At 36.8% G+C, this 72,089-nt stretch overlaps 6 protein-coding genes and 2 long non-coding RNA genes across 9 annotated transcripts; 4 read left to right on the top strand and 4 right to left on the bottom strand.

The window, feature by feature from the left end:
- Positions 1-11,940: 11,940 nt before the first annotated feature.
- On the top strand, positions 11,941-18,809 carry LOC126372895 (uncharacterized). The gene is made up of 3 exons (XR_007567235.1): positions 11,941-12,276; positions 17,395-17,565; positions 18,649-18,809. It is a non-coding gene; the product is annotated as an uncharacterized LOC126372895 (long non-coding RNA).
- Positions 18,810-21,037: 2,228 nt separating this feature from the next.
- On the bottom strand, positions 21,038-28,271 carry LOC126372858 (WW domain-binding protein 11). The gene is made up of 10 exons (XM_050018776.1): positions 28,060-28,271; positions 27,683-27,808; positions 27,404-27,501; positions 26,919-27,065; positions 26,411-26,524; positions 25,079-25,234; positions 24,186-24,439; positions 23,251-23,504; positions 22,346-22,609; positions 21,038-21,311 (listed from the first exon to the last, which is right to left on the bottom strand). Exons 1-10 carry the CDS (start codon positions 28,121-28,123, stop codon positions 21,103-21,105), a joined length of 1,686 nt encoding a protein of 561 aa, XP_049874733.1. The 5' UTR covers positions 28,124-28,271; the 3' UTR covers positions 21,038-21,102.
- A 4,244-nt stretch (positions 28,272-32,515) lies between these two features.
- On the top strand, positions 32,516-45,416 carry LOC126372870 (arf-GAP with dual PH domain-containing protein 1-like). Of its 2 annotated transcripts, XM_050018791.1 has the most exons (8): positions 32,516-32,705; positions 34,795-35,020; positions 36,689-36,862; positions 38,286-38,378; positions 38,866-39,042; positions 39,217-39,452; positions 40,326-40,520; positions 40,654-45,416. In XM_050018791.1, the coding sequence occupies exons 1-8, from the start codon at positions 32,624-32,626 to the stop codon at positions 40,716-40,718; spliced, it is 1,248 nt and encodes a 415-aa protein (XP_049874748.1). In that variant the 5' UTR covers positions 32,516-32,623; the 3' UTR covers positions 40,719-45,416. The 2 variants fall into 2 exon arrangements, with proteins under 2 accessions (XP_049874748.1, XP_049874749.1); XM_050018792.1 differs by lacking the exon at positions 38,286-38,378 and having other exon boundaries at positions 32,519-32,705.
- Positions 45,417-47,404: 1,988 nt separating this feature from the next.
- On the bottom strand, positions 47,405-58,641 carry LOC126372887 (basic helix-loop-helix transcription factor scleraxis). Its single transcript, XM_050018819.1, has 4 exons — positions 58,387-58,641; positions 57,356-57,443; positions 56,274-56,421; positions 47,405-47,776 (listed from the first exon to the last, which is right to left on the bottom strand). The coding sequence occupies exons 1-4, from the start codon at positions 58,481-58,483 to the stop codon at positions 47,498-47,500; spliced, it is 612 nt and encodes a 203-aa protein (XP_049874776.1). The 5' UTR covers positions 58,484-58,641; the 3' UTR covers positions 47,405-47,497.
- A 1,927-nt stretch (positions 58,642-60,568) lies between these two features.
- Positions 60,569-61,484, top strand: LOC126372885 (uncharacterized). Its single transcript, XM_050018816.1, has one exon. It carries the CDS (start codon positions 60,584-60,586, stop codon positions 61,274-61,276), a length of 693 nt encoding a protein of 230 aa, XP_049874773.1. The 5' UTR covers positions 60,569-60,583; the 3' UTR covers positions 61,277-61,484.
- Positions 61,485-64,909: 3,425 nt separating this feature from the next.
- Positions 64,910-66,261, bottom strand: LOC126372898 (uncharacterized). Its single transcript, XR_007567238.1, has 3 exons — positions 66,166-66,261; positions 65,494-65,533; positions 64,910-65,325 (listed from the first exon to the last, which is right to left on the bottom strand). It is a non-coding gene; the product is annotated as an uncharacterized LOC126372898 (long non-coding RNA).
- A 1,572-nt stretch (positions 66,262-67,833) lies between these two features.
- Positions 67,834-70,417, top strand: LOC126372872 (glucose-fructose oxidoreductase domain-containing protein 1). Its single transcript, XM_050018793.1, has one exon. The coding sequence runs from the start codon at positions 67,947-67,949 to the stop codon at positions 69,150-69,152; it is 1,206 nt and encodes a 401-aa protein (XP_049874750.1). The 5' UTR covers positions 67,834-67,946; the 3' UTR covers positions 69,153-70,417.
- Positions 70,418-70,864: 447 nt separating this feature from the next.
- Positions 70,865-71,472, bottom strand: LOC126372894 (10 kDa heat shock protein, mitochondrial-like). Its single transcript, XM_050018827.1, has one exon. The coding sequence runs from the start codon at positions 71,320-71,322 to the stop codon at positions 71,011-71,013; it is 312 nt and encodes a 103-aa protein (XP_049874784.1). The 5' UTR covers positions 71,323-71,472; the 3' UTR covers positions 70,865-71,010.
- Positions 71,473-72,089: the final 617 nt, after the last annotated feature.

The raw sequence follows: 72,089 nt of genomic DNA, 5'->3' as shown, positions 1-72,089 counted from the left end.
CAGTACAGCAAATAAACAAGTACTTAAGTACATATCAATTGTGTCACGTCATACAAAAAATCAAGCACAGTGTATTAATTTTGTAATGTTTATTTCAGTCATAGTATGAATTCTCATCGGTAGGAATTCGTCAGCTGATAACACTGAGTAGGTAGTTACTCTAACATTATTATTATTCTTCTTCTTCTATCGTGTTGTGAGGTGGAATACCAACCTCATCAACCCTGGTGTCAGGGTTATTATTGAGCCGCCAAAGGCCTCTGGCATGGCTCATGTAACGACTACTTACTTACATCAGTAAGTAGTAACCGGGACTAACGGCTTAACGTGCCTTCCGAAGCACGGATCATCTTACTTTTTGTACAATCAGATGATCAGCATGTATGTCCTAAGCAAACTAGGGATCACAAAGTAATATTTGTGATGTCCCCACCGGGATTCGAACCCGGGATCTCCGGATCATGAGCCCAACGCTCAACCACTGGACCACGGAGGCCGTTATTAGTATTCTTAATCTACATAAAGTCGCCTTATGGAGAAAACCACGCAAGCACCTTTTTATTAAAAAACACATTCTAATATGTTTTTCTTTAATAAAACCGGGATTTCTTTCAATTGATTTCAATCTGTGTAAAGATTAAGACCACATTGATTACCTGTATTGTAAGTAGCTTGTCCATTGCGACCAAATCACATCCAAATGTAATTTATCAAAAAGGCCCTAAGTTGTTTCCCTGTAAGCCGACAATAATCATATCAGACGCTGATTTTTAATATATATAAATATGTATTGTAACTAATTTATTTGTAAATATACTTAAAGACCAATTTACGGAACAACATGCAATTAAGTAATGCTGGTGGCTGTACAGAATTATTCCTCACAAATCTAAAACGAAAAATGATAATTAGCACTGTTACTAATCACGACATGTTCACGATATGTACATCCAGTAATATTTAATAACATAAGTATACGAATATTACGCAATTCCCACAATATTACATACGTATCTACGGGTCAAATTGATAACCCCCTTCTTTTTTGAAGTCGGTTAAAAACCAATTAAGCCCACTCAAAGCTAAATCCGCTATCTGCCGTTACGCGCACACAAAAAATCCAAAATCCTATTTTCAACGTAATTATCAAATATATTTGCTGAAGGTCAATTGATCCTTATTGGAAACCACTAGTGAACATATCGTGATTAGGAAGATAATTCAAAGTCATCTTATAGAAAGGTCAAGTTAAGCAAAAGTAAGTACTGTAAACCGGAAAGCACGTAAAATAACATTTAGTGACGAGATCTGATGAGGCGGAAGCGATGTCAACGTAGACCCTCCATGTACCAAGTGGAAATCCGTGATTTAGGGAAATACTCATAAGCATCATCAGCTCCCATTATCCCGTTTTTCACGGGGTCCAGTTACCTAACCTGAAGATTTGCCAGGTCCGGTTTTTTACAGAAGCGACTGCCTGTCTGACCTTCCAACCCGCGAAGGGAAAACCAGCCCAATACAGGTTAGGTCACATACCTCCGAAAATGCATTTCTCGGGAATGTGGGTTTACTCACGATGTTTTCCTTCACCGCTGAGCACGCGATAATCATTTACGATCCAAACATGAATTCGAAAACAAATTCGACAATCATTGGTTTAGGCCTGTGCTGGATTCGAACCTGCGACATCAAAATGAGAGGCAAGCGTTCTACCAACTGGGCTACTACGGCTCTTTTACCGAAATATCTCTTATAAGTATCATCTTGTATGATATTTACCTACACCTAAAAGGGCGCAATCAACAATATAATCATTTCAATTCAAAAATGCTCAATAAGTATGTAATCAATTAATAATCAATGCGTAGAGATATAGGATAGAAGATATACCTATTTTTACGGTGTATTTTCCGTTTAGGTACTTACACGGTTTGATTTTCGAAAAGGATAATCACAATGAAGCGAAAGAAGGAAAAGTGATAGCACTAATATTGCTTTTTCTTAATGAAGTCGTCACAGAGTAAAATGACACAACAACAATTGAACAGAAATGAAGAGACTATAATATCGCTTTCATAGTTTGAAAACAATTTTAAGGCGAGTACCTATATCACAGCATAGGCACGTGTTTACGTCAAAGATAAGCAAATTACGATTATAATATATTCTTGGCAGATATAGGGAATTAATAGTAAATAGGTACATTGTGCTAGGGTAATCTTGAGCGACTTACTTCCAGGTGTATTATCCTTATACGAGAAGACCACCTGAGCCACAGGGGCGTGGATTTTCGTAACGTTTAAGTTTCTATGTTCATTCGCACAAGTATCTGGGTGCGGTTTTATACACGGAAGAAGATAAAGGATGGAAAGGCCCTGACGCGCAATTTGTATGAGAACCGCTGTCGCCGATTGACTTTTACTACTACTCCTTCAAACGAATTGTAGCGTTGACAGCGACTTTCCGAACGGCGACCCGCGCTACGGCGAGTCTCTTTACGGCGAGTGGCCTTATTTTCCCTTTACGTCGAGCGAGTTTTGACTACGATAGTTCTACTGCTTCTTAAATTCCATAGCCACTTTACCGGCAATGTATATTTTATGTGATAGGCTGCAATTTTATCACTTTCGTAAGTAACTTTTAAAGCAAGTAACTTTTTTTTTTGTTAAATAAATGATTATACTAAGGTTTTTAGCTTTCCTGTGATAGGCGGGGGGAAGTAAAGTTTGCGGATGAGGAGAGTGAAAAATTGAAGTGTAAACTATTTGCTCATACTTGTATGGCGCGCGTTTCGCGCACACTTGGCCATGTTAACCTCTTTCTTCTATTCCGTGATTTTATACATCATCATCGCCCTAACATTATTTATCCCATTTTTCACAGAATCCGCTTACCGAAGCGCTTCATACAAACTCCCTCTCGCCTTGGAATGCTTCGGGCTTAACCTTTACAGATGCATATCATATGCGTAGTATATGCGTATTATTCGTCGAAATCCACATATTGGTCATGCTAGGAACAGTAGTAAGTAGTAGTTACCGTGGAAACGACGATGCACAATTGATATGGGTGATTTCTGGTCGACGGGAACACCCAAGGTGTCAAGGTATCCAGATTGCTCATCGGCACATGCATCGCAAAAACATGACATGTGTAGTAGAGAGATTGGTATTCAGTTCGAAGTACTCTGTAACACGTTATACTCGACTTGGCCAAATAATTAATGTCGTTTGCGGCAAATCTACAATAAGACACTTCAAGAAACAACAAGCTGGTATGGCGGATACGACAGGTACCGCGTTGCATTAACTCGTTGTCGAAAATCTCATGGAAATGTGCTCATACGTATTAATGTCAAAGTTTAACTAACCCTGACACGAGGTAATGAATCATTTAATGTACTTATTTACTATAACTTACGAAGTATCGTAACAGATAAGACGAGGAAAATTTACTTAATCAATAATAGTATATATAAGGTCACCAAATTTTGCACCGAATTTGTTTACAATAATAATTATATTACGCATAAAACAATGATACGTCTTTTGTGAAATAATACAGTTAAGATGTTTACAGTTTAACCTCACGCACTATTCCAGTGACTTCAGGCCAACGTCCAGTTGTAAGGAAAAATAACATGACTCCTTGCTTATCGGAAGGCACATTAAGCCGTTAATAACATTACATGTATATCCCAATTGGGGTAGTCAGAGGTACATCCATCGCAAGATGAATTAAGTACCCACGCCTCACCGCGCTTTCTGGTACAGCGCCGGTTCGAACTCCGGTACTCCGTACCCCTGTTAAACCGTTAATCCCGGGTATATTTTTACTTTAGTAAGTACGTGAGTACGCAGTCGTCACAAGAGTCATGTTGTCACCGTACCCGAATCAGTAACCTAAAACTGTAAAGCGAGCGTTCCGCTGCTGAGACACCACTGTTTTACAGATGAAACATTTCTTTATAACCAAAATATCGTCTCACACACAATTCGGCGGAACGTGCTGCTCGGAAAAATCCAGCCCGCACGCGGCGGTTCATGTCGCCGACATTGTGTGTTGCGCCTTTACTAAATAATTTCATTTTTCGTAATAAATACATCATTATTTAATCTATATAAAATATTACTATTATTTAAAAGAAATAAACGAATTTCATTATTCGACACAACCCTTATAAATAGGAGGTGTAAGTTTGGAAAATATATCATTTTTAAAGCTATCGACTCCAAACTCACATAAGTAATACAGTACCCGTTCGAAGCCGGGCGGGTAGGTTGCTATTAAAATATAAAAACTTGAACGTATTTTATGGAGATTAATACACGGAATCAACGATATATTAAAATAATAATTGGTTATTGATTTATTACAAGAAAGTGTCATGGACTCATGGGGCGTAACAGCAATATATCAAAAAGTTGGGTTGTGTTCATGAATAGAATACGGATGAACCTCCAAGTCTCAGAAAAAATATTTTTCCGGTATTCTTGACATGCAATGCTTCAAAAATGTTTTTGTTTTTAACTTTTAACTTTTTACTCGACTTATTCTAGTTTTCACTACTTTGTCAGAGGGCAGGTACCCGGTGGGCGCGAAGGACTACTCAGGACGACTTCGTCAGAAAGGATTTTATTTATGAGATGCAGCCCATACACAGTAGGTATGGGCAGTAGAAAGTAGAAAGCAATATTTCTTTCTTCTGCCTTGTAAGATATTAATCAGCAAAAAACTAAAAGGCTCCAATCCTCCAGAGGCCCATGTAGCTCCATACTGCTTATATAATCACAACATAACATAAGCTTACGACTATATCCCAATTGTGGTACTCAGAGGTACTTATATCCATCGTAAAATGAACTTAGTACCCACACCTCACCGAGCTTTCTATTAGAATAACAACAAGAAGTTGTATCGCCGTCTATAATGATCGAGCCAACTGTGTTAGTGAAAACTGTAATTTTAATAAATTAATACAGGGTGTTAGTGACATCGTAATGAATACTAAGGGGGATAATCCAGACCATGATTCTGAGTTAATATCAAGTGGAATTTCCTGTCGCATAAGTAGAGAAATGAAAATAATTAAAAGTCATGAATTATGTGACGGAAAATTCCACCTGATATTAACTCAGAATCATGGTCTGATTCATCTCCCTCGATATTCGTTACGGTGTCACCAACACCTATTCGTACTTGTATGGTAACCTGTACGTACTTGTACGGAAGTAAGTGACATCCTAACGAATACTGAGGGGGATGACTCAGCTTATTATTCCGTCGCAAAATTCATGATATTTTTGTTTTATTTAAATTATTTGCAATTCTATACTTTCGCGTTGGAAAATTCCAATGATATTTTCGTGTATTGGGAATCGCAGTCCTGATGTTCTGGATAGTGTTCTTGATGGTATTGAGTATTGATGGTGGCTCAGATTTAAACAGCAAACGGCTTGGTGTAAAGTAATTATATTTTCTTTTTTGTTAAATAAAAACAAAAGTTGTAGTCAAGCGGACAAGTTTCGACATGTTGCGTGCGCGTTCAAAAGTCCTCTATCTATTGTCAAACAAGGAACGTTCAGAAAAATGACATTTTAAAAGGAACGTTCGGAAATGAACAAAATAATATTATTACGACATGAATATTAAAAAGAACTTAATAATAATTAATACTAATATTACGATAGATAAATATCTAAATAAATCGTGAGCGTAAATCGCCACAATATCAACTCAGAATAATTATGGTCTGAATCATCCCTCAAATTTTTTGTGGCGATGTCATTAACCCCCTGTCATTTGAACCGGTGCTCCCCGTCTAAAAAACAAACCGGTGAGCCACGGGGCAGTGACTATTACTTACTTATTACATTTAAACACGTTTCTTTAATGAGAATGTCAGGTGATCCCATCTCACAATAAATGTTTTCAAACATTATAATATTAAGTGCTTCAGGATGCAGTCATCACAACAAAAGAAAATGATTAAATTTTCTTAACATTTTATTTAAAAACGTATAAAATTGCAATTGCTATCTTCAATTTGTAAATAAATGCGTATTGTAAAAACATTTATCATTTTACGCACTTCAATAATACAAATAAGACAATCAAGCGAGTTATGTAATATTCAGATGTGTGTCGTGATATTTCCTTTTGGTAAACGATAGGTTCCGTTCGAGTGCCTATATGCTGTACAAAAAGTTTAATGTTCGATATTGGTCTATGCACTTTTATTATACTATACAGTACGTAATTAATGCAGACAGGCATACGCTTATGTAATAAACCGGACCTGTCAAATCTTCAGGTTAGGTAAGCGGATGGGTCAGGATGGTGCAGTCTTGGTTGATTTTAGCGACACCCCCGAACTTATGTTGTTGTTAATCAGTAAAATAAGAAGCATTCTTATTTTAATTTAGTTAAAACTACATCCCTTGTTTAGAATAGTAACAAGCAAACTCAGAAACACGCAACAACATTATTATTGCTATTTAAATATTAGTAGGCGTTATTAGTTTTATTTTACCGTAGATACTGTTGTTTCGCGTGTCAACTAAAAACTTTTTGGATAGAGATGATAGATATATTACGATCTTAAAGTCCGGGTTCGATTCCCAATGGAGACATTACCGAAATCACTTTGTGACTCTCACTGTCTTTTGTTGGCTAGGATATTGCAGACTGAATCACCCGATTGCACAAAAAAAGAAGATGATTCTTCGCTTCGTAAGGCACGATCACACAAGTCTACCATCCAGCACTGGGGCAGCGTGGTGGAGTATGCTCCATACCCCCTTCCGCTGATTGAGGGAAGGACTGTGCCCAGCAGTGGGACGTAATAGGCTAATTATAATTACCGATATGAAGCTGCAACCCCAAGAAGTAGATATCCCCTGATTTTGTTATCATTGGCTGATACATTGGTTTCATACTACGGGTAATCCAGCCAGCAGGGGGGTTAAAAAGGGCACGTCGAAGCAATTCATCTTAGAAAGCAATATTGCTGTTTTTTATTTGTTTGCATTGCGCATTTACTTTAATATGCGCAAATGTCAAATTGCAATATTGTTTTTTTAGATGAATTGCTTCGATGTAGCCATTCTAAGCCTCAGGTATTCACGTATAAAGTACCAATGGCCCCGATTCCTGCAGACATCTCTTAATTTTACTTTAAGTTATACCTGTCATTTTCTTATCCGCCGAAAAGGAAAGGGACGGATGATTGACAGCTCTTAATTTTAGGAAGAATGAGTAAATAAATGAATAACCCGGGCGAATTTTTAGACGGTTGTTTTAGATTTGTGCTTAAAATTGACGTGTGTTCCATAAATTTTATGCTTGTCGATTACCCGTCCCTTTCCTTTTCGGCGGATAAGAAAATGACAGATATAACCTAAAATAAAATTAGATGGTATTTACAGGAATTAGCACCAATGTTTTGTGTAAAAAAATATCATCGTACCAAAACGGCACTCTTCGTCGCTAAACATTTTTGGAAAATTACACTCGAGCGTTTTTACGTATTGTATACCAATTGTTTATTTTTTTACTACACAAGAAAAAGAAGATTATCATTTAAGTAAGTACTTACTCAAGTTTTTTCCGGGACCATTTCAAGATTTTTGTGCGAAAATAATGAGGATAAAATACAATAATGCGTATTAAATTGAGCACGGTGAACTTAATTCTCGTGTTCATGATTACTTCCGGAAAAACAAACATTAAAAACGTATGCGACGCGCTAATAAAGTAACTAAACTTGTGCTAAAAATATATACTTATGTAATTAGTAAATATAACTGGTTATTTTTTCGAATGGTTTTGCGTCTGATGTATATGTATACACGTGTATTCGATCGAATCGAAATAGAATTCATACCAGAAATAGAAACTTAGGTACATCTTACAGCACTCACGACTAGTGGTTGGGGGCTCACTATCTGGATGTTCCGGTTTCGAATCCCGTGGGGACATAACACATAAATCACTTTGTGATTCCTAGTTTAGTTAGGACAATACAGACGGTGCAAGATAGCACATCTTTTTATAGAATTTTACCTCTTTTATATGTTTTTATTCCTTTATTGTCTTTGTTGTTGATAATGACCTTTGGTCTTTTGTGTTTCTTGAAAATATATGATATTTCTGTTTGCACGAGAACCGTTTTTATTATTGGTAGGTCGCTAATACAGACTGTTCACTCGATTGTCCGAAAGTAAGTTGGTCCGTGCTTCGGGAGCACGTTAAGCAGTCGGTCTCGGAGTCATTACATGAGCCGTGTCAGGGGCTTTGGCAGGTCAATAACACCGCGGCGAAAATCCACCACACAACCCACACGATACAAGAAGAAGAGGTAAGTACATTTAATTTATTGACATATATACAGGGTGTTAGTGAGCTGAGTCATCCATCTCAGTATTCGTTACGATGTCATTTACACCCCGTACAAGACCGTACAGGTAGCAATAAATTTATTTTATTCTTATTCTTATCGCATGATGAAGCTCTCATGTGTCACTAAGCTTTCGATATTAGACCAACATGACAGGCGGTGAGCAGAATCGCTGTCTACAGTGGTCGCTTCTACTTATACTTTTTTAATGCCAGTTCAACACATAGAAAGTATCCTGTGTACCCTAGGGGCCTTTCAAGCCTAAATGCGGCGCTGGATAAAGAGATCGCGTCCTGGCGAGTTAAAAAGGCCGCATCAAAGCAATGCATCTAATAAAGCAATATTGCTATTTGACATTTGTTTGCATTGCGCACTTACTTTTATAATGCGCGAATTGCAACATTGCTTTTTTAAATGAATTGCTTTGATGTGGCCTTTTTACCTCCCCTGTCTTGTGTACTAGACTATAAATAGAAATAAGTAAACGGCCACTGTGGTCCAATGATTGAGCGTTGTGCTCACGATCCGAAGGCCCCGAGTTCGAATCCCGGTGGAGACAAATCACAAAAATCACTCTGTGATCCCTAGTTTAATTAGAACATTGTACTTAGACTCATCACCTGATTGTCCAGAAGTAAGATGATCCGTACTTTGGAAGACACGTTAAGCCGTTGGTCCCGATTACTACTTACTGATGTAAGTAGTAAGTAGGTAGTGGTTACTTTGAGTCATGTCAGGAGCCGTTGGCGGCTCAATAATAACCCTGAGACCAGGGTTGGTGAAGTCATCCACCTCACAACCCACATGATAGAAGAAGAAGAAGAATAGAAGTAAGTGAAGGGTTCGTTAGACTTACCTTTAAGTATTATCCTTTTTAAAAAGTCGCGGCACAGCCCATCGTCCAAATTGAAAAATGAAAAAAGGGTTTCAATTGCGAAGACTGACTAAGCTCGAAGAATAATTTGGCTTTACCCTGAAGTAATCCTTTCAAATTAGATAGGTACATGAACTTGATATTGAATAGAATTTCATTAGTTCGACCTCGGCCTACCCTGCAACCCGTGACGCGTGACGTATTCAATCCCAAACAAACAAAATAGAATACTTGTTATATATTTATTTATAAATACTACTACATCATAATGATATGTATATAAAATATTAACAACTAAGACAGTCACTAAAATTAAGATTTATACAGGGTGTTAATTACATCGTAACGAAATCTTTTAGGGATGACTCAGACCATGGTTCTGAGTGGACATCAAGAGGCATTATTTTCCGTCGCAAAAGTATTAGAACATAAATAATTAAAAAAAAACACAAAACATAAATTTTTAATGAATTAAAATACAATAATAAGTAGTTTAGTTTTGCTTCACTTGATATCAAATCAGAATTATGATCTGTATCATCCCCCACAGTATTTGTTACGATGTCTCTAACATACTTGTATGGCTACCTGTATGGTCTTGTACGGGGTATAAGTGACATCGTAACGAATACTGAGATGGATGATTCAGCTCACTAACACCTGTATATATAACTAAAATTACAGTGTACATAGCATCTACAAAATTAGTAATTTAGTTAACAAAGCAGTATCAATTTACCCTTAACTGACAAAATGTTTAAAATATTAAATTAAAATTTAATAAAATAAAAAATATGAAAAGTAAAGTTTTATGCATAATTTTGAAGAATTATTGCTTTAGCTAGAATACCTACGGCTCAGGTTCATTCTACTGTTTGAGGTATTAAGGTTTCTGGAGACATGACAGTCTTATTAGGTAAGTACCTAGCTACTTATTTATTCTATGCCCATGAACTGGTGTGGCCACCCAGGACAGTGCCTTTATAGGGAAAGAGAGTCCCTAACGTAACGACCCATCCATCCAAAAACCGATTTCGTGCAGTACCTAAAGTAGTAATGTAATTATTTAAAGTCATCATCATCATCACCATCCCATTAACGTCCCCACTGCTGGGGCACGGGCCTTCCCTATGGATGGATAGGGAGATCGGGCCTTAAACCACCACGCGGGCCCACTGCGGATTGGTGGTTATTAACGACTGCTAATGCAGCCGGGACCAACGGCTTAACGTGCCTTCCGAAGCACGGAGGAGCTCGAGATGAAAACTTCATAGTTATTTTTAGATTAAGTTTGTTTAATGTTAAGTACTTATTATTATTATTTTTTTTGTATTTCTGGCCTAATGTAATTTCTTAATATTTTTGTTTGTTTTTGCTATACCCTCCCGGGTCCATATGTGATACTATAATATTTCTAACAACTGTTTACCATATGGTGTGCAATAAATACTTTGACTTTGACTTTTTTTTTTTGTGGTCACCCATCCTATGACCGGCCTTTGCGAAAGTTGCTTAACTTCAACAATCGGAGACCGAGCGCGTTTACCGCTGCGCCACCGAGCTCCTCATTATTTAAAGTAAGTAGATAATTTTAATTTGTAAGGTCACCTCCCCGTGACCGTTTTAGTGTGTACTATGTGTCTACGATAGGGCTGTCATATGTTTTCATACGTTCAGCTACATCGAGGTAAGAAATGTGTCATGTGTCCCTGTATTCAAGGATGCTATTCCGTAAGTCATCGTCCACTGATCACGTGAGGCTTTTTAGACGTTTTTTAATATCTGTAACTAAGTATACAGACTGTTAGTCACACCGTAACGAATACTGAGAAGGATGATTCGCACTAAGATTCTGAGTTAATATCAAGTGGAATTTTCCGTCGCAAAATTCATGACTTATTTGTTTTTTCCGAAAACTAATAAGTCATGAATTACTTTTGTGACCGAAAATTCCACTTGATATTATTATTATTATTTTTATGTCGTTTCCATGTCTCGGGCCTACGGAGTACCGGAATTTTGGAAGGCGTGCGTGGGGCCGAAGCCAACACGTAGAGGCCCCTTAAGACAGTTTAATCTAAATGTAGTGTATGATCCCACTGCTGAGCAAAGTTAATATCTTGATAAGAAGAAAGAAGAAGAACTGAGAATAATAAGCTGAGTCATTTCCCTCTGTATTCGTTACTATGTCACTTACATCCCGTTCAAGTACGTACAGGTAACTATATAAGTCCGTATGTATGGGTGTTGCTGACATCGTAACGAATACTGAGGGGGATGATTCAGACCATGATTCTGAGTTAATATCAGGTGGAATTTTCCGTCACATTCATGACTTTTTTGTGTTTGTGTTTAATTATTTTCATTTCTCTACTTTTGCGACAGGAAATTCCACTTGATATCAACTCAGAGTCATGGTCTGAATCATCCATATCAGTCCCTCAAAGTTTTCGTTACGACGTTACTAACACCCTGTATGTATAAATGTGTAGGTACTCGTGGACATCGCAGCCCTACCAGTATGAACATCGTCTACATCTCCCCAGCCGCGTGAAACAAGATTACACAGTGTTTACTGTTTCTGTTCCCACAGATAGGTCAATCCGTTAGATAAATGCTACGATAAACATGATCTCGTTAATTTATAAATAACATGTTTACGTTATTTTAAGAGAGCACTGTCTGAGACCAGTGACATTCTTTATCGAGCTGAGTCGACGCGCGTTTCCTATTATAATATTTACCACTGCATCCAATACAAGTAATACATTCATGGGAATACCGCTAGGGCAACGAGCAGAATATGAAATACGGGTCCTTGTAAAAACGACTTGATACAACTTTTCGAGTTAAAACTTACTATACTTTCCTTAGAAATAATTAAATTAATAGTTAAGCGCGTGCAGGAAGGTATATAAGCCGGGATCTTTGTGGATTTATATCTATTGGAAGTAATCTTCAGGAGAAAGTGTTCATGTTTGGCTCCTGGTGATTTAAAGGCAAGGTAAGTTGAATTTAAGTTTAAAGTCGTAACAGCGAAAACCATTTTAAAATCCAAAATTCCAAACCCCCATTGTTTAGCTATTGTGTCTGAAAATCTCGCACGCAAGAGTGCACCTCTCGACATAAGTACATTAATCTTCTCAATATAAAAATTATTTATTATTAGTTATTTATTATTAGTTATTTAGTTTTTTATTATTAGTTAGGGGCGGGCTTTTTGACGAGTGCAGTAAATAGCATTATTTTTGTTAATTATCTAAATTATATTTAAGTAAATAGATGAAATGACAGGAAATAAAAATATTTACTTGTGGATATAAAAATTACATACTTAATCGTAATGATATAACAAAAAATAATTTCCACGTGGAAGTCAAATTTAAAATTAAATTATGTAGGTACTTACTTGCAAAAAAGAACTGGTTTCTCCACGTGCGGAATTAGGTACTCCTTCGCGTGATTTTATTTTTTTTACCCGGTTTTTGAGAACGTGTAGAACTGCTTTACATTGCATATTGGTAAAATACATACATGGTATACATAAACTCACGCCGGGTAGGCAGAGCTACGAGTAATCAAAACAACTCGCAGCCACTGTTGATACGAAGTCCTAAGACGGCCATAGGGATCAGCATGGTCGATAGCGCCCGTAACAATATTGTCCATCATGTTTAAAATGGTGGACGGAAATTCCGTTTACCGGTTAGAAATGACACAATCCGTTTGTCGGATTTTACGACATGCCCGGAAAAACAAGCAGATCGTGTTCTGTTTAGTAGTTCATTGAGCGCAAAAGATTAAGGATCATCTTGTACTGTTGCTAAATGTTTTATAAATGTTTGTATGTTGTGTTTGTGTATAATAAAGTATATTTGATTATGATTTGATGTGATTGTTGTTGTTTTGGTTGTTTTTATTTTTCGGCCAAGTAGTTAATGCCATTTGCGGCAAAGGGTATAGCGAGGTAAGGAAGACGAAATGGCCCCCATGGCCCATGACGGAATTATCATTTGTACTGGTATTGGCACTCTAAAAGAATACGAAATGTAAGGTCGTTGACCCCTGACCTTGACCTGTCTTTGAGATATTCGAGAAAGTTCGTACGCCCGCCGAGTTTTTTCAAAAATTTTTTTCCGATAAACTATAAAAGCTAGAAGGATGGGACCAATTGCGTATAATTAGGGATACTTTGAAAAATATTCTGTATTTTTTTCAGAGTTCTGGTGAAATGACAACTGTGCAAAATAATAAAACAAAATATAAATATATTTTTTTAGTACTGTTCTATTATGTCTACCGCGCCAAAAAAAATATATAATACTCTTTGATTTATATACTTACACCACACAAAAACTGATCAAAATCAAAGAGGCGCTTCTTGAGTAATTATGAATTTACTTGGTGTGCGTACGGCTGGTAGGAACTAATTAAAGAGGTCGTTTTTAGATTAATTATTATAATTACTTGGTAAACATAATTTTAATCATCATCATCACTATTTTCATTTATTACAACATTGATTGCATCATTTGAAAATATTTTCGACAGAATTTCAGCAGGACGTAAAATGCGAGATAGATATCTCGCATGAGCTAAATAATATAATTATTACACTTGCGATATATGAAAATAGACTTGCGAAAATCGTATTCTAGGCAAAAGAAAACCCATTTATGCAAACACGTTTACAATCTGTACTACGAACGGTTTTATAGTTGATTTTGCTGGGCTAATTTATGGTACGGAAAATGATGCCACTATTATGAAGAAAGTGCTACAGGATGCTTAACTTAAAACTCTAGTTCGTAGTACAGATGGTAAACGGTTTGCATAAATGGGTTTTCTTTTGCCCAAAATACGATTTTCGCAAGTCGATTTTCATATGTCGCAAGTGTAATAATTATATTACTTAGCTCATGCGAGATATCTATCTCGCATTTTACGTCCTGCTGAAATTCTGTCGAAAATATTTTCAAATGATGCAGTCAATGTTGTAATAAATGAAAATAGTGATGATGATGATTAAAATTATGTTTACCATGTAATTATAATAATTAATCTAAAAACGACCTCTTTAATTAGTTCCTACCAGCCGTACGCACACCAAGTAAATTCATAATTACTCAAGAAGCGCCTCTTTGATTTTGATCAGTTTTTGTGTGGTGTAAGTATATAAATCAAAGAGTATCATATATTTTTTTTGCCGTGGTAGACATAATAGAACAGTACTAAAAAAATATATTTATATTTTGTTTTATTATTTTGCACAGTTGTCATTTCACCAGAACTCTGAAAAAAATACAGAATATTTTTCAAAGTATCCCTAATAATACGCAATTGGTCCCATTCTTCTAGCTTTTATAGTTTTTCGGAAAAAAATTTTTGAAAAAACTCGGCGCGCGTACGAACTTTCTCGAATATCTCAAAGACAGGTCAAGGTCAGGGGTCAACGACCTTACATTTCGTATTCTTTTAGAGTGCCAATACCAGTACAAATGATAATTCCGTCATGGGCCATGGGGGCCATTTCGTCTTCCTTACCTCGCTATACCCTTTACAGTCACGTCAAAAAAAATTGTTTTTATAGCACTAACCGTGTTAGAGCTGGGGTTCAAGTCCCGTACGAGTAAGATTTTTTTGAATCAATCAATCAATAATACGATTCGGTTTTTTTTTTCGATTTAAATTTTCTCTTTATGACATAAAACAGCATTATCTTCTGCAATGTTCCGATTATCGAAACATCTCATCTATAATTATTACGTAAATACTACCGTAGATACCTAAATACTTATTTAGTAGGTAGTACAGAGGTTAGGTAAAAAACTAACTTTAATATTTTACTTTGTTTGTACGTACGGTCGTTTATCAATCAAAACGTAATCTTATGAACCCAACTCAGCGACAAGTAGGTGACACCAAAACTTTCAAAGTAAATATTCCAAAAAATACTCAACTCATTGATAATAATAGGTATGATACCTACTCGTAAGTGTCTCTCAGTGTTTACTACTGGAAAGCTAGATGCAGGGCCGGAACAACCACGTGGGGCCTGTAGGCCATCTAAGTCTTTGGGCCCATATACAGGGGTGGATCCAGATTTTATATCAGGGGGGGGGGTTACCAGGTCGCAGACAACCTACCTCCGTAGAGAATTAGACAGGGGTTTATATAGGGATTACATAGGTCATGAACTACATGACACAACCCCCCCCCCCTCCTCCTCCTCCCCCCTCCCCCCGGATGCGCCAATGCCACTTTTACACACTTTATATAGGTACCTAACAAAATACAATACATAAGCGTCAAGCACCTTCTCCTTTTTTAAACATAACATACGCTTACGACTATACATATATCCCAATTGGGGAAGTGCTGGTACCTTACCAATTTTGTTCTTTTTATTTTCTTTTATAATATATTATAATGTACATTTCTATTTCGGTTTCTCTCTGACCCAAAGGTTACTTGGAAGAGATTGCTACACAGCAATAAGGTCGCCTTTTGTACGACTAATACTTGCGTAGATTTAAGTACTTAATATTTATGTTTTTTGTGCAATAAAAAATATAATGTATAAGAATAATATAATCATTATAGAAACAGTTTCTTGGCAAGGCTATTAGTTGAGTACTAAGATAGGCCCACAAGTAGTTTCAGCCCAGGGTCCCACAAATTCACGATCCGGCCATGCTGGTACCCACACCTCACCGAGCTTATTTTTTGAAGTCTGTTAAAAATATAAAAAACAACGCATACCATTTTGTTAATTATCATTTTGGCAAAACCAATCTTAGGTCGCATTGCCTAGCCGATGCGGGGTCCCAGACAGTTACCCACTCTGCCTAACTGATAATCCTGCACTGGTGAAATGTTTTATCACATTTTTCAATGAAATACCACAACTATTATGCTCTCTTCGTGATAAACATTTATGAATGGTTTATATTTATAAATAAATGAGTCTATGCACATTTAACATAATGGATGCCCTTCTTGGGTATACAATGATGCATTATGTAGGTACCTATAGGGTAGCTGTCACTGATACAGACCACCATTCTCTCCAAATGTTGATCAATCCAGTCTTCTTCTTCTTATCGTGTGGGTTGTGAGGTGGAATACCAACCTCATCAACCCTGGTGTCAGGGTTATTACAGAGCCGCCAGAGGCCCCTGACATGACTCAATGCAGTGTACTCGCTTTTATTGTTAGGTCCTATTAGTCCTAAAACACAGGTACTAGGTTTTAGGCTCCAGCCTCTACAAAGATTGCCTTGTAAAAAATCTGACAAAGTAAAACTAATAGGAAAAGCGAAGTCTTACTATTCAGTAAGTCTATTGGGAAGGAAACAGTTCTCAGTAGTTGAACTGGTAAGACTACCGGGAATAGGTATACTTACTTACTATATAGGGTCGCTGTCACTAGTACAGTCCACCATACCTATTTTAGGGAGTGTGGCCACGGTCGTAATAGTTTACTAATACACAAGTGTGGTTGCAAGTGTCTTACGGGGGTGGGGGTTACGAGAAGGGGGAGGGGGGAAGATTGCGGGCAATTATGTTTCTCTAATTATTTAATTTCTGCCTTTATACCTTATACTTTATGTGGATTCGCCTCAACATTAAAAGTTGAATGCCTCAATAAAAAGAATAAAATTGCAGGCGGGTCCAGACACAGACCGCATATTTATTTTCCTTTTTCCTTCCCAGCTCATCCCTATCATTCATTATAAGTAACCAATTGTAACGATAAACACTAACACAGTTGGTTCGCCCATTTTAGACGGCGATACGGCTCACCACCTATCACGTTGGTCTAACAGAAAGCGACGTAGGTACTTAGTTCATATTATTGCGACGGTTGTACTTCAGACTATCCCAATTGGGATATAGTCGTTAGCTTATGTTAAGTTACCTATAACTAATATTACGCTACTCAGTTACTTAAAAACACTTCTTGGTTTTCTTTTTGTTTTGTTTTCTTTTTTTCTGTGTATTGATTTCCGTGTGGTTTCTGTCCTGTGTTGAATGTAATGTAGGTACCTGTCTGTCTGTGGTGTCCGGAAGTAATAAATGTTTCTTTCTTTCTTTCTTTAAAAAGTACTTATTCTTTACAGGGTCCCACAAGATGAAGACCAAGTACTTCATACTGTTCGTGATGATGATATACAACCATCAAGTGCTCTCGCATATTGTGACTACGTTCCATAGTGACCTGTCACTTTACCAGTGCATCACTTCACTCCAGAACCTGATTGGCGCAATATGCCCTAATTACTACTCGAAGGGTAAGCATTAACAAACAAATGCCATGTAATTAAAACACAAAATAACGGGTACTTACCGCGTTCAAAGCAGGGATATGAGACTCCCGATATTTCGATACTGTTGCATTGATTGATTTGAGATTTTTTTTTCATGGCACTTACAATAGTGCCGAAATATCGGGAGTCTCATATCCCTGCTTTGAGCGCGGTAAGAACCCGTTATTATGTGTTTTAATTATGATAACCGCGTAAACTTAAAACAAAATGCCATGTAGATACATAAATTCACTCTCATGCCTATTTCCTACCGGACTTTTGCCTAAAGGCTATGAAACTCCATAAATCAATCAATAATTCTTTATTGCACAAAAAACGTTTAAACTCAGGACACGTACAGACGAGCAAAATAAGCACAATAGGCAGCCAAATTGCTAAACAGCAATTTCTGCCACGCAACCTTAACCATCCCACTTGCGTCAGACAGAGTAGTGCGGGGCGGAAGGCAAGAGGGAAACCACTGCTCTATTTTTCCCTAAAAAAGTAGCGTGTAAAATGCTGCACCGACAAGAGCGTGGCTCTTAAATTGATGATGATGAAGCTTAACCATAGAATAAGGAATAATACTATGTATCAGTACTTATCGAAGCAAATAGATTAAAGTTAAGACATACCCCGGACACTTCATACAAACAACCTCGACTTACACAGACACGTACTACACATTGACATTATCGTACACGCGCATCTATGTGTCTGACGTCGGACACCATACGATTCAAGTCTAAACTATGTTCGAGGGATGGAGGGTTTGGAGGGGGGTTAATCCTAGCTCAGACGCCGATGGGGAGGGGAGAGTTTCCGTTCTATACGTAGTATTATTCCTTATTCTATGGCATCGCATGACGTCATTATTTTCGTATTATTATGTTGGCAGTATGATATGCTCGACTCCAGTGAGTAAAGATCTCAAGTTGGAAACGTAAATGTCAACTTAAAATAAGTACCAAAAGGCTGAATCGAGTGGACGAAGAGTAGGTACTTATCGAGACCTCGCCTATAAACCTTTGTCCATTATAAGTGTTAACCCATTTCCTTTTTTTGCAGAACAGTACAACAGCAGAGAGAGGCTTTCCAAAGCCTGGTCATTAGAAGACATGAAAACGTGCTGCATTCAATCCTGCTCCATCGCCGAACTTCTGTCCATATGTTAATTAGCCAATGCTCTCGCCTCATGAATACATACTTAGTAATTATTATTTAGTATACAATATTAATCTCAAGCTACGTGTGTTTTCTTTCAAAAACAACAGCGCTTTTTTCTCTACATAACATAACAAATACTTTACTGCGCAAATAGGAAACACAAAACTACGTCAGCGATCGAGGGATGGTAAAGTCGGCCATCAACAACTGACACGAGAGTATTGTCTATCAAAGTTTAATAAAAATGCTGGACAAGCGGTCCCTCACTGATTCAGAAAATAAGTGTCATTTAAGAAAAATTGTGTCATGACGAAGGCCACATTGAAGCAATTCACCTAAAAAAGCAAGGTTGCTTATTTATTGACATTGCGCAATCACTTTTAAAAGTAAGCGCAAATGTCAAATTGAAAATTGCTTTGATACGGCTTTAAGACCAACAGTTCGAGTTCGTCTTTTTGTAAGTTCCTTTTACTTACTTTATGACTATTTATCAATCAATCAATAATACTTTATTGCACAACAACATTATTATACAAAGGACATAAATATACGAATAAAACATAAGCACAATAGGCGGCCTTATTGCTAAACAGCAATTTCTGCCAGGTAACCTTAGGATGAAAGATTATACATTGGAGCACGGGCTATTTATCATATCAATGCTATAATTTACTTAAGATTCTTTGGAATTACTTTTAGGGAAAATGACCAAGGTAGCTAGCGGATGGAAATGCACGCCCGTACCACTAACACACACCACACCACGCAAGAATAAGTGTACACAAAGCTATACGCATCGATAATCAATTTATTTCGAGACTAGTTCAAATACGACTATACGTAGTTACATGCACGCAATGAGATAACATAACACATCAATGGATCGAAGTAACGCATGTTAAATAGCAACACTATTGTCATGCTGTCGTGACCTTAGAAAATATACAGTCGACGGGAAATTCCACTTAATATCGTCTCAGAATCATAGTCTGAATCATCCCCCCTCAGTATTCGGTATGATGTCACTAACATCCTGTATGATCAAATAAAACTTTTTGTATCTAGTAAACATGTTACCTCGAATAAAAAATCAAGATCCTTTGCCCTGCAGTGGGATAGACTAGCTAAAATAAGAAGAGGTAACGAAGTTCTTTACAAGTCGTCTGACTAGTGCTTTTGCGTAGTCTCTGATAACTAGCCAACGTAAAAGAACATTATCTTAAGAGCAGTTTTCACTAACACAGTTAGCTCGACCATCTTCTTCTATCGTGTGGGTTGTGAGGTGAATTACCAACCTCAACTCCTGTGTTAGCGTTACTATTGAGCCACCAAAGGCCCCTTCATGGTCATCTGATCCCACATAAAAATCGTCCCGCGGGCTGAATGACCCCTTTCGATTTTTTGCGTGGGTGAGTCGTTCCACCTGTCTGGACAACTGAGCCCGCGGGTTCAGTTGACCACTCTCTACCGCTAAAGGGTCTACTTAGCCCGCGGGTTCAGTCGACCACTCTCTACCGACAACAGAACAGATTTTTATATTATGAGCTGCATAACTTTAAAATTCTATAAATAATTTATAATGCATTTATATCACAAATCCTTCAAATTAGTATCTCAAATTAGTCTATTTTACAAAATAAAAATGTTAAAAAAAACATTATTTTTTTCTTATCAATGCCCGTTGCCCACTTACCATCAGATCATCCATAAGCTTGTTTGTTTCCTTTATTGTCCAAAAACAATAACCATCATTAGATGGGGTAAGCAATGTAATGTAAAGGCCATGCCAGGATAAGCTAAGTGAATCTGCCCCCAGTGAGTTTTGGCTTGTAATTTTTTTTATTGATTTGCCTTTCTATTAGTATCGAGTATAATGAACTTTAGCTCAGTGTCAAAAGTTAACATTTAGATATCACCAATTATAAATCTGTGGGCCGAGTAGACCCTTTGGTTGAATGTAGTAGTCGTCTGAGCCCGCGGGCCGAGTAGACCCTTTAGTTGAAAGTAGTAGTCGTCTGAGCCCGCGGGTTGAGTCAAGTCCACTCACCCACGCAAAAAATCGAAAGGGGTCATTCAGCCCGCGGGACGATTTTTATGTGGGATCAGATGACCATGAAGCCCCAAAGGCCCCTGACATGGCTCATTTGATAGAAGAAGACGTTGGTCTAACAGATAGCATGAGGTGTGGGTACTTAGTTCATCTTGCGATGTATGACTCCCATTGGGATATAGTTGTAGGCTTATGTACATGAACCGCGGGATGTGAATGAACAGTAAACAAAAAACAGTGTAGAATAGTCTTAAACTCTTTATTCCTATTGACTTCATCCGCATTATGTACATTATAATAATATCCTATAAGAGTCCTTCCATTTCCTTCATGAACTGCATGTACGCGTCGTCTTTGCTGGGCGCCTGTTTGGGAGCCTCGGCCTGTCGGTGTAACGTCGACTTCACGGGCTTGCCTTTCTTGTCCTCGCGCTTCACTCGCAACGCACTTGGCACGAATCTAGTGACGTCAGCAGACAGATTCCTGATTTGAGGTTTCGCTGATATCGTTGCGCCTGGGGAGAAATAATAATGCTTAGGTATTTAATCCTTTGGTATTAGTCTCTTACCGTAAATATAACATAAGCTCACGTCTATATCCCAATTGGGGTAGTCAGAGGTACACGCATCGCAAGTTAGTGTTTACCGTAAATATCATCGCTCTAGCATTATCCCGTTATTCACAGGGTCCACTTACCTAACCTGAAGATTTGACAGGTCCAGTTTTTTACAGAAGCGACTGCCTGCCTGACCTTTGGCGAAGGGAAAACCAGCCAATACAGATTAGGTCACATACCTCCGAAAATGCATTTTCGGGAATGTGGGTTTCCTCACGATGTTTTCAGTCACCTCTGAGCACGTGATAACCATTTATAATCCAAACATGAATTCGAAGACAATTCGACAATCATTGGTTTAGGCCTGTGCTGGATTCGAACCTGCGACCACTAAGTGAGAGACAAGCGCTCTACCAACTGGGCTACTAGAGCTCGAGGTGTGTTATGTTAAAGTTAAAAATGTATAGTGACAGATTACCAGCCGTTGCCTGTAGCAAATCCATTACTACATTACATCTAATTAAGTTATTGTCAAATAATGTGATGATTATTATAAGTTATAAATATTTTACGTAACTTGGCCTTTATCAAGTCAAGAGGGTAAAAAATATTAGATAAAGAATCGTTTTGTTTACAAAATAACTTGAGATGGAACGGCTTCGGAATTTTTAGAGAAAACTATTGTGTTACATTATCACTACTAGTATACAGGAAATAATATTGTACTACCCTTCGCCAGAGCTGGATTAAATTGACAACTGTCCGAACAGTGCATTTTCCTGATGTCTCTTTCGCACGAATCTGTATTTTTTGTAGACTAACTATTTATTCTACTGGCGCCGATACGGGCAATCACCAAAAAATTTTAACACAATTTGACAGGACTAAAACTATCTCTTTCTTTCGCTTATTGTAAATGAAGGAAGATACTAGTTTAAGAGTTGATAAATTAATAAGGTTGCACTTGAATTAGCGTCCCATTGTTTACTGACCTTGCGGCCCATCCTTCTTCGGTAAGAGCTGCGGCGCAGCAGTGAGCACAGACACGGGGGGCATGGCTTTAGGCGGCGGCGGGGGGACCAGCGGCCGCAGCAAGCGCGGAGGGGCCCCCGGCGGCGGGCCCGGGGGCCGCAACATGGCGCGCGGCGGCAAGCCTGGCGGGGGACCTGGAGGGGCACCCGGCCGACCTGCCGGCGGGCCTGGAGGCATGCGCAGCGGAGGAGGGCCCATAGGTCGCAGAGGGGGCGGCCGGAGACCTGCAATATTGAGACATTCTTAATGCCTCATTCTTGATTAGCCAGCTGGCTGCTTTTCAAGTCACTATCTACAAGGTCCACTACCGGGTTAAATAAAACATTATTGTTTGCCGAGTAGACGGTTAATTTTGTATAAATACAACATAAACCGCCTTTATTGCGGCCTACTGCTGGGCACAGGCCTGTCCTCAATCAACTGGAGTATGAACTAAGTATGGAGCACCAACCCGCAGTGGAGCAGCATGGTGGAGTACGCCTTTAGTATAAGTCATTGGCATAATAATCCTTGGTAACACAAGGAGTTGAGTGAATAAAAACTAACCTTACATACTAGTTAACTCAGGAAACTAGACAACCGAACCGTCTTGCCGTGAGGTAGAATAGAATAAAGGTTTATGTCAACACAAAAGTTACAAATATAGTTAAAATTAAAACCCCTTCTTCTATAGTGTGGGTTGTGAGGTGGATTACCAACCCATCAACCCTGGTGTCAGGGTTATTAAAACCCCAAATATGGAATTATAAGATTACTCATATAAGGACATACAGAGTACAGGAGAGGTGCGAAATCGACCAATCACCGGAAGGTAGAGAGCGTCTTCTATCCGTTTTGGTGGCGGCCCTTGTAAAAAAAACATCACCTGGTGGCATAAGCGGGGGCGGCATCTGCCGCATCTCGGCACCGGGTGGTTCCAACCCAAAATCGGGCGGCAATTGTTGCGGTTGCATCGGCATCGCCATCGGTTGCATGGGTGGCATGGGTTGCATGGGTTGCAGTTGCGGTTGCAGTTGTGGTTGCGCTTGTGGAGGTAGCATGGCGGGTGGTGGTCCGTTCTCGTTCTCGCTGTCCGAATCGCTGTCTCGACCGGGCGCTGATCTCTTCAGTGCGTTTAATCTGAAGTAAGAAGTAAAGTGTGTTCTTACTTCTTAAGACATGCTATTGCAGACAGTGAGTTAAAGTTACAAGGATATTGACCCCGATTCCTGCAGACATCTCCTAATTTTATTTTAAGTTATACGCGTCATTTTCTTATCCGCCGAAAAGGAAAGGGACGGATGATTGTCAATTTTGAAACGTATTAATAACCCGGGCGAATAAAATAGGCATCTCGCTGGTATGAAATCTGTTTGACGTGCTGTCTACTTAACTCTGCCGGGTTATTGGCCGATGTAAAATTTTTAGACGGTTGTTTTAGATTTCTGCTTAAAATTGACGTGTGTTCTATAAATTTTATGCCTGTCGACTTAACATTTAACATTTTTATTTCCTAACCTAGTTTAAGAATTTTGTGTCGTGCAATAGGGTATTTGACTACGACAAAGATAAATTATAAAATGCTAATCTATAAATATAAACTAGTCTAAGATAATCAAAAATCAATCTTATTTTACTTTTCGAGTTGAGTTTCGATGAGTACGACGTTTGACAGCTTTTATTGATGACGTCACAGGACAGTATTTCCACACAAACTCCAAACAAAACTTTCGTATTGGCGTTTCATAAAAAGTGTCTCGTTTATATTAACTAGGTTATCAAGTAGCCTATAATTTGAAGACCTAGATAAAGTAACCATACCTGGCAGTCAAATCGGCGCGTCGATCTCTCTCCCTCTTCCGATGTACCTCCTCCATTTCCTTCATAAAGTCGTCTATATTCTGCCCAGAGAGCGCTAACATCCTCTGTTGAAGCGAGGTGGGTTTAGGCGCGGCTGTTGCCGGCTTGGGTGAAGGAGGTCGTTCTGGTAAGTGTTCCTCGGGTATCGCTTCGCCGTCATAGTTCTCTGTTGGCTTGGTTGGGGCTACCGGTAGCGGTACTTGGGGGGTTGGGGCCTGGAATTGGGTAGACCACTGCGTCAAAGATAAGTTATAAAACGGTGCCTATTCGGGCGCACACAAACTTAACCTAATTTTGTTTTTCGAGCTCAACTAGTGCCGTCCTGCACTTACAAATCTTACTATACGTACAAGAAAGAGAAAGAGGTAGTTTTAGTCCTGTCCAATTAAAATGAATTTGGTGGTTGCCCAAATTGACAATGGTGCCATTGTTTATCTTTAAATAGAAGCCAGTCGCAAATAATTAAAAAAGATTCCTATTTATCTTGACTTAAATAACCATCTCCGTGATGTAGTGTTCTGCGGAGCTTTTGGTTTGCAATCAGGTTCTAGGTCAACACCGAGAGGTGGGGATACTTTCAAAATCATTTTGTGAGGTGATAATGAATGGTTATACCTAATGGTTATAATGGTTACAACACAATACCCCAGATGACTTTTTGGATATTCTTCCTTTACTATAATCTAGAGCGCCTAAATATAGTCAAATGATTCGCTTACGTCAATCAATATATTTTTATTCTACTCTAAACAACAGCAAAGTTAAGCAAAGCAAAATAATACAGTATTTTCTTGGTATGTCACTTTTGTCTGTACAAAAATAAATAAATAATACACAAAATTCAATCCACATACAGTTTCTCCAGGCGGGCCCTCATCTGGCATGTCGGAGAAGCGCAGGGACTTCCGGTCGCAAGGTTTGTCTACTTTAGAGGCTTCTAGCAGCAGTATCATGAAGTCTGGCGGCGGGCCCGGAGGCACGCCTGGGGGCTCCACGCCTTGTGGGCGCTCCTGTGAATGGTATACTAGAGTCAACAAAAGGGGAGTCACTCTGTTAAAAAACACCAACATCAATATTTGTATGTATAGCCTATGTCACTTTGCAGTTTTTCTTACCAAAGGTGAACGGCTGCGCACATAAATGCGCCACAGGAGCCGCACGCGCCGAAGTCATCGCATTTTATAAATCTTTGTATGAAATCGTAATCAACGTCGCGCACCCATCCGCGCCGCACGACACGCATTTTGGAGCAAAAAAGCGATGACTTTGTCGCGTGCTGCACCTGCGGCGCATCTATTTGCATGGTCACCTTTATAAGGTATTTGACTGGCTCCACGATAAAATTATAAAATGCTAATCTAGAAATAGAAGTCAGTCTAATATGACAAAAATAAATCTCATTTCTCTTAAGGACTTATTTTCGAATTTAAATTTAGATTCAAGAAATAGAAGCCAGTCTAATATGACAAGAAGTCGATAAAAATAAATGTCATTTTTCTTAAGGACTTATTTTCGAATTAAAATTTAGATTGTAGAAATAGAAGCCAGTCTAATATGACAAGAAGTCGGTAAAAATAAATCTCATTTTTCTTAAGGACTTATTTTCGAATTTAAATTTAGATTCTAGAAATAGAAGCCAGTCTAATATGACAAGAAGTCGGTAAAAATAAATCTCATTTTTCTTAAGCACTTATAATTAAGAATTAACAATGAATATGCCATTTGACTGCTTTTATTGAAGATGTCACACGCCAGGAATTCAAATAAAAATTCTACAGAAAATTTTCGTTTTGATGTTTCGTAAAAAGTATCTCATTAAACTAGTGGTCAGTATTCATTAAACTATTCAACCCGTCTAAACCACACTTGGAAGGTTGGGGTTTACTGGGTGTTCGCCCATATGGATACTACGGAAGCGCGCACCCTGCGTGCGAGTTGGTCGTCGAATATTCGCACGTTAACGTAAAAAGCAAATTCGTATCCAAAACGCGACCGGCCTATTTTCCAAGCTGCTTAAGCCCGAAAAGCAACTAAGTTCTATAACAATCATTAGAAAGCTCACTTGACTCAATTCAATTATGATTATGGTGGCTCCTTTAAAAAACTGTACTGTGAAAATAGGAAGTCAGTATCCAAACAAATTGAATGATCTACGTAATAAAATAAAATAGACTAATTGTTCTTACTTTATATGCAGAATCCTTTTTCAATATAGGTTTGACTGGCATGTTGGGGTGTGTGCTGTCCACAGGTAGAGGTATTTGTGAAGGCATATTGCCGTAAATTAGATTTTCAGGAACCTGAAAAAAATGTACACTTTAAAACATTTTTCACTCACCACATTGGTCTAACAGAACTCTGAATTGAAGCATGGGTGCTCATCTTGCGATGGATGTACCTCTGACTAATCCCAATTGGGATATAGTTGTTGGGTGCAGTAGTCATCACTAATTGAAAAGCCACGCTTTTGTCGGTGTAGCATTATCCATTCTTGTCCATCAAAACCAATTCCTTTACCTCCTTATAAGACACGACATTCGCCTTTTCTTTATTGTTCCATGTAAGCTCTTCTTGGTCTTCCCCTTCCTCTCTTTCCTTGTAGCTTCCCTTCTATGATGTTTTTAATAAATTCGTCGTGTCTTATAAAGTGCAGTAGTAAAATAGAATAATTGAAACATTACTAAGTAAACTTACTTGTAAAGTAGGTAACGGAATATCATCAACTTGGACGGACTGTGCATGTTTCACAGATTCATAGTATGATATTAGATGTGCACGTCTCTTTTCATACTCCATTTCTTGACGCTTCAACTCTACCCATTTCTCTGGTTCATCTTTATCCTGTAAAATAACAACCTTATAGTTCTATGATACAGATTTTTTTATTTGTCACCATCAACACCATTCAGCTGATTTGAGAGCTAAAAATAAAGAAACAAAGCTTAAAAAATGGCTTTAGAATTAGCGTAACTTTTTTCGCTTACATACCAAATTGCTCATAAACAGCATTTTTTAAATTAGAATAATACTAAAGGTGTTCACTTTTAAAACAAGCATTCACCAGCTCAGTAGTCAAATAAAAGAAGATAAAAAGAATAGATCTGAAAAAGTTGTTTACTATACAAGATGTGATATTATGATAATTTAAATTATTATTTTACCTAATCTCAAATACTTACATACATCTTGAGAACTCTGTCAAATGTTTCTCTCAACTTTTTCCGCTTTTCTTTCAGCACCTTTTCATTAAGCGGAGATGGTTGTAGTACATTATACTCTGAAAGATTATTATTTATATAAATTCATGATCTAAGCTAAGCTATGGCTAAGCATTCAGTGTCGTGATATATGCCAGACTGCTATGGTATGCTTGACAGCCGTCCAATTGTTTTAAATAAAACTTATCAGCCCATTAGTGGGATGTATGTGAGTTGGTGTTTTATAAGAAATATACAAACCCATTTCATCTATTTTCTGAAGCTCCTCAAGTATCTGTGTGGGATCTTTCATTTTAAGTACTGCTGCTCGGACCATTTGCCTTTGCCTTTTGTTTTTCTTTAGTTCCTTTTTTCTTGCCTCTTTTCCTGTAAGTAAAAGTTAGTAACATATTTTATGGAAGCTATCACATGAATTAGAGAAGAATAATGTCCAGTACAAATGAAGAATGTAATACTATAATAATAAACAACCGATATATAACCTCTAACGAAAATTATTTAGCTAAATAAATGCCGGTTCAGTTGCGAAGGCACATGCAAAAGGTAATTATCATATTTGCTAAGAAAATTACTGAATATAGAATCTAAATTTTCAAAATGTAAAGAATAATACATACTCGCTTGATCAGTCGGATTCATATATTTCCCACTTTTAGTGGTATTTATTGAGCGGCGCCCCATTTTTGCTGTTTATTACGATAGTAGCTCGAGAACAGACACTGAAATTATCCTTTAAATAAATAAAAATTTGCTTAATTTCGCAAAAACCTAAAAGCTTCGATTCGATCCTCCACAGTCCACATACAGCGACAGGGGGGGAGGGACTACGGGGAGAGAGGATGAAATTTGACAACTAGTGATGCTTGATTAACGGTTATCGCATTGACTAAATAAAATCGATTAAATCGTTTTTTTTGGTAAAAAAGGAAAGAAAAACTAGAAGCTCACAAAGGCGGCAGCACTGTTGAGTGTTCCTAAATTTTGTCAGTTCTTCATACCGTCCAGCTAAAATTCGTGATAATCTGAAGGATGAGTTACGAAAAAAAGCAACCAGTTGGAAAAAGCAGTTTTGTTTGAAAAGAAGTCTTTCTAAGTTTTCATCTTGCCGATCTTTCGGGAATTAATAATATAACACTATGATTTTGCAATAAAATGCTGCACAACGGGCATAGTGTTAAAATTAAATTTACGAACACCCGACAGTACCTACACCTGATGAGAGAAATAGGCAGTTTTTATCCTCATTCCAGGAAACACAACAACGTGGTTACTTAAAACTAGATGTCGCGTGGTTCGCTCGCAGCAAGCTGCTCGCGTGTCCTGTATTAGTTCGAAGCTTTTTCCCGCCATTTATTTACCGCGATAGAATTTGACCAAGACTTGAATAGGTCTCGTGAAATCAAAAAAGTTCTAGGTGCTATGGTTTTGCCAGGCCGTAGGATGACCCCTGATGCGGAGCAGTTTTCCAAGATGACGTTCCGATCATCAATTCTACCTCTGAGACATTTTCTGGAAAAACAAAACTTTGTATGGCGGCCATCTTGTTTTTCAGCCATTTTGTTTTTTTTTCACCAGGGATAAAATTTGACCAAGAATTAAATAGGTTTCGTGAAAACCAAAACGTTCCAGGTGCGTTAGTTTCGCCAGGCCGTAAGGTGTCTTCCTGATGCGGAGCAGTTATCAAATATGACGTTCCGATCACACCCCCATACATCATTTATTTGCCCCGAGACATTTTAGGGAAAAACAAAATTTTGTATGACGGCCATCTTGTTTTTCCGCCATTTTGTTTTTTTTTCACCGGCGATAAAATTTGACCAAGATTTATATAGGTATCAAGAAAACAAAACGGTCCTAGGTGCGATAGTTTCGTCAGGCCATAGGGTGTCTCCCTGATGCGGAACAGTTTTTCAAGATCGAGCAGTTTTTCCATACTCAACAATACGTTCCGATGACATCCCCATACACAGTTTTTACCCCCGAGACATTTTCTGGAAAAACAAAATTTTGTATGGCGGCCATCTTGTTTTTCCGCCATTAATCATTATGAAAAGTATCAAATGTTTTTTTTTTTTATTTGGCCGGTTTGGACTGCTCATTATTAGTAAGTTAACATGATGAATATAATTTAATTTTGTTTAAAAAATAAGGTACAGAATGGCTTCGGCAATATACATCAAATTTGATAGTCAAATTAACTTCCCGGATCCGGGTACTAGATACAAAAACACATGATAACTTTGGCAATAAATAAATATTGTTTTTATTTTACCGATAATGTCATCGATTATACAAACCGAAATAATCCTACCCACTGCAACACTAGAACTGTCATTTAACAGCCTTGTAACAGCCAAATTGTGTGTTACCACATCAAAAATATAATACATAATGTTGCAACTGGCAAGGCGATTAAATAAATATTTAATCCACTACCAATCGACTACAAACAAACTAGGGGCAATATCTAGGTAGTAGGTACATTGTATCGGTTTCCTTTGCAAAGTAGAATAAAATAGCTCCTGCAGAAAACAGTCCTGCCTGAACGAAAACAATTTATTACCTACCTAGATTACGTTTGAGTTTAAACGGTAAATGGAATATAGAGTAATACCACGTAGAGAATGGTAACTCTCCGCTCCGCACCAATTTGTACCGGTCGCTGAGCTAATTTCACCCATAGGTTTTACGTAGTCTTGGTAGCGCGCGTGCACTGTCTGTCTCGTTCGAACGCGGTAAGGAAGCACATACTTCAAAGACATACTTACTTACACCATAGGACATTATTGAGATTTTTGTATGGAGTGTGCGGGGCGTGCCGTCATATAGGTTCAAAATAGGGTCGCAATCTCTGCTGAAGTGACTCTACCAAAGCAGTCTCTACCATCGAAGTATTACCATAATACTATCGCAAATCGCCGCTGTATTTTATTTACATCTAGGTATATTAAAAAAGATTGATTGCCTGGAAGAGATTGCTACTTTTTTAGCTTTTTTACTTTTTTAGCTCTTTTAGTTAAAAATAGTAGTAGGTACTTAAAACAAAACACAACAGAAAATAGAAGGCTATTTTCTCTTTTGTTTGTTATTTAGGAACTCCCCATTTATGTTGTACCTATTAGAGGAGAATTAACCTAGTCTAACTCTTCTTGGAGAAATATAATGCAGATCATAACAAACCGAATGCAAAATCCAGTGTTTTTCGAGATTAGCCGGAACATAGGTGTATACCTATCTATTTATTTACCTAGGCTAGAACAGAGTTCATGTTTTTCCAACCGTTTCAAGTGAACACTGTCAATATGCATTAGGTAGGTATCTACCTACCTACGTACTTACTTGAGAAGGCATATTAACATTCTCAAATCCTCGATATATTGCTACTTGCTTGCTTTTTTATCGTTGTAAAGACTCCAAAACAACATGGTAGAGATGCTGGAGTGAATAAAAAGATAAACGGTAGATAGTACTTAAATACCACGTGGTGGTCACGTTTGGTAGAAATAACACGTGGTCACGTGACCGCGTGTTATTTATGATCCATTACTGAAGTCTACTGTATTTTGACATTTGATTATTACAATTGCTTTTGTTCTGTGTGTCCCCTCCCCTTAGGGATTATGTTAATAACTAGGTGTAACACAAACAAACTTTTTGAATAATTTAAAGTTAGTACTACTGAAATATCACCATATGGTGGTCACTTCTGACAAAGTAACACATGTCGTGGTTATTTGACCCACGACTGAAGTCTAGTGTATTTTGTAACCTGATTACTAACTTACTGCTTTTATTCTGCGTGTCCCGTTAGGAATTGCGGCCGTGAAATGATGTATTAGGTAATGTTTCAATTGTTTGCAAATTTTCGGTAGAGTTGCAAGATGGAATAAAATAAAGATAGTCCTAGGTACCTATCTAGGTACTTACTTAACACCGCGTGTTGGCCGCGTCTGGTAGAAAATAACACGTGGTCATTTGACCGATGACTGAATTCTAGTTTATTATGTTATCTGATTACCCACCTATATACAAAATGCTAAATGACATACCGTAAAAACTACCTCTTACCCAAGTAGGTAGGTATGTATACCCAAAGCGTGAGGTAGTTATTTAATCACCAAAACAATATCCAATCTTTATGACTTTATTCAAAAGTCGTTGATTTAATAAACCTAATTAAAGGTAAGTTAACATTGCTAGGTAGGAAGTGACATAAAATTTAAGTAAATAACGTTATGACTTTAATTATTTATTACCATGTGATTTTATTAACATTAAGCTTCCGGTGTTCTAAATGTGTAAATCTCTATAAAAATACATTCCACTTTATTTAAAAAATATATAGTGATAGTTTTACTAATTGTATTACCATATTATTTAAGTAGGTAGATACAATATATTATAAGGTACACGATAGCCAAATAAACAAAAAATAAATGTTATTATAGGTATGCGGTGCAGCTAGTGAAGTTACGTGCACAGCTGTGGTGAGAGACAAGTTCCTTACACCTTATTTACTATTTTTTTCAATGGGTAGGCAAACAAATGCAAATCTGACCTGTTAATATACCAAACAACATCGTTAAATTATTAGGAGCGAATTATATTTTGAATGATGAAGTTATTAGATACTAGGTAGGTACCATCACGCACTGATTAATTTTCGTCTACGAATTGATGATAAACGTGTCATTATCAGGCTTTAATGAAAGAAATAACCATTATGCAGATGATGCATCTGTATAAGCCAACTGCATTCTAAACGAACCTACGTACCTATATCTAACTAGATTATCTAGACACCTATTTGCCTACCCAGTATTTTACGCGAGACGGGGCCGGGGTGCTTGTAGTGGATCGTATTCACATCGTATCACGTACTACGCCATACACACACAAATAAAAGTTTTACGAGACATCCACTACTCACTGGTTTCATTCATGTACCGAAACTAGACCTTTGTTTCTATCTCTTTCTTGCTAGCGGCACTGGAATATGTGCGAGTGTAACGGAGAATTCGTTACTCACGAAATGGCGTTTGTTGAACCGATTCGCCGCGCGTCGGTCGAAGTCTGGCTCGCTCCCTCGCGCAGTGGCAGAGAACGCGCCGAGGCGTTCGACTTTCGAGTCGCGACGTACGCTAGCGTGTATGTCTTCATTATTGATGCAAAACTTCCACGATGGTTGATCATAACGAGAAATTGTTACAAGAGTTACAAAAAAAAAGTGGAAATAACGTTTGTGCTGATTGTGGAGCCGAGGGTACGTGATTACAAGTGTTTATAACTAGTGATAATGTTTTCCTTGTGAAGCGTGGTATTTCCATGGGGTGAATAGGCGGGGGGCGTAAGTGCGTCCATGCTTTGGAGTTCAGTGACCTCAACGTAAAATGCATTCAATGAAAACAAATCATCGATGTAGACCATCATAATAATAAGAATGGAGTGAATCAAACAATCAAGCATGTAGAAAAGGATACATCAGTGAAGAATGTTCCGGTTATGGCACCAAAGCATACGCTAATTGAAAATTGATTTTGTGTGACCAATAGCAGTTAACGGCGTACTCGTGTTTGTTTTGTAAAACATTACGCACACCGTTCGTACTGATTAAAATTGATTATCAAAAACATTTTTTAAGTAGAGATAGGTTATTCTAGTTACTGTCTTTGCTTTGATATCTATGCTACTTATCATGATCGTGATTGTACTTACAGTTTAATAATATGACGTAGTTTAAGTAGGTAGCTATTTGTGATCTTACTTTCTTGTTACTGGAATAGACTTAATATTTTAGGATTAATCAGACAGCGCTGTTATTGATTCAAGCATGTAGGTATGTACACGTCTTAGGTACATTCTGTAACATAATTTATCCACTGCTTAGAAATATACCTAGACATCTCTAAAATCAAAAATACATACCCATGAAATAGATATCAAAATAAAACTATATCTTTATCCAAGTTACCTACCTCAATAACCTACCCTAACAAATGTATCATTATGCAAGATAAAAAAATGCAAAATCATTGAATTTACATAGCCTACGCAGCAGTCAAATAATCACAGAATCAATATTTACAATACAAGTTACAGAAAGGAAAAAGAAAAACTTTATGCGTTAGACAATTCAAATAAAAATTGTAATTAATAGAGTTGATCTAAATATTATACCAAAGAAGTATAGGACTTTGATACTAATAATTTAATTATTTCTTTGGAATTAACAATTTTAATGATTTTCATATTGATTTCTAATCCCAAAAGCATAATCTGAATTTATCGATTTACTTATATTACTTATTTAGTGAGTTCTCATGATTTAGTGAAAAAATAAAACTAAGATAAGAAAAAATAAGCCATGCCATGCCACTAGTAGTACCAACGACATGGCCAACTACTTATTGAAGAGCTTCATAATAAGTACCTAGGAATATTCTAAATACAAAAAAAGTAATCAAATTTAATCATGGCATGTTAATCCCGTTTTTAAATCATCTAACTGAAATATAATAAAACAAATGCATTCAAAGAGACGTTAGGAGATTCACCCACGAGTGTATTATGACCAAAACATAGCGTGCTGTGTTATTTACGATTGGCGCAGAGGCCACGTTTGCATGTGTGCGCGCGAGCGGTGTGACGTTGTGTCGGTGTAGTTCTGGTGTGAATGCTTGTAAACACGGATGTACTATGAACTGTTGTAGTGATGCAAGAATACACCTATTGATGCAAACGTCTGACATTTTTCAAAGAACATACAACTCTTCAATTCCAGTAATAGTAGCATTGTTCGTGTTTCAAAAAGAAACTTCGTGGGGACTAATAGCATCTATATTAAGTCGACCACTGCGAAGTACATTTTTACTGACAGAGACACGTAATCGGTTCATTCATAGGCATGCCGGCCCACATACGAACACGTACAGAAATGTTAACGAATTCATTAGAAAAGTCATGGTTTTACTTGTTTGTTAGGTACCAACTAATATATAAATAATAAAACTATTTATATATTTTTTTTATTAAGTGTGAAATATCATACTTTTTTACTTTATCGAATTACTCAAACGTTGCTAAACGATGAAACATCTTCGTGAACTATACAATTATTGCAATGCATAGTAAAAGTAAATCAAAATAAAAACAGAAATAACTCAAATAATAACTCATTTTTGGAGTATCTAATAGAGATAATGCACTCCTTAAAAAAATCATGCACAAAAAAATTATTTTGTAAAAAAATACCAAAGTTTCATCATTTAATATTTCCTTGGATAGTGGGTGACATTACGACATTTACTTAATAGTTCCTGATCAATAAATTGTGCTTACTTATTTATTTTTAGATCCAGAATGGGCGTCCTACAACTTGGGTATTTTCATCTGCATGCGTTGTGCAAGCATCCATCGAGGGATGGGTGCTCACATCAGCAAGGTGAAGCACTTGAAATTAGACCGCTGGGAGGACTCTCAGGTACAGAGAATGAAGGAAGTCGGAAATACTGCGGCCAGGCACAAGTACGAAGAGAGGGTACCGCCATGCTACAGAAGACCAACAAAGAATGACTCACAGTAAGTTGAGCTGTCGCTGTATCTATTATTGCTCTGTGGGATATTTCCCAATACTAAATGTCTCGTAACTATTTACTTCCGAACTACGTAAGAATATTATATTGTATAAGAACGAATATACAAGAGAAGATAAATACCCTTTAATGTAAGATTACATAACCAAGAAGTTATTATTCTTCATGTTGTTTGTGCACTCATTATACGTCAGAACTTGTTATTACCGCTGCATACTATTGTACTGTTCAATAACAGTACACCAATAGTAGTTAAAACTGTCTAGTTATTTGTATTTTTTCCTACTAAAATACCCCAATGACGTTAATACAAAAGAGAATTGTATATTACCTACCTCTTTCAAATATACACCACTGTGTAACCACAGAATAAAATTATAACTATGGAGAAATACAAGCAGGAAATCCCAGTACGTTGTAATTCCAATTTGTACGAGTACAGAGGTATTATAATTCAAATAAGGAAAGTTGTCTGTTATGATACGTATGGTAATCGAGTGCTTTTTACTAATTGCCTTTTTTGAAACCCATGAACCATTCTCAGAAATAATTATGAATTTGGACCAGAGTCGAAGAACACCAGCACTTAAGTCAAACGATTCCGGGGTTATATTATATTATTATTATGTACAACAGTCACAGTATATATCAAAAACAATTATAACTCTTCATTTGCCCCTCAGGAATAATTAGCAGAGTAACACAAACCAGGGGCACGGCAGTGTAACCACCAAGCCAAAGAGAAAAGCTTTACTTTACTTTTCCAAGCAATTCTACATGAACTTTACATCCATGTTATTATTTTTTTTATTATTATTTTTTATTATTATTATTATTTTAGTAATTTAGCTGTCTTTTTTATAACTGTCTACGATTCCTATATCTTGATAACTTTTAAAGACTTCATCTTTTGATCATTAAAATATTAATTTGATACATAATTACTAATAATTAGTATTTGAATTACTTTTAAGTTTTTGCATGGTCGGGGGCAAAAGCAAAGATTTTTTTCTACTGCTATCGTTACAGGAATTCCAGGACTTATAAATGTGGGCTCACAATTAATAAATTATCGATGCTCTATGCGAGTGTGAGCTTGTGGCTCTGTTTACCCCATTATACATATTAATAGTTACGAACATTAGTTAATATATAGGTGTCCACCGTGAATTTGTCCGCGTGGACTTCGGTTATCAAAATATACTTACAGTATAGTATTCAGGTATATATGTAGCTTTCCACTGGTTAATAATTTTCAAAATCGCATCAGTAGTTTCAGAGATTCTTCCTACATACATGTTTACAAACATACGTACTTTTACTATTCTTTATCTAATCTAAATAGATGGCGCCGGCGTCGGCTTAAAGACGATACATAGATCGAAAGTATTTCACATGGAGAGGATGAGGACTCGGTGGTGTAATGATTAACACGCTCGTCCCGGCTTAACAAGAGCTGCGGATTCAGGCCCCGTCTGAGTCAGAAATTTTTGGATTTAAATTTTCTCTTTATCACATAAGTAAAAAAAAACCTTCATTGAACACACAGGAAATAAAACATTACAGAAACTAGGAGATAAAGAGTATAATAGGCTACTTTATAAAATTACATCTTTATTACTCTAGAAATGATAAAATTTTGTTAAATTTTCAGAGTGCTGATCGAACAGTGGATTCGTGCTAAATACGAACGTGAAGAATTTTGTCATCCAGAACGTCAAAGTTATCTGTCAGGTTCAATGGAAGGATTTCTGATGAAACGAGGCAAAGAAGACAGTCGCTATCAACCCAGAAAATTTGTCTTGAACGAGAACGAGGACACGTTGAAGTAAGTGGAAAGTGGTATATAATTTCACCAGCTATAAAACATTGTAGTGTAACATGCATTATTAAATGTCAAACAATGTAAAAATTTCCATTACGATATTAAGGCCGATTTCGTGTCATGTCATTCAATTTATTTATAAATCTGTTTTAATAAACGTTGTATATTTGCTACAGTGCATGTCACGTTACACATATACACGTCAATACCGCGTCATGAATTTGGTGAAAGTACATGCATGGTTTATCAGTTTCATTATCATCCATTTGCTTATTTATTTACTCATCAGCAGCTTGTTTTTCGTTCAAAATTCATAATAGTTAATCGAAGATAATCGTTTGGAATTCGTAGATATGTCAAATTTTACGGCAACCGGCAAAGATATAGACCCTTCCTTTTTGATTTTCCGTCATTTATATAGGGAATACACGTTTTAGCTCACTCCAACATCATCAATATTTCCTTTTTATTTTGTGTCTGATAAAGATTTTAGCCTCATTAGTTTCAAGAATTCTGAAAATAAATATATCGTATATCTTTGTTAATATGCCATCGACTGATGAAATCTACAAAATACACAAAAAAAATATCGTAAAGTAAATATGTGTACAATAAAGAATAAAGTAATAAAATTCAAAGGAAAACGTATTTCAAGAGATAAAACTGTAAACACATTGTTTACCAAAGCTTCAAGATAAATGATAAAAAAGATTAAGAAATAAAATTCTGATTCGTGGGACAGTAACGATGAGCGAACGCGTGACGTAACACGATACGAAAAGTTCCACACCTCTAGCTACGTCAAGCAACCTGTACAAATATTAACACACTACGTAATTTCGAACTCATCACATCGCTTACTGCGATGACTCTCCACCATATTTTCGTACTCATAACTTTATTTTTATTGCAAATAAACTCACATGGCTCAGTATTAGCGCTGCGTTGTGAAATTCTAACATTAAGTTGGTGGAACCATAAAGGTAATAATAATCGAATCGAATAATAAAATAAATTACTTGTTAAATATTAAACTTATTAAAATAATTCGGAAATAATAATTATGTCGACTTTTACTACTTTGACTTTTAAGTTTCTCTGTCTGTAATAAAATGTTAGGATAAATATATCGTTTCTTTTTATTCAGTCATGTATTCACTTTTAGACTTTTCTAACGTGTATAGTAAGTTGAACTGTTGGATCTCAAAAACAGTTGTACAAACAGGAAAAAATCTTCTGGAGCAGATACCTACACCGATTAGTCATACTCTCGGGCAATTTATTTTTGCTTATTACTCTAATGCGGCCGAATGCGGCAATATTTTTTATAAATTGCACTGGTAAATCAGTGACAATGAAGAAAGCATGATTTGAAACGTAACATTTTATAGTAGTCTAGCCTAAACATATCCGGACTGGTCCTTAGGTATCACCATGCTTCCGACGGCTGTGGCCGTGTCAAGAGTTGTCTCGATCGGTTAATCGATCGTCTCCGTGTCAAAAGCTTTGGTCGTTGGAGGTAAGAATGAGAGTGCAATTCAATAATCCAGTGGTTTTTGAATATTGGTGTAAATGTTTTGTCTGTGTTGTCGGGATGGTGGAGGTAAAACGTCTCCGAGGATAGGATTTGGTTTTGTTAAGGTTTCTCAGTAAGCTCTGCACAACATCAGCTTTCTATCATCCTTATCACCACTTTCCCTTCCATTGCCTTGGATAACATACAATCATCGGCGAAATTCCCAACTATATGTGTTAATTTGTAATTATTTTCAATATCGACCGGTGGACTATCACATATTTTACGTTACGCACAAAATATTATTGTATTATATTCTTATATAAAATGTTTACATAGTAAATAATAACTCTCGCCCGTAACACCCAATTTGTGAAGTTTGTCTAGCACCCATTCGTCAACTTTATAAATAAAATTAGACATAGAATCCCAACGTTACAAAGGCGTATTCTTGTTTTATCTTTACATATTGATTACTTTCTTTTTTCAGATATCATGTGAATGAAAACAAGGAACCTAAGGGTGTACTACGACTGTCAGAGTTAAATGTAGCATTTGCACCTGCGAAAATCGGCCACATGAACTCTATGCAGCTGACCTACATGAAAGATGGTACTACTCGTCATATCTACGTTTACCACGACGATGCAGAAAAAATTAACAACTGGTAATTAACATTTTATTTTACAATGTCTTTCGAACCGTTTGCTCTCATGTCTCTTTATGTCAAAAATTCTGTTATTTCATAACTACTTTTCAATTATACTACTATGTGATGCTCAAGTTAACCAAGCATCTAACCGTCTAGAATTCATGATATCTAAACTAAAATTCCTTTCAGGTACACAGCAATACGTTGCGCCAAACTACATTTGCTGCAAGTAGCATTCCCCTCTGCTCCACAATCGGAGTTACTACTCCGTCTTCCCAAAGACTTTGCTCGCGAAGGCTGGTTGTGGAAGACTGGCCCTAGACCATCAGATGCTCATCGCAGGCGATGGTTCACTTTAGACAACAGGAAACTGATGTATCATGACGAACCACTCGATGCTTATCCCAAAGGCGAAATATTTATTGGTAAGTTGTATCATTTTTATTTTTTTATTGGTTTCTATTTGTAGGGTTTTTTTGTAGGGTATTTCATGAATTCATGATATATGGCGTTTTGTGGTACTATGAGAAAGTAACAATAATATTACCTTACTAGTCAACAGTCTAAGAAGATAAATATAATTAAGGGTGTAGGGACCCTAGTCTAGTTCCTACCCGTTACCTAGGTGGCGTACGTGTAGCGGATTCAGTGTAAAACGTAAATAATTTAGTCTTTTTTTCCATTTATCATTCTTTCTGAGGCTTCATTTAATTTGTGTTACAAGACGTAAAATAACAATGTATTTTCTTTAAATTTTTGTTTAAACATACATTCCCATATGGAAGTGTATAATGCTTTACAAAACTTTTTTTATATGTAGTTTCTAATAATCAGTAATAAAAAGAACATTTAAATAGAAAGTTGTCAATAGCTTCAAGCCCAGAGTAAACCTGAAGAAAATAGGAAGGGTTTATAATATTTTTTATTGTTCGTAGATTCTCTAGACCTTCAAGTAGTGTTGTATCATTGCAAAAAAATATATTTCGATCACCGAATGGCGTGGCTTCACTTACGCCATCTATTGTCACCGAAAATTACATAGCGATGGTCCTAACACCCTTAAGCACCTTAAAACTCAAATGATATGTCGTGGTATTATTACATTTTTAAATTAGCCTAACAATTTTTCTTATAATTTTTAGATTTAATTTCCATTTAACACAAGTTTTTATGATTAATAACTATTATTAAAAGAGCTTCTCAATCATGCAATGACATCTAGATATATGTATTAAAGTTAAAAGTTTTTAAATTCTCTTTTTTTGCGATATTAATTTACAAACTTGGTAACATTACAGGCCATGAATCTAATGGATACTGCATAAAAGTGTCAAATACAGGAAATGGATGTAAAGATGCACGTTTTCCTTTCCACTTGGTAACTCCTGATCGGACATACTGTCTGGCCGCAACTACTCATGAGGACCGAGCCGGTTGGCTGGCGGTCATACAACAAACTATAAAGAGGCCGCTTACGCCTCAAGACTCTACAAGTAAGTTCTTCTAAAAACTTGGCTTATTAGATATTATATTAGACTTACGTTGTTCTCAGACAACGCAAAGATTATTTACTTAATCGTTTAGAATTTTAGCAGCATTTTAATAATTACATTTGTCTCATTTCAGTTGAGGCAAACCTTGTCCGCAAACGCACTACGTCCAACTCCATCAGCATATTCTCTGGAAGGTAGTTGCATCGTTCCCTTTTATATACTAAGCGTAAGGTAAAAATATTATATTTTACCCTTATTCATATTTCTTCTTGGAGATAATTGATTTTTAAGTTGCTTATTTTTATTTGACTAAAATATTATGAAATAATAAGATTATATCGGTATTGACTAGAAAATATATTAAAAACAGTGTTTGTAAATAGATGATACTGAATAATTAGAAATCCATTGATATTTTAATTTACGGTTATTTAATTTCGTTATTTACGTAGCTCGTTCGTTATTTTAAGCTTACTACAATTTTAATCACCTTGAAATTTAATTTTAGTGTAAATATTTATTTTAATTTTCTTATATTATAATACAAACAGTGCTGCGACTGACTTGATAGTTTTTATTATGTTAAATTATTAATTTATGTGTGAAGCTATTATTATAATATCGTTATGATACCATAATAATACTATTTTTAATGTTTAAACTACCATTGCATCCATTTCATTCAAGTGGCTATACGCACAATCTATATCAATAAATATGTAATTGTGATAATTATTATTAATAATACATTTCAAAATCTCTTTTCTATGTTTAAGATGACGAACGTACCATGCGCATGTAGTGTATGTATTCATGTTTATTGAAATAGATCATAACAGTTTATCTATATAATTACTTCGATTGAACGCATACGCTCTCTTGTTCATAATAAAAGACATTTTATGTGAATTTTTAATCCTACCACGGGAATACTTAATGTTTAGCGTAAGTAAGCAATACACTTAAAAGTTGGGTGACTTTAAAATTCTATGAACATTTAAAGGGGCGCAATAATATTTTGTATAATAAGTGTTTAAAGTTATATGGGTCACTTTAGTATAATGAGAATACCCTTCTATTTAGTATCATTATTTAGATAACATTCATATTATTATTTTGTGTTATGGTGTGAAATAGGTTACATTATCTATTCTATTCTATCACTAAATATATCGTACTTTTCTGAATTAAGAAGTCTTATATGATATGCATAACAATCTAATAAAAATATTTTATGAAATGTATTAAAATTACATCGAGTTATCTATGATAAGTTAGCAATGCAATAATGTAGTGTACATCAATTAGTTACTACTTACTTAATAATAATTTTGTACGAATAGTAGAAATACTCAACACATAAAATATTAAAGTTTGACGAAATTAAATAATCACATAATGCGTTAACGTAAAATACAGGGGCCTATGTATTGCTCCAATAATAATATCTTAAAAAGTATTATACCAAAAATGTAAAAAAAAACATCGTCTTCGGAGCTTTTATCAGAAATAGTTTATAAAATATTTGCTTTTTAGCAACAACATAACATAGCATAACAAAACTTCAGAATATAATTATTTAGTTGCACGATAAAGATATGGAGAGAGAGAACTTGGCGTATAGCCGCATATACTACCGTGCCCCCAAATATTTAGCAAAAATATTATTACTTACCTAAGTAAATAATTTTGTTGTAGCAGTATAGATACTAGTTTTATTGTATTAGAATTTTCGTGGATATTAATCTAAATTTGATATGAATTCTCTTCTTTATTTATATGATACCTAAGTAGGTATAATATGCATTAAATTACCTATCCTATCATTTCAAGAGAACCAAGTGAAAAGTTATTGTTTAATTAGTTACCTACCTATTGATATTGGTGCCAATTCTGACAGCCACAAACTTTATTTTAGATTGATAGTAGTAACTACGTACTAAAGTAGTTATATACTTATTTCCATTAGGTAACCTGCCTAAAATATTAATTATTTAACGATCATATTTACGTGTTTATTTACGAAATTGCCGACTTTTGCGCATAGAAAAATTAAAAGCAAATCAAACTTCTTGTAGTTTTTAAACCAATTCGAAAAGCGCGCGTTACTAAAACAGAGACGTGTAAGAAAAACAAAAGACGAAACTACAAATAAACAAACTATTACCTAATTGAGCTATAACTGAGCTTTAATTTTAAATTAATTTCAATTTTGAATTCCTAATAGAACACAATATATCGAACTTTAAACTAGCCAGTATTATATAACGCCAATTTCATAATTTAAACCCCTGTTACCTACTTACGTAATAATAGGTAAGTAGGTACCTACATAATTAAACGACCTAGCTTCTTTTACCTAAACTAAATCAAATTAGGTAGGTACGTAGGCACCCAATAAGATAAAATAATTATTTTTAATATTTTGGTATACGTTTTGTTTGCAATATGTAACGCTTTGGATAAATTGGACCCATTTTATTATTACCTATATTTTTCATTCAACCAATTAATCTTTAGAAAATTGGGGACACAGTTTTGGAAATAGGTAGGTACCTAAACTAAATATACCTACTTATGTGATTTTTTTATTTATTATACACAACAGGTTACAGACATAAAAGTATGATTGATAACATTTTGTTTGTTTTACAATGGACTTTTTATGAAATATTTTGATGAGATAATCATGAATAAAACTATATTCACCTATTTTATATGGAAAAGTACGTAGGTAGCCTACCAAGGTATTGCAATCAATACCTACCTAATACGTACGTATACCGCGTACCGTCAGGAATATTAATAAGTACCTATTTTGAAGATTTCAGTTCAGTAATAGTTAAAATTCGCCTCCTAAAATACAGTTTCAACAAATGAATGACGAGTAAAGCAAGCGGTTATATCAACATACTTGAAGCTAGGAGACTACCAAAAACGTGGTAGAATTATTTGAATAATAATAATTATTATACGTATACTATATCGGATAATTATGATACAGGACAAAGCTTCATTAAGGGTAGAGATAGTATGAATATAATTCATGTAAATTAAATAGGAAGTAGAAAACCTGAGAGAGTGTTTGATAGTTTGAATTTCATTAGGCTAATTTTTATAGTTTTGTACAGTCCGTTCAATGAAACTTTCCAAAAATATTTGGTGAACTAGTAACCTTATCTAATGTGATTTTGAATTGATTGTGAAGGCAATAAATTATTTAGCTTTATAAATTGTTAATTCATCATCGTACTACATTGTGACCAAAGTAATGAAATTGTTTTAGATAAATTTTGAAAAAGTCCACGTTCGATTCCTAAAAATGATTTCATGACTTTGAACAGTTTATTTCTTTTTTGGAAATTTCATATTGAAATGGACTTAGCCTGAATTCTGAAATGATGGTATTGTAATCATAACACTAACTTAATGTCCAATTATTATTGTTCATAGGATATTGATCAAGTAATGGAAATATTTTAAACGCATTAACTTAAAATAATAATTTAAAGAATATTAGCATTACATCTCTAGTAGAGTAGTAAGTTAGAGAAAGCATTATTGGTACTTGCTTTCCTAACTGATAAAGACGAATGCCACAAAAGCAATGTATGTTTCCTAAGAAAATGTACAATTTTTATTATAATTTTAGCTTCATAATTGAGCTGCACCTGACTCATAACATTTGTAAGGGGTTTACAACTTTATAACAAATGCCGTTACGAGAATGATGAAGGTGTAAAGACGATGATAGCTCGAAAAAAGCTCTCTGAAGTTCAAATGCACTACCGCAATACCTAACCTTTTGGCAGAATAGAGCAAATTGATCGTCAAGCATTTGAACTAACGAAGCTTCAAGAATTTTAGTTAAGAAATCTTTCGTAGAAAAATTGTAAAATTACAGGCTACGTGTCCACCGCTTTGAAAACTGTTCAACTGATAATGTTTTAAATTTAATTGCAATATGACAAAGTCAATAAGAATATTATTTTAACTATGAATATTGTTTAGTCTTTCTTTTGCATGTAATTTTTCTGGGGTTTCATAAGCTGGACATGTCAAGACAACCTAAGTAGTCTTTAGTTGTACATGTGTTGACGACACGGGTAGGTACATTGTTTATTTTCTATCATGGATAAACTAAGTAAAATAAGATAGAGTCGCAATCTGATAACACATAGGTATTATCACTTACCTTATCAGACGTTCTTCAAAAATCATTAGCATTAGTTTTATGATTGTGCAGCGCGTAACTAAAGAACAAGTGTGTGTATGATGCATGTTTATATTTTTATACATACATGTGTTACGTCTTGCCTGTTATGAACTCTACGTAGCTCAACATTTAAAAGAATTGATACTTCGATTTCGATGTCGTACAAAAATGGCGCCGAATTCAGTTCAGCGCATAACTTTCATTACAGCGACAGGCAAACGCTTTCCGTTATACAGCCTCATCCGAAGTTAGTAAGAAGTAATTTCAGACTGCCTTTTTAATTTAGCTTACAACTATTACAGCCTCTTATTAGTTCTCAAATTCTCATAAATAATTTCATGTTGAGCTATGTGGTTTTGGCGTAAGATTAGATCATGTAAATAATATCATCCATGAGTTACTATTTATTCTCGTGTCTTGTGGTGGATGCTCAGCCTTACAAATCATGTAGGAAGAATTATTTTATAATTGTGAAAGTTTTATTTAATTAGACTTGTTTAATTTTAAGTGTAGCGTAATTATTTACTTAAAACAAATTTTACCAAAACATTGCCTCGCTTAAGTTTTACATTTATGATTTGTTGTAAATAATTCAAATCAATATTGTAGTGTGCTCTGGCATAATACATCTTATACATTATAATATTACCTAAAGTAATAAACTTTTCACCGGCTAAACATTTTTGTATTTCATTTTCTGATTTAATTTCCTGCCTGATTTTTATTTTATTTTTTTAATTAGGAAGAAGCTAGGTAATAATAATAATAATGTCGTCCTTGCCGTGTTCGGTAACGGGGACTGCTACTGCATTACGTAGGTAGTTGAGCTTCGATGGTGAACTCTAATATGAATAATATTTTAGCGGTAAATGGAGTACCTAGGTAGTAGGTAGCTAAAACGTCAATCCTGCCATTCCTACTTGTTTAAGTAGTAGAGGTGCTGTGAAAAACAAAAATATTGTCGTTACCTGCTAACACTAAGGGACTCCTTCATACAGAAGACATCAACGAGTTCATTCTTATTCTTCCATAGTAATGTTTTTTTACCATAACTTTAAAACTACTAAGCCGATTTTGATGAAACTTGCACTATTTCCTAAGTTGGGTTTCCTAGGGGAAATACGATTTGTGGTTTCTGAGAAACGCGTAGGCAAAGTACCATAAATATCTAAATACACCTCCGAAATTTGGCACACGTGTTTAAAGAAACCCACATTAACATTAGGTATATACGAATATCGGTCTTTTTTTTTTAAGTCGGTCAATAACGCCGGAGTTTACAGTAGGCACAAAGACTCATAATTCCACCGTCTCAAAATTATTGTACCTACGTGTTCTCAGCATGTCTTTTAGTTCCACTTATCTTGTTTTTTTTTGTCGAGTAAACTGTCTATTTTTGTTTGTTTTGTCAGGTTCCGCTGAGTGTCGGTTGACATCCACTTTGTTAAACTATCCAATTACAACTTCACAGGATTTTGCTCATTCTAAATGCCAAGATATTTGTTTTATTCTTGAAGATTTCACGCCAACGCGTTACCTTTTGAATGTTGTACCGTTGCACCTTCTGGTTTGTTCACATCTATGTCATTCTAAAACTCGAAAAAAACATTATGACGGCTACTCTTTATTACCAAATAAAATTTGGATAATCGATTTTTGGGAAAAAAATATCGATATTTACTTTATTACCTACTTACTTAGAGATTTTTTTATATTTGACGTGACTTATGGTAGATTTGCCGCAGATGGCATTAACTACTTGGCCGGACAAATGGGGAGCGCTGAAGGCTCTCATCCGGTACAACGTTTAAGACAACAGGCCTGAGGGTGCCCAGTTGGGCGCGAACCTCGGCTCAGGGCGATCTACTTAGAGAGGTGCGTAGCTATAAGACGCAAAAGACACGTTGCAGCCACTTAACTCTAGGTGCTGCTAATTGCTATACCTAATTTAAGTTAACTCGCATCAAATAAATGAGCACTGAAAGAGTTCCAGTCCGGGATATTTTTCAATTTTCGAATTGGTATGGACGAGTCTACACAGAATCCACTTACGCAGCGTATAATATTCATACTAAATCCCACTTTTCCGGCCAAGTGGCAACCCTACAATAACATAGGTACGTCAGTAAAACAGCTCGCAACCAAAAAAATAAATGTGCACACAGAGGCCTGTGTGCACATTTATATTCCGTATCACAAATCGTCGATCCTAACATCACCCTGTCACGGGTGAAGTGTAAACCAATACCCTTATGTGACGGTGTTGTTCTCAAATTTTCTTTGAACTTTTAATAGATTCAACGGAATTACGTGAAGTCGGCGTTTTTCTTATTTATGACGGACTTAATTTATATCACAATTAATGTTGTTGAGATGAAACCAATACGTATCTACTTGTTACCTTATTTTTAAATAGTCACCGTTATGTATGCCGTAATTGTCATATAGGTATATTAGTCACAGTACAGTAACCTTCTAAATGTAAAAATGTTTTAATGTATATGACGTGGCTGTACTTTATAAATAAATAACTAATACCTAATGATAATGTATCGAAAGGCTTTTGATGGATTGACTCTTATCAATGTATGTAATTTTACGGACGGCTCTCCCTTTGGCAAAACAAAAACATTAATATAGATACCTATAAGGTAATTGACTCGTAAACATTTTATTATGATAATATATTTATTGCATTACAGTTACACGATATAATTTATGTAGTTTCATGTAACATGAAAAAATATTCCATTAAATTTTCTCACACATTATTCATTAAATTTTCCGTCGAATAGTTTCTTTGGTAATAACCGTCTTTGTAACCGTAGTTGCAATACTGGGCACATTCGTTCCTCTCATCGTACCCTCGATCTTCATAGTCGTTCTCGTATTCTTGGCTATAGTGTTCGCAGTTGTTGGTATCTTGCATGGGCTCTCTGGTCGTTTGGCCCCGGTTATCTGTAGGCTGTGGCGTGACGTTCCATCTCTGGGAGATGGTGCAGCTTAGTGACCCTCCGTGCTGGAAGGCGAAAGGCCACGCCTGGAATTAAAACATTTTACATGTATTAAATATTGTAAGTAGGTTCCAACATTAAAAATCTACGTAACTAGATGACCCGGTGAATTTCATATCCTTATCCCTTTCCATATTTTCTCACGGTTTAAACCTTCCCTGGACTACGATCAACATTTCGAATCCAAAATCAGCCAAATAGATCGCGCCGTTCTCGAGTATTAGCGAGACAATTGATTTTTATGTACCTATACATTTTTAGTTTACGCATTTTGAGGGAAAAAGCAAAAAAATACATTATTAAGTACGATACGCCATCGACATGATGACGATTGCGAAGTTATGATGGCTTACGATAACCTAATGCCGCCAATTTCTAAAAGGCTAATGTAATACATATTATTAGCAGCCTCCGTGTTCTAGTGGTTAGACCGTTGAGCTTACGGTCTGGAAGTCCAGGTTCGATTCCCGAAGGGGACATTGTAGAAATCACTTTGTGACTGTCCTTCGTTTGGTACATAGGCGTGAATCACCTGATTGTCCGAAAAAGTAAGATGATTCCGTGTTTTGAAAGGCACGTAAAACCGTTGGTCCCGCTTAAAATAGCAGCTTGTTGGAGTATGCTCAGCAGAGGGACGTATAATATATGCTGTTTATGTTATTTAGTAAGTAGGTGAGTATACGTAATGATTGTACATAGACCACAAAATCATATTTCCCGGATATGACATCCAGCCGGGAGTACCTACTTACGTTATTAAAACAAAAAGGACGGCTGAAACCTAATTGAAAAATAAACTACTTACTACAAACAAGCCATCTCTTTCTTTTCACAAATAAGAAATATTCCTATCCGTCTGCTCAAAAAAAAAGACCTCCCAGTTTGCTAGTATTCTAAACGTATAAACAATCCAAATGTGAATACCCAAATTTTATTGCAACACACACTTGACCGCACTTTTTATGTGCAAACAAACAAACACTCAAACGTGTGGGTCCTATTCTGTTGTACACATGTTCTATTACACAGTAGGTAGAATAACGGATATGGCAGTAGATACCTTATCTCTATTTCGTCATTAGGTATTATAACTAGGTACCTACCTACTACTACCATGTCTTACTATTTACCATGTCAGGGGCCTTTGGTGGCTCAATCATAAACCTGACACCAGGGTTGATGAGGCTGGTATTCCACCTCACATCCCACACGATAAGAAGAAGAAGACCTACTACTTATTTCGCAACTTGGGAGCAATCTCAGCTTTAAAAAGCTTAACGGCATCCTAAAAACAGTCAGTACTAGATCATCATCATCAGCCCATTAACGTCCCCACTGCTGGGGCATGGGCCTTCCCTATGGATGGATAGAGAGATCGGACTTTAAACCATTACGCGGGCCCAGTGCGGATTGATGGTTATTAACGACTGCTAATGCAGCCGGGACCAACGGCTTAACGTGCCTTCCGAAGCACGGAGGAGCTCGAGATGAAAACTTTTTTGTGGTCACCCATCCTATGACCGGCCTTTACAATCGCAGCCCGAACGCGTTTACCGCTGCGCCATGAAACTCGTCGTGAAACTCTGGGCGACAGGATGCATTCTCTACGGAGATAGGCTGTCTGCGACTTGGTGACCCCCCTTAAAAGCTGGATCCGCTCCTGCATTTATTTGCGTACTCGTGCGATTTTTAAATCTACATTACTAGCGTACTTGTATAAGAAGACCTTTAAATAAAGTGTCGTACGTTCAGTGTGCAAAAATCTAAAAAAAACGATCTGGTTTAATTATAAATAAGTAGGTACTACGTTTTATAGCAGGTAGGTAAGTAACCTTTAAGATTAAAAAAGACATACAACGTCGACTAGTAGATATATACCGGTATAACAACCCTCGTCATTATAATATTTCAGAGCGATCGGATCTTTCTGAACAACGAATTACTGAACAATCAAATGCGTTAAATGTCGAAGAATAACCATTGAAACAACTGCCATTCGATGACTGGCACAAAAGTAGAGTGCGTGAGTGATTCCTCCAGGGTTCAGGGTCTATAAGGAAATACTCTATTGTGTCCTATCCCACTGGTTTATTACCTACTTACATATACCATTACGATTCTATTTGGGCATTTTCAAGAGTAAAGGCACTGTTATAAGGACTGCCAAAGGAGAAAGTTAATTTGTCCATCATTAGTATTTCCCTTCATCTAAAATCGAAATTTATATTATAAATAAGTAGCTACTACGTTTCATAGCAGGTAACACTCTAGTAGGGCAAAAATTTCATATACATTTTCATGCGATTTTAAAAAGGCTGAAAAAACATCGCCTTTTTTATTTATTTGACATTTTAAGTTCCAACCCTTGTATATATAAACAAGACAAAAGCATCGGCGAAACAATAAAAGTGGAGCATCTTTAACGTCCGGAGATAAACTTTATTTATACACGCAACAGCTGCAAACTTTTGGTCAGCACGGGCGGTGCGGCGCGGGCGCAGCGCGTAAAACACATCATTTGTTGTTCGACTCCTTTTGTTTTAGACTCGATTATCATTTTAGTCATATGGAGCTAGAGAAGACGCTGTGAAAGGAGTAATATCTTAGCGTAAACTGAAGAACTAATTTATATTTGTCTGGCCTGTGAAGGTTTAAGACATCTTTCAAAAGGGTAATTCTTAAATAGTTTTCAGAGAACCCAAAAAAAATAAATATATATTTTTATGAGTTTTTATGATGCAAATCAAAAGTTTATGTCAAAAGCATATTTTAGATGCATATGGACAAGCTTAATACCCTCAGGAATATTAAAAAACAAGGGTAGAAAAACACGGTTGTGACATTTGTGCCTCGGTCGTGACATCACTAAACATGGCTGTGACACAATATGACATGGATGTGACTGTTTTGCATTTTTCATTGTAACTGTTGCTGTTATTTTTTTGTCATCTTAGTTTTTGTCTCAATTGATTGGAGCGATTAGGCAGTAAGCAAACACTGAATTCCGTTCCGTCCGTTCTTTCATTGTGTATGCTTGAAAAAGTAGAATTTGGTGATACTTACTATTTTTATGCACTGTAATCTGCAATGTACCTAACCTGAATTGATGCAATAAACGTTTATTATTTATTTATTTAATTGGTTTAATCAAAAGTTTTTATTTGGTAATCTTCTTTCTGATTATGAGATACTTAACTAAATCACAATAATTGAGATCGCGTCATAAAAAAGTAAAATCCTATATTTAAAAACTGCAATGCTCTCTTATCTGCAAATGATGTGGAAACAAAAACCTTTATACTTTCGCCTACCAGTAGGGGGTTCTTGCAAAACAGAAACAACGTCTTCAGGACCTTTTTTTACTTATTGTACATTTGCCGCAGATGGCATTAACTACTTGGCCGGACAAATGGGGAGCGCTGAAGGCTCTCACCCGGTACAATGTTTTAGACAACAGGCCTGAAGGTGGCGAGGTGGGCGCGAACCTCGGCTCAGGGCGTCGTCTGAGAGGAAAAATATTTGAAAGAGTTAATCGACCCAAGTGGGTCGATAACAATAAGCGCTGTATTGAGGGAAGTCGTCCACCACGCCGGCGGGGTCAGTATCGGGGCCCTGAAGTGTTTGGTGTCGCGAGCTGATTGGCTGCCTCTATGGCTAGAGTAATCGGGTCGTCGGGATCGTATATTACGTCCTTCGGACGCCGATACTTTTCAGTACCGTCCCTAAGCGGGATGTATTCGGAAGCCGCAACTACCAGGGGATTTGGGTGGTGTGAAGCAGAATCGAAAAAACGTTTTGAAGCTAAGTTGAGCCATTGGGCAATGGTTGGCAGACCTAGGTCAATGTGCAGAACCACGGAGCTCCCGTGGCTTTCCACATGAAACGATTTTGTATTACCTGTAGACGGTGGATTTGAGAGGGACTCGCGTGAGTGAAAACTACCCCTGCATAGGTCATGATCGGACGGAATTTCACCTTATTCCTAAAGGACAATTTACTACGCTTGTTAAGGAGACAATGAAGACGGCCCATTACAAATGCGCGCGATTGCGTTTGATATGGGCCTTGAAAGTAAGACGTCTATCTAAGACTACGCCGAGATATTTGACTTACTCCTTCCAATCGGCTTGCCAAACATCTTGATGACTTTAAGTTGACGGCGTGACCGTGGCGTGTTATAATAGCTCTTTGAAAAGTACACCGCTACACTTTTCTCCGGGTTTACCTCGATTCTCCATTTGCGAAACCACTTGCCCAAGGTATTGGCCGCGCGTTGGAGAATTCCAGTCGTCATAACTCGACCACGGCACGAAGAATAGATGGCTGTATCATCCGCAAATGAAGCTAAAACCAAACTGCTCTGTTGGAATAAGACTATTGGATTCGGCGTAGTCCCGTAATCTAGCAAATATGAGCCGCTCATAAATCTGCCCCATGGTATTGAGGAGACTTATGGGGCGGTAACTCGAAGGTTCGTTTTTAGGTTTCCCAGGCTTTGGTATACCAATTAAAATTGCTTCTTTGACTTCTTTGACGCAGTTGCTCATGGCAACGTTGAATATTGCCGTTAGTAAACAGATGAGGGGAGCACCGAAGTTTTTAAGGACACGATTCGTGACACCGTCTGAACCAGGGGCTTTTCGGGTTTGAATTTTTTTGATGATACCTAGTACCTTTTCCTCAGTGACCTGTGGAAGAGGAGGATCGGTGCAGAAGCCCTACGCTGAACTTCAGAGTTCACCGTCAAGCGGTGCCTACGATCGATAGGGAGAGTGCTGGGCGAGCATTGGGCTTCACGACTGTCGGCAAGGCATTCGGCTTTTTCGTCATCGTCAAAAGCGGGGGGTTGGTTAGGCCTATTGAGAGGAGGAGTAGGAACAACCGTATCCTTTTGAAGAGACCTAGACAGCTGCCAGATGGCCTGGTGGTGGGGCTCAATGCCGCTCAAAAGATTATTCCACCGATTCTGTCGCATGTCATTAATACGTTTTCTTACAGTATGCTGCAAGAGACGCAAATGACGACGACATTCCTCGGTGCGATTGAAATCATATGCGCGGGTGGCTGCGTTTTTCTCATGGATGTCGGTAGGCAGTTTCCAGCGATGGTCTTCCATCTCCAGAACCTGTGCTGAACTTTCGTTCAAAACCAACCTCACGTGATCCGTGAGGGAGTTAATAGCTATCGAGGCCTCCTCTAAGGAGGTTATTTCTACTGGGAACTTCAGGGCCAAGATCTGCAGAATCTTTGCTATTCCAGGTAAAGACCGTGTCTCCTGATATCACGCTATGATACTTCTTCTTAGTAAATTTAGTGTAGTAAGGGGGATCAGGGTTATCGTTATTTATACTAACAATTTGACCAACAAATGTTTCTTCTTGAACTCAGTTAGTTTCCTTCCAATCCCGAAATCCACTTACGTAACAATACCATACAACCGCCAAAAACCCCTGCCTAGTGTGGCTATGAATAATTTCCTTCCAAATATCTTGGAAGAGGCCCTTGTCCTATACTAGGATCTATATGGACTAGTAAAGTAAATACTCGTGTGTAAGCATATCAAACAATAATATAATTTAACAAAATTATTGAAATAAAAAAGAATGTCACGATCGTGCATTATATGTCACAACCATGTGTTTAAAAAGTCCACGGCTGTGACATTTTTATCATTACATGGTCGTGACAATTTGAAACGTGTTCGATATAACCCAAAAGCTATCCACGACACTGCAATTCTAAGTAATTATTTTAAACTACACTGTATGACGTGCATATTACTTTTCAAACAATAGTGTAACACTGATACTTAAGTTTAAAACTCTTACACGGCGTTGACGAGTTAAGGTTGTCCTTTTTTTAAAATGTAAAAGCAGATTGATTTTATACTGGTCTCAACGCTCTTAGCCATTTGCAATACTGACAAGATGATATTGTTGCCATTCTAAAAAAACTTAGAAATGGTTGTTAATGTCATAGATTTATTTCTACCGAGTATTGCAATTTTAAAGTGTCGCACACGGTCGTGACACAAAAACTGCTCACAAAATGTATGTTGTTCAAAATCATAAATAGTGTGCATTATTTATATATTTTGTTAAACAGTCTTATAGAACAAAGGTTCGTCTTGCATAGTTATTGTAATATTTCGAAAAATAACATGCCACATCTTCAGAAAAAAACATTTTATCTGCAATTCTGGCAATCTCACACGACACGTTCCGTGACATTTATGACTTCTAATTTTTTTTAATATAATATCTAATAATTTTATGGCAAAAATTATATCCGGACACGATACTAGAAGTAATTACCTAAGTAAAATGATTCAGGGGTCACCGATTTTCCTAAAAAACATATACAATTCTTACAACTCACACAAAAAAACGTAAGAATAAGAATCACCCAAAACGTTTAAGAAACTTTTTAAAAGTTCGAACGTGTAGATATCTCAGAGCGATTATATTATTCAAATTAAGGAGTCTTAGAGATATTTTTGTCTTCACTCTAATACTTCATTAAGTTGTCATAAAAATGTAGGTAATGCTGACACATTTTTAAAAATGTATATAATTGTATACAAGGTTGGTGATTATTGTATTGTTTTTTTACAGATTTTATTTATCGACTTCAAAAAAGGAAGAGGTTCTCAAAACGACCATATTTTTTTTATTGTATTGTAACTTGTGTTTAAAATTTACCTATAAACTAGAAATTTAAGTTTTATGAAATTGGATTTAAGTTTTTAAAAAAAATATGTCATATAAGTAGTAGTAGTAGTAGTATAATTATAAGTAGTACCTTACGTCTAATCTGGTAGAATAGTCTTTTTTTTTAAAAAAAAGAAAAGACGTGCGACTTTTAAAAATTTGCCAGCCATTAGCACCACGTTAAGCGCAACATAATCCTGCCATCGATCAGTCGCGAGGCTTCGTGGAACGTGTCTGGTAATCTCGGGTGACAAGCTCGAGCCGCGGCGGTTGGCATTATATTATGTTGGCCTGTGCCTCTTGTCAGGCAAGGATTTATTGGCAGTGAAACTTGACAGCACTATACGGGAATACGTGAGGCATATCGATATATATACAACAATTATCTATTGCATCGACTGTGGTCCCATGGTTCACCGCCTTGCTTCTCAAACGGGAATTCCGGTTCGAAAGTTTGAACTTGCAACAATGAGTTTTTAATTCTCTAACACAGTTGCTCAACGATTATTAGACAGTAATACGGCTGTCCACCTCTCACGTTGGTCTAACAGAAAGCCCGGAGAGGTGGGGTACTTAGTTCATCTTGCGATGGATGTAACTCTGACTACCCCAATTAGGTTATAGTCGTGAAATTTTATGTTATGTTTTGTGGAAATAATAGTGTTCTATCTTTACTAAACTAGTCACATCACTCACACTCACAGTCATGTCACTGTAATAGTTTCTTACAGAGAATACATAATGAATGTGTGCGCGTACGCATCCCTGATTTACAACGCTTCTGTTACAGCGGTTCCGAAAGAATTAGCGCGATGACAAGTGGGACAGGGAATAAATTGTCAACAATTATGAGATCCAGCGACACATGGGCGGGGTTTTTGTGGTCGTTGGCTAAACTGACGACCGCTTATTAAGTTTACTTTTTTATACTTAGTCAATTGGTTTTCGGAAGACGATATGGTTTGTGGATTGAGAACTGTTTAACAAACTTACACAGGTAGATCCTACGCCATTATAATCATAATCCATGTAAATTTTCAGCTCGCTTCATAATTCGTCAAGAGCCAATTTGTACGTATGTACCTAAGTAACACTGAATAATGAACTAAGTATAAAACTTACTAGTGGATAGTAATAATGATTCCTTTGTTGAAGTAGAGCAGTAGTGTAACCACTACCACACTATAGTCTTTTCTATATTTTTCCCGTGCAATGAAAGAGTTCAGCCCCTTAATAAGTAGCCTAAGAAAATAAGTGCAAACGTCGTGATCCGGCTAACCTAGAGGTATGCATTTGATATTTCATGTACAGTCACGAGCATTAATTTGTATACACTTTGGTACCATGTCACATTAACTTTTTTGACAAATTGAACTGTAAGTCTCACTAAATGTCAAATATTAACAATGTTGTTAATGTACTAACATTAACAGACAGAGACCTAAAGTGGTTATATTATATTGCTCATGACTGTACCTACATACTCCTTCGCGGATTGAGCACTAGACTTGAGATAGTACAAGACTAGATTCCTGTATTGTGCAGCTTTCAAAGTGAAGACCTTAATGATCGCCAACCAAGCAGACGGGACCGAAAGATAAAGTAGACCATTTCACGTGTCCCTGAACGTACGCGTACCACTGTAATCGCGGTATATCGAGGGCTTCGACCAATAGCCGTATGATGTTTATTTGCGTAGATAGCGTTCACTACGTCTATGAGTTGAAAGCCCTGGATATAAAACGCGACACTGCGCGGGTACGGTGCCTGGAAACTGCTGTAGTACAAAAACAAGATAGAATAGAACACTTACAAGGCTAAGCGGATGCGGCGGCGTGTGCGCAGAACGCGGCTCGTGCAGCAACGCTCGGAGGTGGGCTATGTACGACGCTGCCAGTCGCAGAGTGTCCAGCTTTGACAGCTTCGTATCCGCCGGCACCCAGGGTAGAGTCGTTTTCAATCTAGAATAAGTACTTACATGAGGTTTTTACACACATTAGGAGAAAAGCATATACATGGGGTGCTAACCTGAACACCGCCGCCAACTCGAATAGGAGCAGTGTGGTGTAGTAAATACTACTACCCTACAACTAGGTACTGTAGTATAGGTATCTTCCATACACCCTACCTGGCCTGTGCCTACTAGAGCAATATTTTGTATTGACTATTCATGTAAATTATATTTTACATAGGAATAATTTATAAAGTAACTACCTAATACCTATATCTATGGACTATAATATCAAGAGGTTAGGTACTTTTGTTTAATGATGTTAAAGGTAAGTTGGAACGTATAAGATTTCGTCTGTCGTGCGGACTCGTCTCTACAATACCTACACAAACCTACCACCTGAACATTACGCGCAGTGATGTGTGGGAATGTAACCACATTGAGAACGTTCCTGACAGTAAAAGGCGCTAAACTTTTGTAAAAAGAGCTTTATTGCCTAACCTTTAGGCAGATGAGACCAGAGTACAAGAAAGAAAAATTTGAAAAACAAAAGCAGCCAGTGGTTTTACTATTAAAGAAGACCCTCAGGCCTGTTGTCTTAAACGTTGTACCGGGTGAGAGCCTTCAGCGCTCCCCATTTGTCCGGCCAAGTAGTTAATGTCATCTGCGGCAAATCTACAATAAGTCACGTCAAAAAAAAATAATAATAATAAAAATATATATATATTAAAGAAGTTTCACACGGAACGGCATATTACTGATGACGATCTTTTAGTCGATTTCTAAGAATAGAAAGATAGGTATAAGATATGATCCGAAAAAAAAGGACCGTGGAACACTATAATGAATTAAGTCTGTGGTGTTAAGTAAGTTGTATACTTACCTACCTACTTAGTTAATCTTTTGCATGCGTAGTCATGTGAAAATCAAAAGGTGAAAAGTACCTGCAAAACGCTTTAGAGAGTACCCTCATCCTCGCCCGTTCTCTTGCATTGGCCGCGTTTCTGTGCTGAGGTTCGTGACTGCTTCGTCCTATAGAAGTGACCACGTGATTCTTTTAGTAACATCAAGGTAAGGTCATAGAAAGTTCTTCCCTTGGAATTATGATTCGAAATTATGAATCCATCGTTTTTGAAGGGTTCGCAATGTTCGCATTGGCAAGTGCCTTGAGAATTGCCTTAGAATCTGTATATTAACAGCAATGGCGGCCCTAGCAAAATATTTAGGTGGTTGAGGTCTCCAAAGTGGCACCCCTCAGCCCTTCAAAATACAAATATTTTCGATTAGTTTGCGGCCACCGAAATTTACTTGTTTAAATCTTTTAAAAATGTTGTTTACGGCTATCCTGTATGAGTTTTGTGTGGCCGCTATCTAACCCCATGAAGTTAGTTTTCAGCCAGGTGGGCCTGTCTTGGTTGATTTTGGCGCCTCCTATTTTGGCTCCTGGTGCGGTCGCACCGCTCGCATCGCCCTTGGGCCGCCACTGATTCACAGATTGATTCGTAGAATGTTATTGCTTTCCCAGCTAAAGGTGTAAATAATACCTACGCCACTCGGAGAAGCTAGGTAAGCACACTCCTCCACCCATCACACACAAAGCGACAGAACACTGACAGTGTATTCGTTCTGTTAGTAAGCATTTAGATGTGATAGCGAACAGAAACATACTGAACATCTTAGAAGTTAGATCAATAACGCATTTATTTTTTTGTACCTATATTAAATGGCGAGACGACTTGGACGCTTGCTGGAAGGAATGGCAATTGAAACAGGAAAGGAATGCCTTTACCAAGCAGTATGGGCTCTTGTAAGCTAGATTAAATTAGTCTATTAAATACGTAGTTGTACTTATTCGCTAATACCACTGGTACTAAATACAGATAAAAGTGCGCCCTAGTGAATTTGATAGTTTCAATTCATTTAACTCCTCGAGATCATACTTAAATTAAAATTTAAGCATAATATCAATACATACCTGAACTAGACTGCGTGTCATCGAAGAAGAAGTCATCATCATCGATATCCTCCCGCTTTTCCGCCGGCGGCGATCGATTTACTCTTTTCCGAGGCATTTTATTTTAGTTTATTGCACCAACACCAATTATTATTAAATTAAACACTTATATTATTTTTAAATAAACACTCTTTAAAATAAATATCCAGTTTTCATTTTAAAATTATTAAATAAACGTCGCAAAATGTTGTCGAATTTATTTCAGGGGTTGTTGGGTTGCGTCGCGTCAAGATTATGACTTGAGTGCGCGGGCGCAAGGCGGGCGGCGGCAATTTGGGCGGCGCTTACCACCGCCCCTCCTTACAACGATCCAGGCCTGGAATATGCTATTCCACATTCAAATCTCCAAACGTCTAATTTATTATCCCTCTCTTTTTAATAAATGGGGTTGAAAAGAGACGACACATGTTGTACAAATGAGGATTTAGAAAATCGTACAGCGTGGTACAAGGGGGTTGATCGTCAGCGAATGAACGATTTCCATATGAAGGAAACACATAGGTACCAGGTCTCATTGTATTTCTAGAATTCTGTTATTTATTTTCAAGGGTTTATGCTTAACCATGTAAGTGGGTAATTGATTTACGTTTGTATTGTCCGTTTACATTATTTACATTGAGACAAAGAGGATCCGATATATGGAACGACGAACAGAAACAATTGCGATAAATAGTTATTTATCGCAATTGTTTTTGTTATTTACTTTAACCCCGGAAATAACCACCAAAACTTACCAAATCTGCCTTAAGTACCTACATAAGCCTACATTAGGTACCTGCATAAGTAGGTAAATAAGCTTAGGTGTATCAAAAGTCACTCTTGAAAAACATCTGCTTTATTTTTCTTTTTAATTCTTTAGGTAGTAGTGCAAAAATTGGGTCGTGTACTAGGTTCAAGATAAATTATGAGATACTGATTACTAAATAAAGACACATCTAAAACTAACGAAAAACATTTTTTCCTATTTAACATATTTGTGAATTATAAACAAGAAAAATGTAATAATAATAAGTCCGACATATTATCAAATTTTAAATCGTCAATTTTTAAACAATTTCCATATTAATTTCAGTAATTTCATGTTTTGACGTTTAGTAAAAAGTAACCGATTTGACTAGTTGGAAACTACCCTATTAGCGCCGTCAGAAAAGGCGCGAAAGATTGACAGATAGAGCCGCGGCCGTGACACGGGGCGCTTCCGTGACACCTAACACCATTCTATTCTACCTCTCCTGACACACGTGCTAAACATCTTCGGAAAGCTTTGATTTATATCCGCAGGGTTAAAATTTTGTGACAAAATAATGACTTTACTGCAACTTCATTATGTGCTAGATTTTCACATAAGAATCTACTTACCTAATATTGTAGTCTACTAATAAATCAGACCTTGGAGACTAGCATAATGGTAACCTCTTAGAATACGTCTATGATCGCCATATTGGTTCAACTTACAATCTACAGATAGAAAAATGGGTTTTTAGCCTTATTTTTATAGGTGCACTTCGAAGGGGAATCGAAACCTATAGGGTACCTACATCCCACGAAGCCAGAACTGTACAGACCTAGAATCATAAAATTTGGTAAAAAGGAAGGTATTAAGTGAATATGAAGAACGCCCTCCGTGGTCCAGTGGTTGAGCGTTGGGCTCACGATCCGTAGGTCCCGGGTTCGAATCCCGGCGAGGACATAATGGGGGCGAGTTTTTATGTGTGTATTTTAATCTCTACGAAGTCCTAATTCTGCCTGCTTACTGTACCTAAACATGGTAGAGATGCTAGTAAGACTAAGTACCTTCTACTTACACGTTATCGCGTATATTCACGTAAGTACTTTTTATTTAAAACAGGTATCTTCAGGCGAGTAAGTAATAAAGTTGCACAGTAGGGCTTAATGTGAATGTTATTTGCATCTGATTGCTTTTGTTTTACCACCGTGATGTACTAACTAGTCTGAATATCTCGGCGGCCTCCAAGCTAAATGTCACCTTCCTGGACCGCCACTACACCGGTTTGCGAAACGACATTGCCCTATCTTTCAGATTGCTTTCTAGTACAACAATATTCTTTATTCTCTCTTTATAGATCAAAGAGTATAAATACTGTAGGGGAGGTGTGTTTGTCATCAGTTGTTCCTTCGTGTTCGTACTACTACCAATATGTACAAGTTTGTGTTGTGCGCTCTGCTGGCGGTGGCGGTGGCCGACCCCGAACCAGGTGCATTGTTCGCTCCCTACCCGGCGCCGCTCGCCTACTCGTCCTCCTGGCTGGCTCCATCCACCACCACCATCACCAAGTCCGCCAGCAGCGTGGTGCACCCCTCCCCATACTTGTACTCGTCGCCGATCTACTCCCACTTCATTAAGAAGCGCTCCGCTCCCCTGTTCCCCGGCTACTACGCGCCCTCCCCCTACTTGGCGGGCTCTCCGCTGGTCACCCCTGCGCTGACTACGCCGATCGTGAACGCTCCCTACTGGCCAGCGCCAGCTTTAACCTACTCGGCGCCCGCTCACTTCATCAAGAAGAGGGATGTCAGCCTGCTGCCTTCCACGTACATCGCGCCCACGACTTACACCGCCACTGCGCCCGTGTTGACATCGCACTACGCCGCTGCCCCCATCCTGCCCTCCACCCCGCTGTACACCTCGCCCTACGGTCTCGGCTACTCGCACTTCATCAAGAAGCGGTCCGCCAGCCTGCCCGTGCTGCCGACCACCTACTACGCCCCCAACACGTACTCCGCCCCCCTGCTGACCTCCAGCTACAGCTACGGAGCTGCTCCCATCGTGTCGTCTGCTTCCTACGCCTACGCCGCTTCCCCCTACGCCTACACCAGCTACATCAAGAAGTAAATGGCCTCTACAATAATCGTACAGCAGAAGAACAACGTGTTAACCACTTGTATTGTCTATTCAATCTCAAGTAATTGCAATACCAAGTGATTGACTTCGATTTCTTTGCATGTAGGTACGCCATGTTAACCCAGAATCTCACAATTAACCCACAGCTGTTCCATGTCCAATATTTGTTATTCATTCTATCCCATATCCAACAGTGATGTTCAGAGCCAATGCAATAAATTGTAAATACTAAACAATTTTGTATCATTTTGTACTTACCGATTTTATTCTATTGTATTTTATAGGTGCCTCTATTTTATACTTAGTTTAAGCTCGTATCTCGGTCCTAATTATGGAGACGACCGAGTACTTATACTCGCTTCCAACAGAGAGGTGTTGTGAAGACGGATAGCTGCAAATAGGATACGTTAATTCCAGGGCTGCCATGTTAATATTTTTAATTTAAAATACTTTACTTTGGTGATAAGTATAGATCAGAATCAACTCTATGTATATTATATTATGGACTAACATCAGGTTTAATGTAAATATGTCACCGAATTTCCGAATTATGCTTAGTGATAAGTATCCTTCGATACCGATCCCGCCGGCGTGGTCGGCAATTTCCCCATTCAGCGCTTATTGTTATCGACCCCCTAGGGTCGATTAATTCTTTCAAATACTATTATCCTCTCAGATGACGCCCTGAGACGAGGTTCGCGCCCAACTGGGTACCCTCAAGCCTGATGTCTTATTTTTTTACGGGATGAGAGCTCTCAGCGCTCCCCATTTATCCGACCAAGTAGTTAATGCCATTTGCGGCAAATGTACAATAAAGGAAAAAGTGAATAAGCAGGAATATTAAGTATAGCTCATGATCCACAATGTACCTCTAATGACATGTCATGTGGAAAAGACCGCAAAGTCCTTTAAAAAAATGATTGACTATCCTAAGTAATAGAGTCGTATGACGAGCTGATAACCTATCACCGTACATACATACATAAACTCACGCCTATTTCCCACCGGGGTAAGCAGAGACTATAGAATTCCATCACCACCTACCTATCACCGTATTTTCATCAATTCATCACAATATTCGCAGAAACCCGCAGTGACTCCAGGTGACTTACGGCTCTACCCACTCCAATAAGTATACACGCGTGATTGTTATGTAAACGAGTGTATACAATCCTTAACTAGACTTTCGGGGTGATACACAAAGGAAGGTAGGTATTCAACTTCTCAGGTATTTCACATAAGTATACGCATCGGGTGAAACGTGGATGCTAATCTTGCGTTAGATGTAGCTAACATAAGTACCTAATATTAATCCAAACAAAAATAGAACAGAATAAATTTATTTTATTCTTATTCTAATAAATATTACGAAACAGGTTAATTTCTGCAGTAAAAGCAATTACAGCAGCAACCCTAACAATCCAGGTGGGACATTTCAAATTCAAAGCAATGAGTCTAACGCGCTCTACCGAAGTGATTCGTTTTAGCGCCATGCCCACTATTTATTTTACAAATACGTATTATTCTTTGTTCCACTTACGCTTGGATTAATATGCCTATTAATTTTGCAAATTGATGTGCTTCTAAGAATAAATTTTGAGCACAAGATTTTTATTTGGGTACCTAAGTTTATAAAGCAACACAGATTCCCGCGCCCGAGGGCTGTAGTGCTCTACATTTTATCTTGTTATCTTCAGAACAATTTCTTTTAATATTAAGTACACCCTAACGACCCTAACAAAAACCTTTTTTCAAGTCGGGAGCAAAGGGAGTTTCGAAACGAGTTTCTTTTTTGTTTATAGTAGGCTACGAATAAATAATAAGTCAGGAAGAGTAATTATGAACAAACGCCGGCGAAATATTGGCCCCACGACATTCTAAAAGGTCGTAAATCCATAAAACCAATCAGTAGCGATTCCGTGACGCGCTTCATTGCGACAAGTGCTGTGATTGGTTATCAACAGCTACGAATAAATAATAAGTCAGGAAGAGTAACAACGCTCACAATTTGACGCCACTAAAATGTACACTTAGTGGGCGGGGCTTAAAAAGACTACTCGCACCTACTTCAATCTGCCTCGCGCCGTCACTGACGTATGTCATTGCTCGATTTATGGTATATTTCTATGGAAAAGCAGTGAAATATTATGTAAAATGTCGTCATGTGTAGTTAGTTGGTGTAGGAAACGAAAAAAGCACAGCAAAAAGTTAACTCGAATAACTTATCATCGGTGAATATAACATTTCTGTTCTCGTAAACACATTGTACTTTGGTCCGCATTATTCAAGAAGTTCCTAGCTTAATTCAGATAAATTATAATTTGTAATACTATGCAGTCAAGTAATACCAATATACCAAAATTTCCAGCAAAATATAGGTTTTTCTGTTATTTAGTCTTATCGAAATTTCCTTTTTTTATTTTCCCCAAAAATGAACACCGGCTTCCATCCTATTCCAGTAAATAAATAGTAAATAATAAGTCACCTTGTAATTATATTTATATATCATCCAAGTAAAAAATTGAAGTATTGAATAGTTGTTTTTACTAAATACCAATTAATTCAAAACACAAAACATGCAATATAATAATAATATACTTGAATACATAATTCAGCAACACGCCTCATCCGAAATACAAAACACTGAAAATTATTAAATCCACTGTTAGTTTCGTCCATTTTTTACTTATACTTACCCATGCATTGCATAACAACATCCTTGATTTGAGAACCCCGGAAACACACGGACCAACCTCTATTACGATGCCTGTTGATAACCAATCACAGCACTTGTCGCAATGAAGCGCGTCACGGAATCGCTACTGATCTCAGAACAATAACTAAAGCATAGAAGGAAGGCTAAAATAGCAACAGAACTCTATAATTCTGCTCTACTTTATCTTACGGAACCGGCGTAATGTTAGACAAAGACGCATATACAAAAATTGTTTCGTAATTTCGTAGGTTGTCACAAGTTTTTCATTGCCTAGTGTTGGGTTTCACTTTAGTAATATGTCGATAAAATTAAATTTACTTACAATTAATGTCGATAAATTTTTTTTACAAGATTTCTTTTTGTAGGATGCAATTATCTTCTTCTTGATGAAAGGAGACTCTGTCTCTGATAGGTAAGTATCTAACCATTTTTGGATTATATTGTCTGGTTTATATTAGTTTGGAGCTGCAGCTCACATTCAGGAAGGAAAGAAAATAGCCAACTGTTATCGTTTCATCGGTAAGTATTTTGTAATATTCGAATTTATTTATGATGTCATCCGCCGTGCACTGGTGTCGATCGACGTGCCGTGCAAATTGGAACCGCCGCCGCCGGGTCTAAGCCGCACAGACGGTAAGAGGCCCGATGGGGTCACGCCATAGACATAGAAAAGAGTATGGACTGGAAATACCTACAGAAAAAACGTGCCACTCTGTAAACATAAAATGGCGGTCTTTACTAGGGCTACAAGCTGTTTCAATACTAGGATTACCATACTCGTACCTACTAGATATAGCATTATACTTAAAAAAATACGGCATACAAGTATTCATAAGAGAACAGAAAGGGAAAGTAAAAGGTAGGTAGGTAGGTGGTGTACTGTATCTTTCGTGTAAAACTTGTAAGTATTGTATGTTGTGTGCAATAAAGTATATTTGTATTTGTAAAGGAAGGTTTAGTCAAGATTTATCTAAGTCGCTTACACAAATCTATAACATTCATTACATTCTTTATTGGGCGCAGTTCGTATCAACCTGGAGTGTTGGAGTAGGAGTAAATAAGAACAGGAGGTAAAATGAAATATAAATTAGATCGTAAATCTGTTCATTTTCATTAGCAAGTATTTATTTCACACGTTATTAATTATGTACATTATATTTACAATAAATACAAATTTATTAATTTCTAAACAGTGTCAATTTGCTTAGAAACTGTCTTTGTGACACCCTGTCACATTGTTTTTTTTTTCATTAAGTCGTTTGATCTTGAGGCGGGACTTGTTCAGCTTTTCTTTTAAATTTTTCATCTCGTCTTCTTGAACTGACTGAAATAAAGTTTAATAATAATGTTAAAATAGTATATGTACAAAATAATCTATAAAAATAAAAGTAAAATATATCTGATTTAAGTGCATTGTGCAGCTGGTTGAATTATACACTCTATATATGTATATCATGTTAAAAATATAAAAAAAGAAAATTATTTGATATACCTTTTCATGTAAATCCAGTCGACACTTTTGGATTTAATATCTGAAATCAAAGATAATAATAATTTACTTATATAAAACGTGTACAACTCATAATTGTTTAGACATAAAACAACTACAGACTTAGTATATACTAAGTTTATTAAGTACATAATAATATGTAGTTGAATGATAGATAGTATAAACGTGTTGTGATAACATGATACAAATATCTTATCTATCTATCCAGCAGTGAGATGATGCAGGCTAGGCTGAAATTTAAATTTAAACACCATTTCATCTGTCTGATCTATAATGTTCAATGTAGGAATAGCATCGTCTCGAATACGCCTCCACTTTGAATTAGGAACACACATAAATGAATCCGCAGTAAAATGTTTCGAGCAAATACGGCTGTACTTATTTGGAATCCAATTTCGTCTATTAATGCGAATTATCCATTCTTTCTCTTTGTTATCGTCTACAGGAAATCTAAAAATTAAAAGTATCGATAATTTTAGTACATCACTATGGACAATCAACATAACCTCAAATCAATTCCGTATTCATCGATGAAACGTATAATATAATGGATATCTCAAATATTTTATGCTACAAATCTATTCAGCAAAACATATTACTTTCCTAAAATTGTTCAGCAGTTCACATTTCACTAGAAAATTACAAAAAACTTACCGATGAAACAACAGAAGTTGTTGGCTATTTTCTTTTCTTCCTGAATGTGAGCTGCAGCCCCATACCACACAAGACATAATGTCACACAGTCGAGACACTCAATTATTTGATATAAATAAAAGTTTCTTTCCATTTATTTGGAAAAATATTGTTAAATTATCACTTAAAACAATCAGAACACAAGACACTCGTAAACACAGTTGACGCGACCGTGTCAAATAGTTTGGTAAATATAAGTAAAATCTTCTTATGTATGTTACTATGTATTTGGCCGAGTTAAAATGAGTCCAATAGGTCCAAATGACATTTCATGTTGTGACAACCTCGGAAAAAATGAAGCAAAGAGCGAATCATTTGTCCTTTTCTCACTCATAGTTTGTGTCGTAAGCTAGAAGAGAGCCGGTTTATAGTTTCTGAATTCTTATTTTAGCCTTCCTTCTATGCTTTAGTTATTGTTCTGAGCTACTGATTGGTTTTATGGATTTACGACCTTTTAGAATGTCGTGGGGCCAATATTTCGCCGGCGTTTGTTCATAATTACTCTTCCTGACTTATTATTTATTCGTAGATCATCAGGCAACAGGCATCGTAATAGAGGTTGGTCCGTGTGTTTCCGGGGTTCTCAAATCAAGGATGTTGTTATGCAATGCATGGGTAAGTATAAGTAAAAAATGGACGAAACTAACAGTGGATTTAATAATTTTCAGTGTTTTGTATTTCGGATGAGGCGTGTTGCTGAATTATGTATTCAAGTATATATTATTATATTGCATGTTTTGTGTTTTGAATTAATTGGTATTTAGTAAAAACAACTATTCAATACTTCAATTTTTTACTTGGATGATATATAAATAGGTATAATTACAAGGTGACTTATTATTTACTATTTATTTACTGGAATAGGATGGAAGCCGGTGTTCATTTTTGGGGAAAATAAAAAAAGGAAATTTCGATAAGACTAAATAACAGAAAAACCTATATTTTGCTGGAAATTTTGGTATATTGGTATTACTTGACTGCATAGTATTACAAATTATAATTTATCTGAATTAAGCTAGGAACTTCTTGAATAATGCGGACCAAAGTACAATGTGTTTACGAGAACAGAAATGTTATATTCACCGATGATAAGTTATTCGAGTTAACTTTTTGCTGTGCTTTTTTCGTTTCCTACACCAACTAACTACACATGACGACATTTTACATAATATTTCACTGCTTTTCCATAGAAATATACCATAAATCGAGCAATGACATACGTCAGTGACGGCGCGAGGCAGATTGAAGTAGGTGCGAGTAGTCTTTTTAAGCCCCGCCCACTAAGTGTACATTTTAGTGGCGTCAAATTGTGAGCGTTGTTACTCTTCCTGACTTATTATTTATTCGTAGATAGTAGGTATTTTGTGCCAATATTGTTTTATTATCAAAAAAATGCGTAAAACGGAATTCATAATCATTTTGGTTTTTGTTTTGGTTTATATTATTATTTCTATTTATTGGAATTTATATTGTTTCTATTTTTTGTAATTCTATTTATTTATCAGCGTTATATATTTAATTTCTTAACAAAAATCATATTCAGATTGATTTTATTGTATGATGAAATCTTTGGCTTGGATCTTGAAAAGTAGGCCTAATCCTAAATTAAAAAAAAAAACACAACTTTGACAGCTGTTTCTTGTGTGTGTGACGAATGTTTTTTGTGAAAATAAACGTAAATAGTAAATTACTCTTAGCTTCACAGTTATTTTAATTAGTTTTAATGAGATAAAACAGGAGACATGTTGCCAGGAATAGGCGTCTTTGGTACCGGCGCGATTGCTAAAGTTCTAGTGCCATTCCTCAGGGAGAAAGGATTTGCTGTCGAAGCAATATGGGGAGTAACACTTCACGAAGCCGAAGTCGCAGCCAAGGAGCTTAAAATTCCGTTTTTTACCAATAAAATCGATGATGTACTTTTAAAGAAGAACGTTAACCTTGTATTCATTGTTTGTGCCCCGAATTTACACGCGCAAATATCTGTGAAAGCTCTGGGAATAGGAAAACATGTAGTGTGTGATAAACCGGCGGGGCTGTGCCAGGCTGAGGCGCTCAAGATGGTCCGAGCTGCACAGTATTATCCTACTTTGATATCCATAGTCAATCACTCTCTCAGATTCCTGCCAGCCTTCAGTCACATGAAGAAAACCATCCAGGATGGCTACTTGGGCAACCCAGATGAGTTAACATTGATAGATGTTCGTGTACAAATGGGATCCCTTTTAGGAGAGACCTATAACTGGTTGTGCGATGATACTATGGGTGGTGGCACTCTTACACTTGTTGGCAGCCATGTCATAGATTTAGTCTCATACTTAACGGGACAGAAAGTTGTTAAAGTCCAAGGCGTGTTAAGAACATTTGTAGATGAAACACCAAAAGTCAATGGTATTAGAAAAATCACTGCCCCAGACTTCTGTACATTCCAGCTACAAATGGACAAGGGTTTATTAGTGACAGCAACATTAAATAATCACCTGCCAGGCCCATGTTTCAATCAAGAAATTTGTGTTTGCAGTAAAAGAGGTTACTTGGTAGTGAGAGGTGGTGACTTACATGGGAAGTTGCATAAACCAAATGTTTCAAAGATTTCAGAAGATGAAGGTAAAAGGCCTCATGATAAGGAGGAGGTGATATATGTTGATGTTGAAGATTTGAGTTGTGCTTCAAGTGTTGTTCCCAAGCCATATATCAAGGGTCTTTGTAAGATGATTAGTGCATTGAAAGAAGCTTTCTTGCCTGTGAAGGAACAGATGGATTGGGTGAAAGAGCCTGTGAGAGCCGCTGCAACATTTGAAGATGGACAGAGAGTACAAGCTACTATGGAAGCTTTACGGCAGTCAAATGAGGATGGTTGTTGGACATCAGTGCAACTACTGACCGAGCCCCCCGACCCCAACCCAGCATTGTCTGCTGCAGTGAGACGAACGGCCATATCTCTACAATAGTTACATTAAATTATTTATCATTGATATATGCCATCATAATGTACCTTTGTTATTTTAAGCTTAGGTTAATATAAGGTACCTATTTACAAAGTTTTATTAATTGTACACACAGTGGTGCTAATTCCTGTAAATACCATCTAATTTTATTTTAAGTTATATCTGTCATTTTCTTATCCGCCGAAAAGGAAAGGGACGGGTAATAGACAAGCATAAAATTTATGGAACACACGTCAATTTTAAGCACAAATCTAAACCGTCTAAAAATTTTACATCAGTCAATAACCCGACACATTCATTTACTCATTCTTCCTAAAATTAAGAGCTGTGAATCATCCGTCCCTTTCCTTTTCGACGGATATGAAAATGACGGATATAACTTAAAATAAAATTAGGCGGTGTCTCCAGGAATCGGGGCCAGTATTCACATAAAATCTCAATAGAACTTTTATAGCTTAGTAACTTTTTTTTTGAAACAAAAACAATAATCGGCATAAAAAATTGCTAATGAGATTATAAAGCCTTGGAAATAGTGAGAAATCATTACCATTGTTTTGTCTATCTGGTTAATATTGCATTTACTGTTATTGTAAAGATACTGATATCATGAAAAAATTGCTTTTAACTTGCCATTTAAAACTTGCTATTGAACTAACATTTATAGAAGAAACAAATCAGTATTTTAATTTTCTTAACAAGAGGTTAGCTTAATGTTGTTGCGAAACGATTGTACCTAGCCTATCACAAATTATTTACTTTAAATTGCAACTGTTTGTAATACTGTTCCAGAGTTTGAGTAAGATAATTTACCTATTATGTTTTATAATTATGTAAATATTTTTAATAAATAGACAGCAAAATAGAAAGAGTGGTACAAAAATCCATTTTAATTTCATCATCATCATGAATAAGCATCCAGTTGGATGTATCGGGCTTATTCACGATGACGATGAAATAGACAGCATCTATGAATAACCCAAGAACTGTAAGTCAGTTTCACTGCTAATTTAAAATTAGAACCTTACTAGAATTAGAAACTTAGGATGTTTGTCAAACTTGCTATTTTCAGTGCATACTAACAAGAAGCTTGCAACATCAGTTTAGTATATGTGGAACTGACTACCCAATTCCTGGGGCTTATCGGAGTATTAATTGTTACCCTGAAGATGGTAAAATGAACGGCTTACTGTGATTATTGTTCAAATTATGTCTGGTTGTATGAATTTATATGTGGCTAATACTTAAGCAAATAAAGAATTTAATATACATTTTATTTTTTATCCATTGTAGATTGGACTCATTTCTGATGTTCAACGATCATTCTATTAAAATAATGTGAAGTTCTGAACTCCTGAGTCCTGACACATTTATCACTACAAAAGTTATTAAGAGGAATGTGAACTTATCTACCAACTATGTAGGTTACAACCTTCGAATATTAATAGATGTATAGGAAGTTCAATTATTTGTATCAATAAAGATGACGAAAGAATTATAGTTTAAAAATTCTAGTAATACCTACTTTGTAATGAACAATTTACTTTGTATGCAGCATGAACTGTTCTGTTCAACCTTGTTTTGGAATCTTTGCACAAAGCCAAGCCCACCCCATATAACCTCAAAATTCACATTGACATAACCTATTCAAATCACTCAAGGGAAACACTTATCATGCTTAACTATTATTATTAACGAGGAGACAATGAAACAAAAGATTTTATAACAATATTATAATTAGAAATGCAACGCAGTTAACATCAAATTCATCAGCATCCAACGGATTACACAATCGCAATGTCCATTCACTACTCCTATTTTATGACTAACCAAACTGGAATAACGAGAAATTAAAACTAAACCTTTAGTTATCGATCTTCGCCAGGATATCAGCTTCTCGGAAGAGGTGGTATTCCTTCTCATCGTTCTCGAGGGATACCTTGGTGCCGCCGTACTCGGGAAGCAGGACTCTGTCGCCGACCTTCACGAGGACTGGGACGAATTCACCATTATCTTTCCTCGCGCCGGGACCAACAGCGACAACTTCTCCTTGCAGTACCTTAGACTGAGCCTTCTCAGGGATCATGATGCCTCCCGCGGTCTTCGTGACGGCTTCAGCCCTCTTGATGAGTACACGGTCCAAAAGGGGTACTAGTTTCTTCACAACGTTGGCCATTTTTTATATTGAAATAGAAGTTTTCTCTTCTCAAATCTCGGAAACAAATGAAGAGAATTGAGCGAGGTGACTTTTGTACTCCCGATGTCTAGAATATTCGGTTTTTGGATGCCGGCGCCGAGAGCAAATTTACGATTTATTTTTTAAACAATGTTGCCATCACATAGACGATGACGATATACAAAAATTTACTAGTGACACCTATTGTTAAATAGTAGAGACGTCTACTAATACCGTACAGAGACATCTATGGTCGAGTAGCATGCGCTTTTGTAAAACTTAATTATTATATTATTGATAGAGATGGCGCTACTATACTAATTTTGACAAAATATAATAATTATAATCATTTAATCAATCTTAAATTTTATTTCTACAATTGGAACTGATTATTTTTGTCAAAACTGTATGTTAAAGGAAATTGGTTTTAAGGAAAAATAACAAAATATTTTTTCGAATGTTACTTTATATTACTACTCCTCTGTTTATGTTAATAAATAAATAATAAAGTCTGAACCAGTCCTTATCATCAGTTAGTTCTCTTCTCATCCTACACAAGCTCAATCATAGGTAAAATTATGAAAAATTGTCATGATCATGATCCTTTGTGCGAGCAGGAATCACGTTTCGTGATCGCATCAAGTACGCGAGCGGCGCCGCGACCGCCGCAGGAATGTGCGCTGGCGCCGGCCAGTCTCGGACACACCTGCGCGCGCAGCGTTCGCTCACAGTTCACACACAGTTACATTACTGCCCACCTTCACAAT

The sequence above is a fragment of the Pectinophora gossypiella genome, chromosome 14, assembly GCF_024362695.1.
Source record: "Pectinophora gossypiella chromosome 14, ilPecGoss1.1, whole genome shotgun sequence".
In the NCBI taxonomy this organism is placed as follows: Eukaryota; Metazoa; Arthropoda; class Insecta; order Lepidoptera; family Gelechiidae; genus Pectinophora; species Pectinophora gossypiella.
Note: the sequence above shows the minus strand (reverse complement) of the source record. Positions and strands in the feature narration are given on the sequence as shown.

Bases quoted from the DNA above. Each gene is read 5' to 3' on its own strand.
- LOC126372858 (XM_050018776.1), bottom strand. From the start codon at position 28,123: ATGGGGCGCCGCTCAATAAATACCACTAAAAGTGGGAAATATATGAAT. The intron at 23,505-24,185 runs GTATGGTTACTT...TTCTTACTTCAG, and splicing joins CGCGCCGATTTGACTGCCAG to ATTAAACGCACTGAAGAGAT. The intron at 21,312-22,345 runs GTCAGTAAACAA...ATTTCTCCCCAG, and splicing joins GAAGAAGGATGGGCCGCAAG to GCGCAACGATATCAGCGAAA.
- LOC126372870 (XM_050018791.1), top strand. From the start codon at position 32,624: ATGGTTGATCATAACGAGAAATTGTTACAAGAGTTACAAAAAAAAAGT. The intron at 35,021-36,688 runs GTAAGTTGAGCT...TTAAATTTTCAG, and splicing joins CCAACAAAGAATGACTCACA to AGTGCTGATCGAACAGTGGA. The intron at 39,453-40,325 runs GTAAGTTGTATC...GTAACATTACAG, and splicing joins CAAAGGCGAAATATTTATTG to GCCATGAATCTAATGGATAC.
- LOC126372887 (XM_050018819.1), bottom strand. From the start codon at position 58,483: ATGCCTCGGAAAAGAGTAAATCGATCGCCGCCGGCGGAAAAGCGGGAG. The intron at 56,422-57,355 runs GTACTTTTCACC...TACTTATTCTAG, and splicing joins CTCTCTAAAGCGTTTTGCAG to ATTGAAAACGACTCTACCCT. The intron at 47,777-56,273 runs GTAAGTGTTCTA...TTTTAATTCCAG, and splicing joins CGCCGCATCCGCTTAGCCTT to GCGTGGCCTTTCGCCTTCCA.
- LOC126372885 (XM_050018816.1), top strand. From the start codon at position 60,584: ATGTACAAGTTTGTGTTGTGCGCTCTGCTGGCGGTGGCGGTGGCCGAC.
- LOC126372872 (XM_050018793.1), top strand. From the start codon at position 67,947: ATGTTGCCAGGAATAGGCGTCTTTGGTACCGGCGCGATTGCTAAAGTT.
- LOC126372894 (XM_050018827.1), bottom strand. From the start codon at position 71,322: ATGGCCAACGTTGTGAAGAAACTAGTACCCCTTTTGGACCGTGTACTC.